At 38.2% G+C, this 52559-nt stretch overlaps 3 protein-coding genes across 5 annotated transcripts; all 3 read left to right on the plus strand.

The window, feature by feature from the left end:
• Positions 1-21038: 21038 nt before the first annotated feature.
• On the plus strand, positions 21039-29010 carry LOC145016323 (uncharacterized). The gene is made up of 6 exons (XM_078974677.1): positions 21039-21249; positions 26491-26736; positions 26987-27897; positions 28012-28179; positions 28259-28414; positions 28626-29010. Exons 1-3 carry the CDS (start codon positions 21039-21041, stop codon positions 27718-27720), a joined length of 1191 nt encoding a protein of 396 aa, XP_078830803.1. The 3' UTR covers positions 27721-27897; positions 28012-28179; positions 28259-28414; positions 28626-29010.
• Positions 29011-39619: 10609 nt separating this feature from the next.
• Positions 39620-44565, plus strand: LOC145014911 (squamosa promoter-binding-like protein 14). Of its 3 annotated transcripts, none has more exons than XM_078973355.1 (11): positions 39620-39913; positions 40160-40811; positions 40901-41094; positions 41176-41948; positions 42020-42094; positions 42188-42295; positions 42380-42497; positions 42586-42721; positions 42812-42950; positions 43021-43590; positions 43687-44565. In XM_078973355.1, exons 2-11 carry the CDS (start codon positions 40189-40191, stop codon positions 44131-44133), a joined length of 3183 nt encoding a protein of 1060 aa, XP_078829481.1. In that variant the 5' UTR covers positions 39620-39913; positions 40160-40188; the 3' UTR covers positions 44134-44565. The 3 variants fall into 3 exon arrangements, with proteins under 3 accessions (XP_078829481.1, XP_078829479.1, XP_078829480.1); XM_078973353.1 differs by having other exon boundaries at positions 39621-39913; positions 39995-40811; XM_078973354.1 differs by having other exon boundaries at positions 39621-39913; positions 40001-40811.
• A 158-nt stretch (positions 44566-44723) lies between these two features.
• Positions 44724-46012, plus strand: LOC145014913 (strigolactones hydrolase CXE15-like). Its single transcript, XM_078973356.1, has 2 exons — positions 44724-45532; positions 45625-46012. The coding sequence occupies exons 1-2, from the start codon at positions 44880-44882 to the stop codon at positions 45929-45931; spliced, it is 960 nt and encodes a 319-aa protein (XP_078829482.1). The 5' UTR covers positions 44724-44879; the 3' UTR covers positions 45932-46012.
• The last annotated feature ends 6547 nt before the right edge of the window (positions 46013-52559 follow it).

The following is a 52559-nucleotide window of genomic DNA, read 5'->3' on the forward strand; positions in this document are numbered from 1 at the left end:
CACTTCTTTCTAATGAAATTGTTGTTCATTATTTTGCTTACTATGATGCATGTCTTGTGATACTAAACATGACGTCCTCCACCCCCGGACGTTTCCGCCGTTTCGATTTTGGGGTGTGACATAAGGTCCAAATAAATCATATGCGAAATAAGCCAACGCGTCCTTTGTATACTCAACATCCTTAAATAACATACGTGATTAGTAGGACCTCGTGGTCCTCTTCTCCTCGTCTGTTAGGCTTACCTTCTATTCAAGTAAACAAAAACTAGGTCGTTAATCAAGGTTAATCAAATTCATTTGGATTAAGTGAGTAACAACGGGCGACACCAATAAGTGTTGGTCGTAGTCTATAATTATAATCAAAGTCTCCTAGAGGGAGAGCAAGAGTTTATGTATAGATCTTTATGGGGGTGACTCCCCCACACCTAAGTTGTTCGCTACAATTAGACTCGATCAGTCTAGGATGACAAAATTTTAAGATCAATTCCGGCGTTCACTAGAATGCCAAGACAGACGAACTGTGGTGGAAATCATCGCCAAGTTCAGGGAGAGGGCCCTTCTTGTTCCGCAGTATGTCGCGGATGAGGAGATGAAGAAGGCCCGATATCACGAGATGCTGAGGGCTGACATCAGGGAGTTCGTGAGCAGGTCCGATTGTAAGACGCTGGAAGATATGATTTCTCGGGCCAAGGAGAGGGAAATTGATTTGGAGCAGATCCGGAAGAGGAAGCCGGATGAGGTTCAGGTAGCCACGAGTTCGGTTAAAAGGCCCAAGGGATCGGATTCGAGATCGAGGGATTACCAGGACCGCAGCCGGTGCGGGAAGTGTGGCAGGGCGCACGGGGCGCATGCAGGAGTGGTAGCGGTGGTGAGTCTGGCTGCTTCAAGTGCGGTCGGACTGGTCATTTTAGCAGGGATTGTACTGTTACCACCACTCAGGAATCAGACTTGATATGTTTTCACTACAATCAGCAGGGCCACAAGAAGGCCCAGTGCCCCAGTTTGTTTTCAGCAGGACGGGTGATGGCACCTGCCCCTGCAACCTTGAGGATCATAGACGGCCGTCAGGGCCGTGCAGAGGCGCCTGCGGTAGGAGGCAGGGCTTTTCAGATGGCTACCTTGGAGACGCGAGCAGTGTCGGACGTTGTAGGTATGCGACTTCCATTTTCAGTTCTTTTATTTGTGCATGATTATATTGTTATAGTTCTGCGTCATTATTAGTGCGAGTATTTTATTTTTTGAGCGGTTTGACTGTGACCGAGTTATATGCCATCTGCATACCTTGGATATTTGGATAGTAGATAAGGGATGGGTTTTGTTGGAAAAGGTTACTTAGGGTGCAGTAACTGTAGTATGCCTTGGAGGGACTTGGTATGTCCGGCTAGTTCAAAGCCGTATAAGTTTTAGAAATGGACAAGTTAGATCCCTAGCTACGGTAAGCTTGGGATTCCTCAACAGATTGATTATGGAATGGTAGCAAGGATGGGGATTTCTTTTCATTTAGCAACGAGGTGTAAGAAGGATCGAAGTAAGGGAGAATCCTCCGAGTGTACAAGGGTGAGAGCACGCAAATCCATAATGAGTACGCCATTTCTGAGAAGGAAAAAGAGGTAGTTCAATGTTTGATGGATTGAGTAGTTCTGGATTGGGAGTTTGAGAAACTCCCCATCAGTTCGTGCGGGTAATGGTGAAGGTGTGTATGTGGATCGGAATTCAGGTTGAAGGATCGCATGTAGGACTCGTGTGAGTCGGTATGAATATCTTGAGGTCAGATAGCATGGGATGTTTTTGTGTTAGTAGACAGTGGCATAGTCAGCAGGTAGAGCATGGAAGAGCGGCGGGAGAGCCTCGACCTTCTTCAGCAGCGATCAGTGGTAGAAGGTGTTGTAAGACAACTGGGCAGCCGTAGCATTCACTAGTAGTCAGTGGTGGAAAGTGTTGTCAGACTACGGGGCAGCCGTAGCATTCACTAGCAGACGACGATAGAGGGTGATGTAAGACTGCAGGTAAGCCGTAGCATTCCGTAGTAGCTTCGTTGGCGGAGTCAGGGCGAGGCCCTTGTCTCCTAGAATTCAGATAGGGATCAGGAATGAGTAATGGTTGAGAATGATGAGAAGTTTGTCGGTACAACCCTGGAGAGGTGAGACCTTGGGAGAGGCCGTTCTAGGATATAGTTGGGTGAGACCCGTGGGCGAGGCCCATATAAGAGTAGCAGTATAGGTGAGACCTGAGAGCAGGGTTGCTCAATAGTATGGTTGGGTGAGACCTGTGGGCAAGGCCCAAGCGAGAGTGGTTAGACAAGTGGGACTAGAAGGTTAGAGGCGGGTGAGACCCGTGGGCGAGGCCCGTGAGTTTTATCAGCACAGGTGGGACCTGGTAGGGATCTTAGTGTCTGGATAGGGGATCGAGGATCCCTGGGAATTGTAGTGACTACATGGTAGAATAGATTGAGCAATATATGTGGTTGAAGTTTCTTCGAAAGTCGCTGGGAGCGACTAGTGGTTGTGTTGGTTCAGCGATCGGTGGGAGCCGGTAATCTAGATATTGATAGGTTGGTAGGGACCATGGTGGTCTCAGTTCATCCGGAAGCCAGATGAGGAATAGCAGAATTTCCAGTTAGTAGTAGTGCGAGTATGCAGCGTATGGTGGAATTCAGTTAGTTGATCGTGGGGTGCACGACACTAGATGATAGTAGAAAGAATGCCCAGTGGATACTGGCGATCATGACCCGTACTGGGAGTAGCGGGAGTAATAGATTTGGTGAAGACAGGGTCTTCACAGTGGCAGAGGAGATAGATGGTTATGGAACGTTGCCTTGGGGAGGCGAGGAAATCGCGCAAGGAAAGAAGGGGTGAACCCCTATGGGTTCAGTTGCAGTACTCGAAGAGTACCTAAAGGATTGTCGGTTGAGTAAGTTGAGTTTCCAAAATGTTCAGGGTCAGGATGGACCCGAGATTATTATCCGTAAGGATTGATTTCAGTCTGAATGACTGAGCGGAAGGCCAACAAAGTTAGGCAGCTGGTGTTAGACTAATTGGTGGGGTATTGGAGGCAGACCACAGGCGGTGGATCATAGCAAACTTCGAGGATGAAGTTTAGTTTAAGTGGGGGAGAGTTGTAACACCCGAAGTCTGGAAGGCCAAGAAAGGAAAGAAAACCCTAATTATAAAGGGTGACTCGGCGAGTCCAAGGAGGAACTCGGCGAGTCCGAGCGGGATCCGGGTCGAGGAGTAAGTGACCGACTCGGCGAGTCGGCCAAGGGGACTCGGCGAGTCTGGTCTGTGAGAGGAAAACCCTAAAATCGGGACTTGGAGCCTATTTAAGCGCCTCATTCTCCTCCTTAGGGTTCCTTTACTGCCTCTCTAACCCACAACACCAAACCCTAGCCGCCATATCCATTATTTGAGCCATTTGTTGCCTTGGAAGGTGCATTAAAGCTTCGAGAAGGAAGAAGGAACTTGGAGGAGCAAGAAAGGACTATAGATCTGGGATTGTGTGTACATTTGTAAGCATTTGGAGGTAATAAACTAGTTCTTGGACCCTTTTTACACCTAGATCTATGTGTGGTTGTTGGGGCTTTTTAGCCATAATGGTATTCATTTGAGTTAGAAGCCAGATCTGAAGTTGCTACTTCGGATCTAAGCATTTTATGGTCTTAAGAAGCATAAAGTATCAGCCCTTGAGTTGATTATGGAGCCTCTTTGCCTTAAACACTAGTTTATGGTGTATTTTGCCTAGATCTCCTTCTCTACACGTAAAGTTTGCAAATTTACGTGAGGAATAGGCTTGGGAAGGGTAGATCTACAGTTTGGAGTCCATGCATGACTCAAAATCCCTCTGCATGTAAGGGGATTTGAATGGACTCAGCGAGTCCTTTGAGTGGACTCGGCGAGCAACATGAAGATTAGGAGCAACTCGACGAGTGGGATGAACAGATCGTCGAGTCAGATGAAGATTTCCATGCACTCAGCGAGTCTGTTCTTGGACTCGGCGAGTCAGGTTGCAAAACCCCAAACCCTTCGAGTTGAGACTCGAATCAGTGAGTCGGGTGGAGACTCGGTGAGTTGGATAGGTCAGGACTCAGAAATCGGTAGACTCGACGAGTCATGGACTGACTCGGCAAGTCGAGACGCAAAAGGAAGGACTCAGAATATATGAACTCGGTGAGTCAGTAGGTTGACTCAGCGAGTAGGGTTGACCTGGGAGGTTGACTTTGACTAGGACTTTGACTTTGACCAGGGTTGACTTGGTTTTCTTTCGGGGGTCATTTAGACTCAGTGTTGCATTGATATTGGTAGTTTGGGGAGCAAGGGGAGCAGGAGTTCAGTGAGTTGCAGGACAGTAGCTAGTGAGATCATGGCTCATATCTCACTACCAGTAGGAGCGTGGACGGGGTTCCATGGCTCATCAGTAGAAGGACAGAGGCGAGGCTCAGGATAGGCGAGGCCTTAGGACAGGATCAGTCGTATGAGTTTAGCTTATGTGTTTTGATATGTTTATGTGTTATTATTTGTTGGCGGGCGAGGCCTAAGTGAAACAGATCTGTATCCGAGCTGGGCTTGAAAGCCAGGCTGGGCCTGGAGCGGCGGGGCCGTTATAGCGGGCGAGGCCCGAGGCAGGGGGCGAGGCCCAGGATAGCGGGCGTGGCCCAGTATGTGCAGTATGTGGTTATGCATGGTATGTGGTAGAGTGGGGAACTCACTAAGCTTCGTGATTATGATTTTCAGTTTTGGTTTCAGGTACTTCCGGTAGCGGAGGAAAGAGCTCGGGATGATCGCATGACACACACCATAGATTAGACATCCTGGGAATGTTTACTCTGATAACGAGCATGTGTTTTGAAAATTTATACTCTGATTATGTTTTGGAATGATGACTTTGCTTAAAGTAATGTTTTATTAAAAGAAATTTTTGGTCTTAAATTTTGGGTCGTTACAAACTTGTATTCTCAGGTAACAGATAAGCTGAAGAACGATACCTAGTGTGTTAGGATGTTATGTTTTGAAAACTCTCAAACAATTTATTCTATGTATATGTAATATTTAGATAATGTACTTGATGTGAATAAGGTCATTTGTAATGTATTAATGCATGATGATGTTTATGTTATGTTTCATGTATATTCATTGTGATGATATTTCAATTTAAGTCACGCGAGCCCTCGGACGTTTTTGCCATCTGGTTTGGGGGTGTGACAGGCTGGTATCAAAGCTCTGTTTATAGTGAACTAGCACATCTAACCACACATTGATATGCAACTATAAACCCAGCAAGGGACCAAATAACTATGAACAAAACAAATAAAATATACTAATAAACACTCTTACTTGTGCGACTTAGGAAAATAAACATAATAACCAATCGAATAAGATGATTTGAAAATTCCGACATATCGGTTAAGCCAGGACGGTTCACAGTTGTATTAGGGGCGAAATGTTGCATGATCAACTACATTTCCTCCGGAATACAACTATCACATTCCCTGGGGAAATCACGATGGTCGGTAAACTTAAAACTTACCCTTTTGTTAACTAAGAAGAGAACATCAACCCAAATTTTTATAACGACTAGAACATCTTAGGAGTAATAGTGGGTTATTTACATACCCTTCTTGTGTGTTCTCCATCACAGTCACCTTGGAAGAGGAACATCAAGGCATTTAGTTTCACCATGCCTTGGTGGCCCAAGGAATGATTGAAGACGACCCCGAGGAAGGACAAGAAGCAGCTCATGACGTTGGACCCAACGAGTGCACCGATACAGATTACGAGTTTGAGGGGACCGATGACGACAAAGACCCTCGTCGTATCCCCTACAAACGAAACGGACCAGGACCATCCTGCCCCCACTAGGAAACCCCATGGGAGAGGATCATTCACTGGAAGAAGTGGTTGACACACTTCGACAATAGTTGTTTGCCATGAAAACACGATCCGTGCAAGCTGAGCAAGAACGGGATGAAGTCATCGGAGAGATGACCGAGATGGATCAGCTACTAGCACAACATTTTGGGATATGATATCGTTGCCACCATTAGGAAATTACAACAGGATTAGGAACAGTAGTATGTGGATTGGTATTAGGTCTCTCTTATATGATCAAGTAGTTGTATCTGTTGCAGTCACGATGGCACTGGCGCAGATCCACAATGGGAACAATGGTGGAGGCAACGGGAAAGGGGCTGGAAGCTCAAACAACGGAATGAACCAGGGGCCTACCAAGACATGCTCGTATAAAGATTTCACCAACGCCAAGCCACGAACCTTTAATGGCACAGAGGGAATGATAACCCTAAAGAGATGGATTGAAAAGGTGGAATTGGTGTTCGAGACATGTGAATGCCCCGAAGAGGTGAAAGTGAAGTTTGCGGCATGCACATTTGTTGATCAAGCTCTCACCTGGTGGAATGGACATGTGGATGCCATGACTCTTCCCGTAGCCAATGCCATGCCGTGGGAGGAATTGAAAGAAATATTGATGGTCGAGTACTGCCCGCATGGCAAAATTCAGAAAATTGAGCAAGAGTTATGGAATCTCACCATCCGAAACTCCGACATCGATGCTTACATATCAAGGTTTCGCGAACTGTCTCTGCTACGCCCTGGCATGATTACTTCTGAAGGGAAGAAAATCGAAAGATTCATCTGGGGATTAACCTCCCCAATTCAAGGAAACGTGATTGCTGCGAATCCCAAAAATTTTGACAGTGCCAAGAGGTTGGCCAAGAAGTTATACGACCACAACACCAAGAAGGGCGAGAAGTCAGGAGAAACTGAAAACAAGAAGGACAGTGACAACAATAAAGGAAGGAATAACAAGAGGAAGGGACGACAACGCTTAGAGTTGTCAAAGAAACAACAAACAATGATAGTTAACGCTGCAACCACCCAAGTTCCCTCCACACCACATGCTCCAATCTCATCCACTCCAAGTGCCCCTAAGCAGTATTTTGGGAATCTCCCAAAGTGCAACAAGTGCAGTCTCCATCACAATGGTGAATGCAAGGAGGTGCATTGTACTAGTTGCAATCGAAATGGTCACACGACAAAATACTGCAGGACCTATCCTCCCCAGAACCAGCAGCAGGGAAACAACAACAACAACAATAAACAACCGTAACTACAACAAAAACAACACCAATAACAGTGGCAACAACGTTAGGGCAAGCCACACCTGTTATGGATGTGGAAAGACTGGGCATTTCCGTCGAAACTGCCCACATGTCGACAACCAAGGGAATGGGGGAGCAGGGAGAGTTCTGACCATGGGTCAAGGAGAAGCGGTTTAGGATCCCGCTGTTGTCACCAGTACGTTTCTCCTTAACCACTCATATGCATGCATCCTGTTTGATACCAGGGCAAAGCGAAGCTTTATGAGTAATAAATTCAAACACTTGCTAAAACAACAACCCCAAAAGCTTAATGAAACCTTTACAGTGGAAATGGCTAATGGGAAAACAGAATCAACTGGGGAAATCAATGTGGGATGTACCCTAACCTTAAATCACCACGTATTTCAAATAAACTTGATGCCTGTAACTATTAGGAGTTTTGATATGATTATCGGCATGGACTGGTTGAGCCCTTATCATGCCGAAATTCTGTGTCGCGAGAAGGCTGTTCGCCTTCATCTCCCTACTCACGAAACCCTAATTATATACGGAGACAAGCCCAGTACGAACCTTCTTCTAATATCGTGTACTGAGGCACATAAGTGTCTACAAAATAAGGACTTGCCGTTTCTGGCTCACATTATGGATAAGTCCAAGGAAGAGGTAAATATTCGAGACATTCCAGTGGCTTGCGATTTCCCGGATGTTTTTCCTGAAGATCTCCCGGGGATACCTCCAGAAAGACAAGTCGAGTTCTGAATTGACCTAGTGTCAGGAGCTATGCCCATTACCAAATCACCCTATAGGTTAGTTCCTGCGGAGATGCAAGAACTGTCAAGCCAACTTAGCGAACTCTTAAGCAAATGATTCATCCGACCTAGTTTCTCACCCTGGGGAGCTCCGGTCCTCTTTGTGAAGAAAAAGGACGGATCCTTTAGGATGTGTATCAATTACAGAGAATTAAATAAGCTCGCTATCAAAAATCGCTATCCAGTCCCGCAAATCGACGATTAATTCGACCAGCTCCAAGGAGCAAGTTACTTCTCTAAGATAGGTATGCAATCTAGATACCACCAACTCAAAGTCCGGGAAGATGATATCCCCAAAACTGCTTTCCGAAATCGCTATGGACATTATAATCCATGTATCATGTCTATACAATATCTATAATGGAGGAATATATGATCCCTTATCTAAAGACGCATTGCTGATAAGATCAGAGTTTGACAACGGCTTTTGAAAGCTACGATTGCTAATCAGGTTCTGAAGTTGTACTTGCAAAATAGTTATTAGACTTATCCAAGCGGAAGACTGTTGGATTAGGTGTCTAAGCCCATAACTCTTGTGGTATGTACTTGACCCGATTATGAGCATGATCCTTTTGGGTTTCCTTCACCTGAGCAACTAATAAGATCAATTATGGAGAAAGATGATTAATTATGGTTTATTTATATATTATAAGAATAATATATTAATTGAGAAATCATATTATTTAATTAGTATTGATCATAAATTAATTTGGTGATCAAAAGAAACTGATTAAATTAACGGGGACTGATTATGTAAATTAGTAATATTTATAGTTTGCGCTCATGGACCTTATTGGTATAGGGTGGAAGAAATCTCTATGAGAGTCCATAAAGATTTCATCCAAGGATTGTCCATTAAGGAGTCTATATGTTTCTTAGGGCCTAAGCAAGGGAATTAGGGTTTCCAAGTTGATAAATCTAGAAGCCTCAACAAAAAAAGGAACTCCAAAGGCTCCTAAAAACGTCCCAATCCATTATAAGATAGTCCTAGACGTTTTGAAGCCTCCTTCTCCTTTCTCTCTCTCATATTATTCCTTGTTGCTAGTGGTGTTTGTGACTCCATTAGAGGTGCAACAATTGTGGTACTAAGCTTTCAAGAGTGAAGGACTTGGTGTATTGTTCTTGTTCTTACTACATAACAAGTAAGGTAAGATTCCAAACCCTTATTTACATATAAATTTCGTTCTAGACATGTTAGATTAGGGTTTATGCTTTGGAAGATTGTTTGCATGTATAACTTGAGGAAAACCTATATCCAAAGCATTAGGGTTGCATGTACACCATAGGAATGATGTTCTGCTCAAAACCCATCAATACATATAACATACAAACACATAATCATACAAACACATGTAATAATCACAAAGATAAATAGCATATAGAATAGTCATTGGGCCCTTCCTGGTAAAAATATAAACACATATCACATAATGCAAGAGTCACGTAGACAACTAGCATCCTAACATACAAACCATGGGCTAGCATTAGTGCCTTCGACACAATAAACACAATGATGAACTCACTTATAGCTGCTGAAACACTCAAATGAATCTCGATCTGCTGATTTGAAAGATCCCCACGCTATCATTATCAAAATAATATTCAACTAATAATTGGAATCTCGACCCATAACCAAGAATCTAAGCTACTTAACCCACAAATAGGGTAAAAGACCAGCTTACCATTTTCTTACTTGGCCCAAAACCAAGGCCCAACCCAATTACTCAAAAGGCCTAAATCCTAAATGGATACCCTGTAACACCCTAAAGTTTGGAAAGCCAAGAAAAGAAAGAAAACCTCAAGTTCAGGGGGAGACTCGGCGAGTCCATGGAGGGACTCGGCGAGTCCGAGCGGGATCCGGGTTGTGGTGTAAGCGACCGACTCGGCGAGTCGGCCAAGGAGACTCGACGAGTTGGGTCTGAGCGAGGAAAAAGCCTAAATCCGGGATTTGGAGCCTATTTAAGCATCTCATTCTCTTTCCTAGGGTTCCTTTACTGCCTCTCTACCCCAGAACACCAAACCCTAGCTGCTATATCCGTTTTTGAGCTAGATCTTGCCTTGTAGAGTGCACTAAAGCTTGGAGAAGGAAGAAAAGCCTAGGAGGTGCAAGAAGGGACTGTAGATCCGAGATTGAGAAGACATTTCAGACCAGTTGGAGGTAATAAGTTGTTGCTTGGACTCCCTTTGCACCTAGATCAATTCTTATATGTGAGTTTTGGTCATTGTTGGTATGATATGTAGCCAATCCGAGTTGGAGGTTCAGATATGAGGTTGCTACCTCAGATCCATGTTTGTTTTGGTCTTGAATTCCCTAAAGTATCAGCCCTTGGTATGTTGAAGAAGTATGTTTGCCATAAACCCTAGTTTAGGGTGTTTTGAGCCTAGATCTCTTAATCTACACGTAAAGTTTGCCACTTTACGTGGGGGATAGTCCCTAGAAGTATGGATCTATGAGTTGGAAACTCTGTTTCGTCGAAAAGCCATTGCATGAATTGAGGACTGGATAGACTCGACGAGTCCTTCGAGTGGACTCGGCGAGTAGCTTGAAGATGAGGAGGAACTCGACGAGTAGGATGAACAACTCGTCGAGTCGGATGAAGTTAGGCATGGACTCGGCGAGCTGGATGAGAAACTCGACGAGTTGGTTGAAGATTGTCTAGGACTCGACGAGTCTGTTCTTGGACTCGGCGAGTCAGATCGCGAAACCCTAAACCCTTCGAGTTGGGGCTCAAATCAGTGAGTCGGGTGGTGACTCAGCGAGTTGGACAGGACAGGACTTGGAACTAGTTGGACTCGGCGAGTCATGAACTGACTCGACGAGTCGAGTCGCGAATAAGAAAGACCCAAAGCATATGAACTCGGCGAGTCAGTAGGTAGACTCAGCGAGTAGGGTTGACCCGGAAGGTTGACCTTGACCAGAATTGACCTAGTGACATTTGGAGGTCAGTTGGACTAAGTGTTATATTGGTATTGGTAGCTCAAGGAGCTAGTGGAGCAGCAGTCGAAGTCAGAGGTCAGGTAGCAGTCAAAAGGATTAGCAGCAACAGTTTAGCAGCATCAGGTGAGTTTCCTTCCAGTAGAGACGGGTCTAAGGCCACAATGCCGGCCCGTTCAGTTAGCAGTAGTTTCCGGACTTCGATCTGATGCAGTAGTTAGTATGTTTGATGCCTTCATGGCTCAGATAGGATTTATGTGTTATGTGCTGTGTGTTATGTGTTCCGGGCTACGGCCCGATGTAGTATGCAGTATATGTATTCATGCTAGTTGATATGTTATGCTATGCTATGTTCAGTCAGTTTCCGGACTTCGGTCCGATGCAAGGGGCAAGGCCCCAGTTAGTCCGGACTTCGGTCCGATGCAGGGGACAAGGTCCCAGTCAGTTTCCGGACTTCGATCCGATGCAGGGGGCAAGGCCCCAATTAGTCCGGACTTCGGTCCGATGCAGGGGACAAGGTCCCAGTCAGTTTCCGGACTTCGGTCCGATGCAGGGGGCAAGGCCCCAGTTAGTCCGGACTCCGGTCCGATGCAGGGGACAAGGTCCCAGTTAGTCCGGACATCGGTTCGATGTAGTGGGCAAGGCCCAGTATGTACTTTATATGTTATTGCATGGTTTGTGTTAGATTGGGGGAGCTCACTAAGCTTCGTGCTTACGGTTTTCAGTTTTGGTTTCAGGTACCCAGTTTTCAAAAGAGGAGCTCGGGAAGATTGCAGTACACACACCATAGTCAGATAGCCTGGGAATGTTTGACTCTGATAATGATATTATGTTTTGAATTAATACTCGAGAATTTATGTTATGACTTATGATACAGTTTTTATAAATATGATTTTAGTAATGTTTTTAAAGAAATTTTTGGGTCGTATTTTTGGGTCGTTTCAAGTTGGTATCAGAGCCTTGGTTTGAGGGATTTGGACATGCTCTCGAGCGTGTCTGGACGCAAACCGAGGGATTGGTATAAAGATTTTCAAAAATGAAAGGACGGTTTTGTAAAAAGAGAGTTTTGAGAAAGAAAATGGTTTTTGAAAAGTAAAAAGAATTCAGAAAGAAGGAACTTTGAAAAGAAAAAGGGTGTGGTGCATGCAATCAGCCGAGCTCAAGTAAGTACTCCCAATTTACCCATACAAGTTATGTATGATTATCATTATCAGCTTCAGTTTCAGTTCAATTTCAGTTTCAGTTTCAGCTTTAGTAGAACAACATGCTAGAATAGGACTAAGGATCTAGGATGATGCCTTATGTGCCTATTTTATGTGTTTCAGCTTGATAAGAATTGCATGCTAGTATTGAGTAGGCAGTAGTAGGATAGCCTGTGTAGGTTATGCCTGATAGCATGAGCTTAGCAATTTATGCTAGTGCAGTTTCTTGTTATGAGAATTGTTTTGCCTGAGTACGTTTCCTTTATCCGAATGCTGCTTGCTTTGTGCTTTGTGGGACTCTGAGTGATGGGAGTTATCCATTAGGTGAATACTTCACATCACATGTGATCAGGGTTGGATAATCTCAGAGTGCTGGATTTGGCCCTACTGCGCAGCTCTCGTCTGAGTCCAACCGTTGTAGGGACGAGACTTTTACTCGAAGGATTATCCGAGCCTCATTACATGTGATGGTATTCAGGTGTTGGCTAAGTGGCATTACAAGGAGGCCTTCAGCAGCTGAGGACTGTTTGGGTAGAGCCAGAGGTTCCCTAGGGCAAGCCTAGGATGAGAGTAGCAGAGATCAGTAGAAGAGTAAAGGGGACTTGGTGGAGTTGAGGTAACTCTTGAGGAAAGTACGGGTAGATGTGGAAGGTAGTAGGGGCCCATACTACTGAAAGCAGAGGATCCGTACTCGATTCAAGAGGGGCCGAGACAAAACCAAGGAACTAGTAGAGTGTGTGAAAGATCCCTCAGCGGTAGTGTGTAAATTGATCAAGAATTGTTATATTTTCAGCATGGGGACGTTGCGCGAGATATCAGTTGGCAGTTCAGGTGCAGGGGAGGGGTCTGGCTCGGGCTTTAGAGCCGGGCAGCTTGATGATCAGATGAGGGATTTCATTTCCGCAGAGATTGTGCGCAACATCATCGATCAGACTCCAGTGATCTTCGGTTCAGTTAGAGAGGCCATTGTGGAGCTCATGGACAGTCATCTTGAGGCCTTTAAGGCCGGGATGGTTTCAGGACAGATTAGGGCTCGTCTAGGTCCCGAATCTTATGGAGTTCAGGGATCCATTAGGGAGGGAGATCCCATTTCTAGTTCCTGCCATCAGGGGGCAGGGGTGAGTGGGGCATTCTGTCTCCAAGAGAGACCTTTGCATGATTGGATACTTGAGGAAGTTTCGCGAGCCATTCGTGAGGATCTGTCCGACATGGTTGTGAGGATCACTAATAGATTGATAGCGAGGCTCCAGGATCAGACAACTGTTGTTCAGTCGGCAGGCGTTGCCGTTGGGGTAACGCAGGAGCGAGAGTTGGGCAGGGGGTCGGAAAGGAAGAGGAAAATGGATGAGAATCAGGTAGCCACAGGTTCGGGTAAGAGGCCCAAGGGTTCGGATTTGAGGACGAGGAAATACCAGAGCCGCAGTCTATGCGGGAAGTGCGGAAGGACGCACATGGGTGTGTGCAGGCGTAGGAGTGGTGGCGATGCCGGATGTTTCAAGTGCGGCCAGATTGGCCATTTTAGCAGGGATTGCATTATTACTATCGCCCAGGAACTTGATCCGATATGTTTCCATTGCAGTCAGAGGGGACACAAGAAGGCCCACTGTCCGAGTTTGTATTCAGCAGGGCAGGCGCCAGCTCCTGCCCTTGGGACGTCAAGTACCGTCAGTGGTTGTCAAGGCCGGGCAAGGGTGCCTACGGCTCGAAGCCGAGTTTCTCCGGTGGATTTCAGCATGGATTCGAGCAGCACTGAGTAATGGAGGTATGTAATTTTGTTTTTTTTTCTGTCAGCTTATGTTATGATTATATTGTTATGGTTCTGCATCAATTGTGGTATAAGTGTTGTGTTATGGAGTGGCTTGCTTGTGATTATGTTATATGCCATTTGCATACCTCGGATAATTGGTTGGTAGTTAGGGGATGTGCTCTTATGGAGAAGGTTTCGGAGGATGCAGTAACTGTAGCATGGTTGGGAGAGATTTGGTTCGTTTCGCTAGTTCGGAGTGGTTAGTGTTTGGGATGAATTGGTTAAATTCCTACCTGGCGGGCTTGGGTTCCCCAGTAGACGTTTTGGAATGGTAGTAAGGGTCAGGATCTCTTTTGAATGTGAAGCAGCAAGGGGTAAGCAGGATCGAAGTGGGGGAGAACCCTCCGGTTATACATGGATAAGAGTCACGTAGACCCAGAATGAGTGTGCGGCCTCTGAGAAGAAGTGGTAGTAGCACAGTGATGGATGGATTGAGAAGTTCAGAATTGGGAGTTCGAGAACTTTTCCCAGCAGTTAGTTCATGTAATGGAGGTGGTTAGAAGCTGGTTAGGAATCCAAGATTTGAGAACCACCTGTAAAGGCTCAAGTGAGTCGGAATGAGGATCTGGAGAAACGGTTAGCAGGAGATGTCTTCGTATTAGTAGCCAGTGGCAGAGCCAGCATGCAGGGTTATGTGGATTCAGGAGTTGGGAATTTGGAACTTCCCAACAATAGCTTCTTATATCTGGATTAGTAGACGGTTGGTTCGGGAACCAAGCCTAAGAGTTCCTCAACGAAGTGCTGAGCATTCAAGGATATAGGATGTCGAGGATGATGCAGTAATTCAAAGACTGAGAGTTGGTTTTGAGAAATCAGGATGAGGATTCACGAGCGAGACTAGGGATAGTCAGGATGTCCTCGGGATAGTAGTAGTAGTGTTGTAAGTCTGCGGGGATAGCCGTAGCATTCACTAGCAGTCAGATAGTAGTAGTAGTGTTGTAAGTCTGCGGGGATAGCTGTAACGCCCGTAGATCCGGGCTAGTCAATTTAGAGACGATAAGCATCAAAAAATGACTTTTTTATGGAAGATTATTTATAAGTATTAATCTTAACCAAGTTGTAGTATATGTCACAAGGTTTCCGTGCATATAAAGAACGCCAAAATCCGAGTTATAACGAAGAAGTTATGACCTGTCGAAGTTTCGCGACAGAACCGGCACGACCCAGCGCGACCCATCGCGACATAAATAGTGAACTTAAGGTAGATATATATATCTATCCTTATTGATCTAAATGAGAATTGAAGATCTCATCGATAGTAGTGCAACGACGGAAAGACGGACGGAATCGGAGTTCAGATGAAGGAGTTATGAATTTCGAACGGAGTTTTCCTGTCCCGGCCTACTAAAAATAATATATAAGTAATATACTTATAATATATTAAAAATAAAGTCAAAATTAGCAAACGGAGTCTAAACGAGATTTGTAGATCATAATCTCACCTTCGCGGCGATATAAAGAACGTCGAAAATGGAGTTCGTATGTGAAAGTTATGAATTTCTGAAGTTCGGGGCGCGAAACCCCAAAACTGTCAGGGACCACGACGTGGCAAGCAGTGCCACGACGTGGAAAGTGTCCTGACACCTCCGGGAGGCCCCCAGATGCAACTTGGGATGACGCATGCAGTGATGATCAAGCCCACGACGTGGCAAAAGGATCCCACGACGTGGCAAGGGCCAAATTTGCCCTATAAATAGATTTGAAGGGCCAGCCGACTATGGTTGCTCCATCCCTTCTCTCCCACTCCCGATACAACCTCTAAGCCCTATTTTAACCCCCCGAAGCCCCGGTATCAACCCCGAGACCCGAAGCAAGTCCCGAAGCCCGAAGATCCCGAGAAGAAAAGAGTTTCCGAGCCGAAGCTCTGCCCACGAGAAACTAGGTGTGTGAAGTGGTCCCAGTTTCACCGAAGAATACTACTTCTACAAGTCGTAGTGTTGTCCGATCATCTTCTGATCAAGTGAGTGTATAGTCCCTTTCATAAACACGATTATAATACAAGTATTGTTTGAATGTACTAAGTATATGTTTTGGGTGAGTGTGTGGTCACTTTCTTCTAACACATAAATATTAAGTATTTGTTATGAAATACCTGCTATGTGTTTATATATTGTTTGCTTATTTGAGATGAGTATGAAATGGATGAACTATATAAGTTTTAATGAGTTAAACTGTATGTATATTTTGTATCTACGAATATGTTGGGTAGGACATGGGTAGATGAGATCCGTGAGTATGGATCAGATCAAGAGGTTAGTTTTAGATCCGTGAGTATGGATTAGATAAAGAGGTTGGATTTAGATCCGAGAGTATGGAATAGGAAAAGAGATAAACTTGTTATTAATCCGGGAGTATGGATTAAGACATAGTAAATTGTCCCTAGTCCGGGAGTATGGATTGGGCACATTTTAGATCCGGGAGTATGGATCAGACCAATAGGTAAACTTGTCATTAATCCGGGAGTATGGATTATGACATAGTAAATTGTCCCTAGTCCGGGAGTATGGATTGGGCACAGTTTTAGATCCGGGAGTATGGATCAAACCAAGAGATTAGTTTAGATCCGGGAGTATGGATTAGACCAAGAGGTTAGTTTTAGGTCCAAGAGTATGGATCAGGTGGAGAGATTAGTTTAGATTCGTGAGTAGGGATCAGATAAAGAGGAAAAGTTTAGATACGAGAGTGTAGATCGTGGCATTGTGAGGATCAATGGGGTGGGATAAGAGTTGCTTTTTATATGGTGAAATTATATAATTTTGGATGTTCTATATATATTTATATGATATAACATTGTGGGATGAAAACCCTATATGCTCACCAGGCTCCCAAGCCTGACCCACTCAGTTTAATTGTATCACAGGTATCGATACGAAGCTGCTTTGCACTGAGAGATTAAAGGAGATGTAAATCACTAGAGTTAATGAATGTATGTTCTGTTTATGCTTATGTGTCTGTATCGGAACATGACATCCCGAGGTTTTATTATTTAATGAAAATACATTCTCTTTGAGAAATGTTTTGATAAGTTTTTTATCATATCTTGTTTTGGAAACAAATTCCGCAACCGTTTTCTTTAAACGAGTACTCTGATTTATAAAACAAAGCATAAACAAATCGGTCTTTTCTGGCCGTAAAATTGGGGATGTCACAATAGCCGTAGCATTCACTAGCAGTCAGATAGTAGTAGTAGTGTTGTAAGTCTGTGGGGATAGCCGTAGCATTCACTAGCAGTCAGATAATAGTAGTAGTGTTGTAAGTCTGCGGGGGGTAGCCGTAGCATTCATTAGCAGCCAGATAGTATTTGAGAGTTGTGAGTCCGCGGGTGTAGCCGTGGCTTTTATCAGAATGGTAGCAGCATGAGCGCGTGGTTGAACGCGGGAACATAGTAATTCCCACCCGTTCGGGTGCAGCAGTGGGGATATGGGAATCCACGGGTTAGATTCGGATTTCCCAAATGGTTCAGTGATAGCTAAGTCAGCAAATTTTGGCTATAGATCGTCACATCAATTATGAGATCAGAGTAGCAGTGGACCGTTAGGGTTCGGGTATGTTAAGGGCTGCCGTCAGTCTGGGAACCATCATGTTGTTGGCCATGGAATGGATGATGTCAGGATGTGATGTATGGACCCGATCGGTTGGATCAGAAGGTTGTTAGATCCACAGCGACAGGATAACTAGTGGAAACTAGTTCCAGAGAAAGATTTCGTTCAGAAGTCGTGGAAGCGACTAAGTGAGGAGTCCTTAATTCCGCGTTTGAGTCGGAATTCAGTGTTTCAGTAAGTTCAGTGTTTCAGGCAGTTTAGAGTTTCAGGCATGATCAGTATTAGTATTTGCGTTGGAATGCAAGTGTTGGCGGTATAGTTGGTTGAATTGGAAATGGCAAGTCTCTCTCAGCAGGATCAGTTGAGCCTTCGGCCGAGTATAAGTGATATGTAAGGATAGCTAGACAGGTAGCTTTTCTTCAGGATGAAAGGCTCGAGTTAGTAGGAGTTGAGTAATCAGGTGAGAGATAAGCAAGCTGATTCCAGCAACATCGATTCAGTATGGGTGGCAGAATGGATAGAACAGTTATAGACAATCGAGGTATCTTCCGGAGTCGCTGGGAGCGGCTAGGAGATTGCGATGGAGTGTAGTGACCAGTGGGAGTTCGGTAACTCAGATATTGGCAGAATAGTTGAACAAGGGTAGTCTCAGTGCATCCAGTAGGCGGATGAGAGGCAACAGGATTTTCAGTCGGTGGAAGTAACGTTGAGGAAATTATGGAAAAGAAAAGGATTCAGTATGTACCAATGGTAGTGATGGCATTGTGAATGGCTGGAGTGAAGGACAAAAAGGGTGTTAGATTTCCCAGACAGAGAGTTGGAGGCAGTTTGCAGGCAGTTGGTCATAGCAAACTTCTAGGACGAAGTTTAGTTTAAGTGGGGTAGAGTTGTAACACCCCAAAGTTTGGAAAGCCAAGAAAAAAAAAGAAAACCTCAAGTTCAGGGGGAGACTCGGCGAGTCCATGGAGGGACTCGGCGAGTCCGAGCGGGATCCGGGTTGTGGTGTAAGCGACCGACTCGGCGAGTCGGCCAAGGAGACTCGACGAGTTGGGTATGAGCGAGGAAAAAGCCTAAATCCGGGATTTGGAGCCTATTTAAGCATCTCATTCTCTTTCCTAGGGTTCCTTTACTGCCTCTCTACCCCAGAACACCAAACCCTAGCCGCTATATCCGTTTTTGAGCTAGATCTTGCCTTGTAGAGTGCACTAAAGCTTGGAGAAGGAAGAAAAGCCTAGGAGGTGCAAGAAGGGACTGTAGATCCGAGATTGAGAAGACATTTCAGACCAGTTGGAGGTAATAAGCTGTTGCTTGGACTCCCTTTGCACCTAGATCAATTCTTATATGTGAGTTTTGGTCATTGTTGGTATGATATGTAGCCAACCGAGTTGGAGGTTCAGATATGAGGTTGCTACCTCAGATCCATGTTTGTTTTGGTCTTGAATTCCCTAAAGTATCAGCCCTTGGTATGTTGAAGAAGTATGTTTGCCATAAACCCTAGTTTAGGGTGTTTTGAGCCTAGATCTCTTAATCTACACGTAAAGTTTGCCACTTTACGTGGGGGATAGTCCCTAGAAGTATGGATCTATGAGTTGGAAACTCTGTTTCGCTCGAAAAGCCATTGCATGAATTGAGGACTGGATAGACTCGACGAGTCCTTCGAGTGGACTCGGCGAGTAGCTTGAAGATGAGGAGGAACTCGACGAGTAGGATGAACAACTCGTCGAGTCGGATGAAGTTAGGCATGGACTCGGCGAGCTGGATGAGAAACTCGACGAGTTGGTTGAAGATTGTCTAGGACTCGACGAGTCTGTTCTTGGACTCGGCGAGTCAGATCGTGAAACCCTAAACCCTTCGAGTTGGGGCTCAAATCAGTGAGTCGGGTGGTGACTCAGCGAGTTGGACAGGACAGGAATTGGAACTAGTTGGACTCGGCGAGTCGAGTCGCGAATAAGAAAGACCCAAAGCATATGAACTCGGCGAGTCAGTAGGTAGACTCAGCGAGTAGGGTTGACCCGGAAGGTTGACCTTGACCAGAATTGACCTAGTGACATTTGGAGGTCAGTTGGACTAAGTGTTATATTGGTATTGGTAGCTCAAGGAGCTAGTGGAGCAGCAGTCGAAGTCAGAGGTCAGGTAGCAGTCAAAAGGATTAGCAGCAACAGTTCAGCAGCATCAGGTGAGTTTCCTTCCAGTAGAGACGGGTCTAAGGCCACAATGCCGGCCCGTTCAGTTAGCAGTAGTTTCCGGACTTCGATCCGATGCAGTAGTTAGTATGTTTGATGCCTTTGTGGCTCAGACAGGATTTATGTGTTATGTGCTATGTGTTATGTGTTCCGGGCTACGGCCCGATGTAGTATGCAGTATATGTATTCATGCTAGTTGATATGTTATGCTATGCTATGTTCAGTCAGTTTCCGGACTTCGGTCCGATGCAAGGGGCAAGGCCCCAGTTAGTCCGGACTTCGGTCCGATGCAGGGGACAAGGTCCCAGTCAGTTTCCGGACTTCGGTCCGATGCAGGGGGCAAGGCCCCAGTTAGTCCGGACTTCGGTCCGATGCAGGGGACAAGGTCCCAGTCAGTTTCCGGACTTCGGTCTGATGCAGGGGGCAAGGCCCCAGTTAGTCCGGACTCCGGTCCGATGCAGGGGACAAGGTCCCAGTTAGTCCGGACTCCGGTCCGATGCAGGGGACAAGGTCCCAGTTAGTCCGGACATCGGTTCGATGTAGTGGGCAAGGCCCAGTATGTGCTTTATATGTTATTGCATGGTTTGTGTTAGATTGGGGGAGCTCACTAAGCTTCGTGCTTACGGTTTTCAGTTTTGGTTTCAGGTACCCAGTTTTCAAAAGAGGAGCTCGGGAAGATTGCAGTACACACACCATAGTCAGATAGCCTGGGAATGTTTGACTCTGATAATGATATTATGTTTTGAATTAATACTCAAGAATATGTTATGACTTATGATACAGTTTTTATAAATATGATTTTAGTAATGTTTTTAAAGAAATTTTTGGGTCGTATTTTTGGATCGTTTCATACCCGAAGCCCAATATGATCCAATCTTCCAAATTGGGGCGAAAATCCGTCATGGACCTAAATCCAAAGGATCCCAAAATACTTGAAAAGCCCAAAATCAGAAGTCTAATGGCCCAAAAGGCCCAATCTTCAAAGTCCAAAGCATAACCCAATACCAAAAACGTCAAGCTCAAAAGTCCATTTGCTGAGTACGTGGGGCGTACTCAGCTAGTACGCTTAACGTACTCCTTTCGGGGCCAATGCATGTAGCGTACCAGCTGGGTACGCCCATCGTACTCCCCAGACTACCAACCCATTCCATTAAGCACTTAATCGGTTAATACAACATGTTAAACTCTCAAATCTGATTCTAAAAGGGTAACTTATCACGTAAAGTTGGCAAATTTTCACCCATGCATGGCTTAGTGGAACTCAAGGCTCAAAAAGAGCTTAATAATGGTCTTAATACTTGCATGGACCAATATCCTCCATAAAGTTTGCATTTTTAAGAACTAGGGACCTCATTGGTGCGAAGATCTAACATCCATGGCTTCTGGAGTAGATCAAAAGCTCGACTTTGAACTCAAAAGACTTCAAAATGCATATATAACCCCATTAAAATGGATTTAGCACAAAGGACCAACAATGTGGGAACTTTTGACCTCAAAGGTCTTGCTAAGGTGAAGGTAACTTTGGATCAACAAGCTCAAGTTACTCCTCTAAATGTTCCACTTCTTCTTCTTCACCACAAAACACCAACAAACTCACTTTCAATCTCTAACCTCACCATATACACTCAGGGTTACGTTTTCAGGGTAAAAGGAGATGGAGGTTGGTCTGTAAATGTCCAAGAGGTGGATTAAGATGTTTAAATAGGGTATAAATCCTCAAAATTAGGGTTTGCCCAAACCACCATTACGCCCAACCTACGTGGGAGAAGCCTGCGACCAACAAAGAGCTAGTACGCTAAGCGTACTCATAGAGTACGCCCCGCGTACTAGCCAGGGGCCAAAATGAAAAGGATTTGCATTAAGGGATAAAAGGAAACTTACTAGAATACAAATGTTACACTTTATCCATGCATGGCGTAAATCGATCCAGATATGAGTGTTAGAGCTCTAGAAATAAGGGTTAAGAACTTAATGGATTAAATTGATACATGACGTTACCACGGAGTGGCTATGTTCTTTCCACGACGTGGTGGAAACGATTTTGGCGACCAATTTGGCGTCTAGCTACCACAACGTGGCCATGTGTGGTCACGACGTGGTAACCCGAATATTTACTCGATCATTGACTTTTTGACTAAGTTTGAATTTAGGTTAGGGTTCATGTCTTAGGTTAAGAATTGACCCTTATAAAATGTCTAGGTGAGTGTTGTATTGGTTTCTTTGCGGGTGATGATCTATAAAGGTATTTGCTTATGTCAGCGAGATAAGTTTTTTCACTATACTTTGGACTACACTTTGGATCCTTTGTATGATAGGATGTTGATATGTTGTATGGTTCTATTAGGCATGTAGATTTTTTTTTATCATTACATGTGCTTGTTTTTTTTGGTAGTTTATTGTTATGTGTATATGCCAACATATTGTGGTTAAGTTTAGGTGGTTCAGTTGTGTGCTGAAGGTCTAGATATTCGAGAGGTCCAACTTTATGTTGTAGGCCAAAGGAGGGTGGTCCAACTTCATGTTGTGGGCCTAAGGGGGCGGTCCAACTTTATGTTGAAGGCCTAGGTGGTGGGCCATCCTTACACTGCAGGCCTTGTGTGCATGCATTGTATATGTATTGTTGTGTGGAGTATTTTGGGGAACTCACTAAGCTTTGGTTTACATATTTTAATTTAAATGTTTCAGGTACTAATGAGGATCGGGGGATCCAAAGGCGTGACTGTACACACTATCCCAAAGACTTTATGTTTTTTGGAGATGTTATGTCACTATACTCTAATTGATTATGGTTTGCAAAGCAATTATTTTTATGGTGTTGACTTTTATGAAAATGGCTATTATTTTTTTTTTTAAATTTGAAAAATGTTACCATAAAGTCAAAGGGATGTTTGAGATTGTTTTTTAGGCAAAAATGTTTATTAACGTTTGATGGGGACAAAGTGAGTTTTTAAAAATGTTTGGATTATTTTTGTGGTGATAATGACCAATAAGTCAATAATTTAAGTGTTTGGTTTTAGATCTTATTTTTAATTTTAAGTTATTTTGGTTAAAAAGCTAATATATATATATATATATATATATATATATATATATATATATATATATATATATATATATATATATATATATATATATATATACTAGCCGTCTACCCGCGCAAAGCGGTGGGCGGCGAATAATTTGATCTCTTTAGAATTAAAACCATTTTGCGTTCGCTTCGAGAAATGAATATTAAATGACATCTATTTTTTCAAGAGCATTACCATACCATATTAAGGGGGTGTTTCGCTAAGCTTTTTTTTAAAATAACTTATTAGGTTCCACATCACTATAAGTTAAAAAAGTGTTTGGATTAAAATAACTTATTCCGGTGGGGAACCTCTAATACGTCATTTTTTCGTAAGTTACCCTACACTTACTTATTAACTTATAAGCTAATAAACTAATAAGCAATAAGTTTTTTTTGCCAAACACCCCTTAAATGGTTATTATTTCCATTTATATATACCCAAACCACTTGTACTGTTTATCGTCCTCTTTTTTTTTTTTTTTTTTCGATTGTCTTAATTCCTTTATTAGTTTAATGTCCTACTAAGTAAAATGCTAAAATATATAAATAATAGTTTATAAAAATAAACCTTTAGAATATCAGGTGTTGTATTTCAAAAGTCGATAAATAGGCCTTTGAGAAGTCCAAAATACTTAGGTGTCAACTTGTTCATTGTGATTTTAAACAAAGTTTGGTCACAAATTAAAACATTTTCAACGATGGTATGTAATTCAAGGATTCATATTGATTTAGGTTCTCGAAACCTTAAAATATTAAACAAAATCTATATAGAACCTTATAATAAGGACAATAATCACCGTAATCAGGAAGTTTATTTGATGAAACTTGATATTATAAGGACCAATGATGAAAAATGTTTCATTTTCAGACTAAACAAGATGAAAAATATACAAACTACCTTAATCATGTCAAATCTTGTGTTTAACCGTTCTTTATTGCAAAAGTAAGATTCTAAAATATACAAACTAATGATAATACAATGCTCTAACTGACTCTCTTAGTTGAGTTCTTTGAACCTGCAAAGTCAACACATTAAAGAAACATAGTAAAAACCTTTTTAGGAACAAACCTGATATATAATAAAGCTTTCACCCAATATATTTATAAGATAAAAATACAAAAAGTTAAAAATGATGAAATCAATTACAAGTAAGGATTAAAATAAAAACCTGTTAAGAAAGAGCCATCTGCAGGAGGGATATTTGAATCAACATGTATTTTCTGATGGTTTGAAATTTTGAATTATCCGAAATTCAGGGAAAGTGATAGAATTTGTTGAGAAATATAAGGATTCAAAACATAGGTTAAAATTTAATATTATTTTATTGATAACTAGTTGTACTATTAGTTTAATGATTTCAACGTCTTAAAAAAATAATATTATTTTATTCAATCTATTTTTAGAAATAGTAAGATTTCTTTTATAAGATAGTATATATATATATATATATATATATATATATATATATATATATATATATATATATATATTAAAAAGCTAATGGAAAATTTTCAAGTATTTCTAAATTTTTTGTTTTTTAATAAGTTTGGTCGGGATACCATTTTACCACTTTTTTTTTTTTTTTTTTTTTTTTTCCTATCATCCCCTCATCCATAGGAAATTGTAACATCTCCTCATCTTGTATTTTTTTTTTAATCTTTTTTTATTAAATATATATAATTATAATTTAATAGTTTTCTAAATATTTAAAATAATAAAAGATGAATATTTCATTAATTTAATAATAAAAACAATTACATAGAAAAAACAACAAATTAACTAAAATAAACAACGTAAAATAAGTGTACTTGAAATATTTTTTTCATAATTTCTTCTCTTACCCACAAAACCATCACGAGTTCGTCTCCCGAAAGATGGTTGATGGATTGCGTTAAAAATTTCATACCACAACTTTTTTGCTTCTTCTTTTTCCTTTCTTTTCTCGATCAGATTCTCTTTTTTGAATTGCAAACGTCTTTTGAAATCCAATTTATATATTGCAAAGCTACTTGTCACCTTGTGCACGTCATCACCTTTGTCTGATCCCGATGCATCAGACGAAGACCCTATATTTTTTATTTATCTCTACCAATCAAACGAAATATCTATTCAAGCTTAAACACGACATCTTGGTTCAAGTCTAACCCGAAAACGAGTATTTGATGAAGTTGTATAACTCTTTTAATAATTTTTAGTTCTTTTTGAACCACCTTATTTTTCTTCTTTTTTCAATCAAGCCTTCCCATTTTGGTGACATGATTAAAATTTCAAAACCTCTGACAAATTTGAGTGGCTTCCGGTTATTGTATATTTAAAATATTTCAAACAACGTCTTGAAAATGTCTTTATCATTTTACCCGCTTTTTCTTTGGTTCATCAAGTTGTTGTACACTCTGTTGAACTTTGTAACCATCTTGTTTATTTCACAAAACTTTGGCATACATTGGTGCTTTGAACGATAGTTGCCAAGACCTATTTCGTTAAGAAATCATTCAATAATGCACTGTCAAAATCTTCTTGTGCTTATGCATTTTCCTACATGAGATCCTTTGAAGCGTGGATCAATGACTTCGCTAATTTTTCCTTTTCTTTTGGTGTTTATTGCCGATGAGATGTCTTTCCTTTTATAGTCGGGGATTTTCCTGTTGATTTAGGATTAGATGGTACGGGTTTAGGTAGGTTGCATTTTCTGACGAAATTTAATTCATGATTTGGTTGGGGGTTGGCTTCTCGGAATTTACTTGGGAAGAGCGAAAAAATTATGAAAATAGAATGGGTTAACGGGTGATGTTGAGTAATATCATGATATTTGTTGATAGTGAAAGTGTCGGGGTTGGGGTGAAAATTTTAAGCATCAAGTCGTGGTTGATAAACCGACTAATCGACAACACTATTTCGAATCGCCGTTGTTGAACCACTTGCCTGCAACTTGTTTCAAGAGGATCTTTTAGGCAACTTTGGTGAGAAAGTTGTTTAAATTCATTTTGGTAATAGAAAGTGTAGAGTTTTGTTTGAATTGAATAGTAAAAAGTATAATAGTTATGTGAAATAAAATATTACATAGTATGATATTTTTAGTGGTTTATTTATTTATTTTTTGAGAAATTGCCATCTATAGTCGATGAATGAAATAATAAACAGGACACAATGAAAGTACATTGCACAGAATGGACACCCATCATCGCACATTGGTCGGTGTAGTGTTTATCACGGTATGAACACAATACCTTATAATGCGCAAGATGTTTATTTTGATATACTTAACTTTTCAAAAAATAATAATAATAAGTCTATAATTGTTTTGTAAAACAATCTTAAACATCCATATTTTTTTTTGAGTTCCATAACAAAGCAGGTGCTACTTTTGTTATTTTTGAACCAAATAGAAATAAAAAAAATTGTAATTTACTCGGTTGAAATGAATTTTATATCTCGTTTTCTTAAATTTTAATTCGCTTAAATTCAAAATCATCGATTTTTAATTCTTTTGATTAAAAGTTTGATCTTTAAAAAAAATTAAAATTAAGATTAGGATTTAGTAGGGGAGGAGTTATCCTATTCTTTTTCAAAAAGGAAATAAACAGAACCCAGACTCCTCTCTCGCCCCAAACGCATATCTTTGATATCTTCTCGTTCTTCCAACTCTTCTTCTTCTTCTTCTTCTTCTTCTTCTTCTTGCTGCTAACTGCTAAGGACGGCTTCTGTTTTTAACACTTCAGGTACAGATATAGTTAATCTGTACATTATCTTTGATTATGCGTTTACAACGCCTTCTTTATATAATTACTACCTCTTTTCGTTTTTCTTTTTTTCGTTTTTTTTTTCTTCAGGAAATTGTGATTGTTTCATAATGACGGCCGGTGTTTGTGAGGTTGAAATTGAGAATGTTAATGTTTTTTCCGGTGATTCCTCATGTAAGTTTGTTGGTGGGAGTGATGAGGTGATCGGTGGTGGTGGGAGAATGGTTGAATGCTCTGCCTTGGGCACTAATTTCATTGTTCTTGGGTCTGCAATTGCAAAGGAAGGTGAGGTGGACGACATTAACGAAGAAGTGAACAGCAAAAAAAAGTTCAACTGTAAATCAACTTGGAAGGCTGAAGAGTGGTGCCGTTTTTGAGGACTCTGTGAACATTCATCTGGACGTGAGCCATGGAGAGATTGGGCAAGTCTCTGCAACAACCTGTGAAGTGGAGAAGTTAAACGGTTTTGAAGACTTGGGTGATGTAGTCTTGACAGTTAAAGTCTCAGGTTATGTAGTCAAGACAGTTGAAGACTCGGAGGACGTGGTCCAGACAATTGAAGACTCATGATATGTGGTTCAGACAGATGTGTTCCAGACAGTTGAGGACTTGGGTGATGTGGTTCAGACAGTTGAAGAGTTGGATGATGTTGTCAAGCCAGTTGAAGACTCATGTTATGTGGTCCAAACAGTTGTGGACTCGGGTGATGTGGTCCAAACAGTTGAACACTCGGGTTTTGCTAATGATCCAGTGGAGAATGGGGATACTGAAGTAACAATTGTTGATGAGGATGCCAAGTCATGGGAGCAAGTGAAAGGTAATCCAGAATTCATAATACAAGATATTGAATTTCTTGAATTAGATGTTAAATCTGAGGATCGTAACAAGGAGAATGTTGAAATTATTGATGACGATATTGAATCTCAAATTGTGGTTATCGATGATGTTCAAAATACTTGCAACCAAGATGTTGATAGTGAGTTTCAACAATTATTTGAAATTGATGATAATAAGGAATCTAAAATGTTGGTTATGAAAAATGTTGAAGATACTCCAAGCTCAGATGATGATATAACACAATCAGTTATGGCTGAACATGAACAAGAGACAGAAGCCAGCAATTATCCAATCACATATCATACTACAATTTCACAGGTAGAGATTGATTTTCCTGATGTCAATGATGAAAAACAAACAGAAGAATTTGAAGTTAAGGAAAATCCTATTGTCCCCAAATTAATCTTCCCTGATTCATTAGTGAGCCCTGATATAACGATGCAGTTTGGCTCATTCAGTCTTTATAAGAAGGATCAAAATTAGGAGACTGAACCCACATGCAGTGCCAACAGTAATAATCTTGAAATAGTTCTTGATGATTTACAAGGAAACATAAGTGTTGACAAGGTAGTCAAAGATACGGGTGACATGGTTCCTATGTTTTTTGTAGAGGCTTCAAGTGAGTTTATTAATCTTCAAATTGAAAATACTGATAGCAAGGTATGATTTCACTTTTTTTACTTTCTATTGTTCTTATACAAACATCTGACCAGTTTTCTATCATGTAGTATACTATATGTTGTAGTTCATAGTTGGTTTTTATTCTTGAAGCAGATACACAAAATGGAGGATATGATACACCATGAACCATTGGGCTTAAAAGATAAGAATCAGTTCATTTGCAAAATCAAGCAATCGAAGAGTTATGTTTCAAATATGGGAATCCATGATGAAACTCAACATGCCTTAAACCAGAAAAGGGAGATAGAGGAGCACCTGAAGGTACATATATCACCACTTTGTATGATTCTTAGACTACATTTTAAAGGGATAAATAGCTTAAATTTTGAATTGTATGCAGAATTCAGAAAAAGAAATCAACTCATTAGAAGATAATGTATCAAAACCTGAACCTGAAGGGGCGGCTTTAGAAATAAAGAAAACACATGAATAAAATGATAAGTTAAGGAAAGAAGAAACTGAAGGCAAGTTAAAACAGCAAATTCAGTTGGAGAAGGTAAGTTTATTTATTTTAGCATATTATATCCATAAATTTGACTTTTATACAGGATGTTTTTTTTCCTGGTTCTTTTTGTCAAAAAAAGAATACTCTTTGGTTCATACATATACACATTAGGTAAACAGTCTCACAACCAACATGAGAAAAGTGTGTTTAGAATTGTAACATGTTTTTTTAGGCATCATGTAACCAATCTAAGTTTTTGCAGGTGAGAGAAAAATGGTTAAGAAAAAAAAAAAGAAAGGAAGAAGACAATTGGAGACAACTACATCAGTATGACCAACGAAATTGAGACAAATTTGTCAAAGCAGATGAAACCAAAAACCATCTTCGCTTTGGTTGTTATTTTAATTTTAATCTTTTTAGCTTACTATATAAACTAAAATATTCTCTTAGTTTTTTTATAACATTTTATAGATAGATTTTGAGTTTTGAGGTTGTAGGGTGGTTTTTAGTCTGCACATATAGTTATCGTTATTTACTTATTGGTTAAATAAATATTCTCTAAATTTTTAGTCTCTTTCATGGGAACGTACGTGGCCACATTATGAGATTCTTTTGTACTTATTTATTGGAGTTTAAAGAACAAGTAATTGACATCCAAATGGCTAAAGGGTATTGAATATTGATGACTATAAAATGACAAGTAGGGACTATACAGTAATATTCTTGATAGAAATGTGGCATTAGTTCATTAGTTGTCCTATTTAAAAGTTGCTTTTAATGTTGGTTAAACTGTTTAATATAAATAATTAACAAGAGTTTAGATAACTAAGATAAATAACATTGAATGATAAATTGAAACAAAGAAGTCACCAAAAGACTTCAATTAGCTCTACTTATATTTGGATTTTGGAAAACTTATGAAAATAGATAATACATAACTGAAATTTAGAAAAAAATTTGACACTTTTTCATGAAATTAAAGGTATTTTAGAGAATAATTTACCTGATTATAACTAAAACAATAACTTGTCCAATTCATGGTTTTAAGAGCTAATAGGTAGAACTTGAAGGTATTATTTTTTTGATTTGCCTGAAATGACTTTAAAGATATTCGATCTTTCTCTTCCATTTGCTGCGTTTTTATAATTTTCCTTAAACATTGTACTCAAAAGATGAATAACAATTCATTCTTGAATTTAAGCAATTAGAGAGATATCGTGATTAACTAGCTTCGGTATGCAAAACGAATTAGCCCACCGAGAGGGACAAATGAAATGCTCAAATAGCCCAAAAGTTGAGGTGCGACTGCGACCCAGAAGGAAAACCAACCGAAAGAGTAGGTAAGTTCATTTCTTTTAGCATGTTACACATTTCATTTTGACTTTTTGAAGATGCTTTTTTTGTTCTTTTTTCTGTCCATTTTGTCAAAAAAGAATAGCTTTTGGTTCATACATATACAACTGACTCCACAAACATGTAAAAAGGGAAAATGGGCGGGTCCCACAACTAAAAATGAGAAGGTAAATCACAATGTCACAAATTATATAAACAACTAGTTTTTAAACCGTCAAATTATTTTGTTGTCATCCGTCATCATGTAACCTAACGAGTTTGTGCAGGAATATCAAAATATTTACAGTAGAATCTTTGGTTTCTTAAAAAATTTTATTGATAGATTCACAGTTTAAGTTATATTAAATTGTAGGGTACTTTCTAGTTAGTATATATGGTTTGATGAGTATTTTACAGTTTTTTTTTAGGTCTTTCAAATTTACACAATTTCATGGAAAGTGTCGTAGGAAACATTTTACAGTTGCCAAATGCCAACCTGAAGACCGTTGGAGTTGTACATTTGGCTATTTGGGTGGTACATGATCACATTCTAAGATTCTTTTTTTGTACCAATTTATTTGGAGTTTAAAAAACAAGTAATTGACATCCAAATGGTTAAAGGGTATTGGGGACCATACAATGGTGCTAGTACAGTACTATTCTTCATAGGAAGCTGGCATTGGTTGTCCTATTTAAAAAGTCCAAAAGATTTTTTTCACTTCCCATTAAAGATTTATGATTTTGTATTACTTTTTAATGTTACTTAAACTATTTAATATAGAGAAAATTGATTAATAAAAGTTTAGATAACTAAATTAATGAAACATGGATGATGAATCATGAATCGGAGTAAAAAAACAATGAAGGTAATTCGATCTTTATTGGAGGTAACATAAGAGCACAATGCCTTTTGACAACAATTATTTTGTGGAAAAGTTATTATAAACTATAGGATTAATATCATTAAAAACCTTATATATATTGTATTTTTTTTTTTCTGTTTAAACATAATTTGTTTATTGAAAAAAAAAAAAAACTTATGTTTTTTCCATTTTTCTCGATTTGGCCAATTTAACAATTTTTTAAAAAAGTTAAAGGTTTTTTCGTAAATAATTAAAAGGTTGAGTGTTTTATTGGAAAAAAAATAAAAAATTGAAGGTCTTTTTGAAAAATTGAAAAGATTAGGTCTTTGTCAAGAAAAAATAAAAATGATGTTTAATCTAAAAAACAAATATAAAGAATCTTTTATATTGTTAACCCTAAAATGTATAGAAAACTAATATGCACCAAAATTTTTAACAATAATTTTATCATATTGATATGGAAAACTAGAATCATGTAAAATAGATGTACTAATGTATTATATGAATATTTAAATGTTTATTATGATCATCTAACGTCTTATTCTCAAAAAAAATTGAAGGAAAGAAGGAAAGGAAATGAAAAAAAATGTGTGTTTTTGAATTTTTTGTTTAGGAGGGGAATTGAGGGAAGGAATCAAGGAAATAGATGTTTCGGAGTTTTATTTAAGAAATAAAAGAAAAGAAAATGAAGGGATTGTGGGGAGAAAAAAAAAAATTTCTAAGATTTATTTTCTTCCATTTTTGATTTTTGTAAAGAGTTCTATTTCCTTCACTTTTCTTCCTTCACTTTTCTTCCTCACCATTTCCTTCCTAAAAAACTTGACAGCAGGACCTAAATGTCTTTTTACAATAAAATATATCTAATATTATTTGAGGGTATAATCTTTGATCCGGCATAATGTCACGTATTTAAATAAAATTATTTGTAATAGAGTGAAATAAGTAAGATGTAGACAAATAAATCGGTGATGGATCTTTCTAATATTTCGTAATCATTGTTAATAAACAAACAAATAAATGGTTTTCGTGTCTGCAATAATTTTTCAGAATATGTAAAAGAAATGATAATTTTTATATTAATTATAGAGTAAAAATGTATGTAAAAAACGTATTTTCAAGCAATATTTATTTTATCAACACTGTAGTAAATTCAATATTCAAGGATTTATAATACAAGCCATTAATTAAATAAGGAATTCCGTTATCAAATAAAAAATCGATTATCAATAAACTAATTTCCGTTACAATTAGTCGGTTATCATACACACTAACTTAATAGTTATTTTAACAATTAAATAGTATCTTTGACTTATATTAGAAATATAAAAACAATTTATTAAAAAAGAAAGAGAGACAAAGAAATAATTAGTGTTGTGGAAACATAAAGGTGACACTGCACATGTTCACAAATGCATTGTACATGTTCAGCAATGTGCCTTTGCTTTTGGTTTGGTAATGAAAGATCTATTTGCCCACAAACTCACTCTTTCATGTAGTTTTTAAAATAAGAGCATATTTAACATAGATTTTTTTTTTGACAACTTCGTTGTAAATAAATGTTGGATACGTTAAGATTTATACTAATGCAAAGGTGGTTTGATACATTTTACTAAGTATGGTAAGAGATTGAATTGACTCTGCTAGATTCAGATCGTTTGATTTAATAATTAAAAATATTTGATTCAAGTTTCACTCAGTAGACATTGATCTGATCAACAACTATGAAACAATCCTTAAGAATCTTATATAAAAAATATAGTTTTTATAAGTATAATTTGCAATTAAGTTACGTTGTTTGATTGTCTAAATAAAATGCCTTATAAAAAGTTATACAACAAAGTAAAATTTATCAATTTAAAGTAAGAATTATATATCATAGAAAATGGTGCAGTTTGTCGTTATTAAATGATACGTAGATTATTAATTAATATATACTCCTATTAAATATGTGACCAATTAAATCTTTAATACTTTAAAAAACAGTTGTGATTTTTGTCCAATAAAACACTTATTTCATTCGACCCACATAAGTTGGCTAGTTTCCAAATTGAGTCTAATATCAAAATTGGGTTTATGGTTATCAACATCAATAATCAACCAATGTTCATAATATACATATATAATGTTGGAATTTATAGTAGAAAATGTAAGTTTGTTAGTTTCCAATTATCTTATATAGGTGGGGAAAAAATATTTGGTGGGTTTATAATGTATTTTTTTGATATGCCTTTAAAGACTTTAAATGGATCAAGAGATGGGTCAAACTCACATGCTCGCTCAGGGTCGACCCTTATGTTTATACAAACAAAGTTAGGGCTTAGGTCCCTCACATCTGGAGGGCCCCACAAACCAATGAGTCCATGTATATCCCTAATCGGCTAAGGCACTAAGTTAATCGCAACATAAAAAAAATGACGCTTAAACTTCTATCTTCTTCGTCTTCATTCTTTAATTCTTAATACAAATTATGTGAAGTTGAATCGTTGCTGAAATACTTCTTCTTCTTTTGATTCATGGCACAAGGCTGCTTCGGTCATTCCATATGTTGTCCGACTTCTTCCTTCTCCATTGAAGCCTTCTTCAATCTCCATAAACGGTAATATATGTCAATAAGTATTGTTTTTTTCACTATCTTGAACATCTCCACCATGTTTCTGCTTTAGCTTCCCAATATTAGGTTTATTGATCTTGTCAAATTTCACTTGAATTATATGTCCATTAGGATTGATTATGCTTTTCATTATAAAATGTTTCTGCAATGATAGATTATAGACTTGTAGTCAAAAGGCCCCAAAATTTTGATTCGTTTCGAGCCCCCGAACTGGTTGAGCCGGCTCTGTGCTCACCTAGCCTAACCGATGTCGTGAGTACGCGAAATTGCTTTATTTAGGCGCACTTAACACTTCACACGACACATTGGTCGCTGAGAGATTGGTGAGTTTTCAGGGTTTTGGGATCGGTTAGGTTAGAGCAACCCGATTTGTGGATTTTAGAAACTTTTGGAAGGCCCAAAAAGTGTGTTGCTTGGAGAACAAGACGTTGTCCTAGGGTTTATTTGGGTCGGCCATATGGAAGGTTTTTTGCTGCCTTCTAGGGTTTCTTGTGAAAAATAGTCTACTAAAATAAACTTAATTTAACTACAAATCTTGTTTTAAATTTATAGATCCTAACAAACTAAACTGGAGACAATGTACCTGATCAGATATATTGTTAATTGAAGTAAGCAATGGTGTAGAACTCAAGGGGAATCGACGTGTACAAAATAAAATAATAAAAATAAAGTAATTATGAAATAAGCAAGATACTTTTAATTATAAAATATACTTTTGATTAGACTTTCGAAAAAAATATAGATATATGGTTAATTTATATGAAGTGCAGTGGAAATTTGATGGATATTCATTGATTTCTAATTTGATTAACTTAATGCTAATATCATTAATCGTATGACTATAAGTTATCTACCAGCAAGGATACTTTTCTAGACTCACTTTATCCGTTCATATTATGTAATAGTTTAACAAGTATGATTAGTCTGAGGGTTAGTAGCGACCTCTCAGATTGTCTAAGTTATTGGATCAATCACAAATATTAATCTCAGTTTTATTATGTTTAACCTAGGGTACCACTCCACTAATCACAATTACATATGCTTTTGAGTCAGTTGTCCAGCTTGGACAAGTTAATAAACAATGTGATTCAAGATACATAATATGAATCTAATCATCGATCATGCACTTCGTTACATAAACATAACAAAATCATTAGCAGTACTCTTGGATTTTTAGTTAAACAATAACATAATAAATTAAATACTATCAAACTCATTTCAATGAATTAAATCATAGTCATATATCACCTACATATCAAAAGTATAGGGTCTTAGCCCATAATCAAAATTGAATAGCTAATAAGAACAAAGAAATTAAACATAATGCAAACCAAGATTCTTTAGAACTTCAACTACATATATCCCCAACTATTCTTGGCTTCTTTTAGGGTTCTTAACATACCTTTTCACTTCAGATCTTTTTGTGTATTCTTCTTCTTTTCTCATACTCTTATGTTTTTTACAAAAATCGGCTTAATTTATAGCTTTTTTAGGTAGAATTAAATCGAAGTGTGGCAGATTACTGCGGCACAAATTACAAGATTTTCAGAAATCTTTGAAATTATAACGTCCCAAAAATTACAAAGAGATTTTTTATTTGAAAATAGATTAACCAATCAAAACCTTCAACCATAAGTGACATTCATTTGTTTGAAACCATAGTATTATCATAGCTAAATTACAAGAAAGCAAAAATCATTATCTTCAATGTGTGGGTATAGTCCCGTCGAGCTCTTCTCACGAACAACCTGCAAAACATTTAATCCACAACTGTAAGCATAAAGCTTAGTGAGTTCCCTAGTCTACCACATATTTTAGCATATATACAATGCATCCACATAATTTTTTGCTATAGCGTCGACCTCGAAACTCCCTTATCATGCATATAACATACATAACAATCATATATGAATTGATGGGTCTACTCCAATCCCAAGTGAATGTTATGGGACAAATCATAGTCTTAAATTCACATCTTGCCATCGGCCAAATCATCGTTTTTCCTTGCCATTGTCAGGGGACAAATCCTAATCTTCATATAAGTGTTAAGGACCAGAACCTGGTCTTTCATACAATTGTCAGGGGCCAAATCCTAACCTTTCATACAATTACAGGGCCATATTCTGTTTTTTCATACAATTTCCAGGAGCCATATCTTGGTCTTCCATACAATTCAAAACGTCCTATACAGTAAGGGATTAGATAAACAGTCGAACAGATGGTCCACCATAAAGCAATGGATCAAACAAGAACCATGCAATAAGGCTTTATAACAAGATTTATCAGGCTATCAAACTTAAACTACATAGAACCAATACTACTATTATCACATAATCATGCAACATAAACACATAACATATACTAGCATATTACATACAATTTGTAATTAGCCACCCCTTGTTATAATGTCATTGATCACGTCTCAATTAAGTCCCTCACTAATCAATAATACAAACCTTGGTAATTGGCCTTCCCAAGTTATCCTAACCAAACATAACTCCTAACAGTGTCATACGATCAACAAGCAAGACCCTACCAGTCTAGCATATCATAATACCAAGTTTCCTAAACTACATATACATAGCAAGTAGTTATCTTAGTCAACTATCATACTCATACTCTAATAGTACCACTACCTTAACATACAAAGTATATACAATGGTATACGTTGAATAGTGAGAAAACTCACCTGAATCGTAGAAACCAGAGTAAAACAACAACACTCTTACTCCTTGCACTGATCAATCCCGCAAGCTGACTAGCACCAAACAAATATCAATCCTCAATCAACAACCCAAATCCTTCAAGTTTGACGCAAGGTCAAACTGGTCAAAAGTCAACAGCCACCATGACTTGGAGACCTCTTAGACACGTCGCAGGATTGTCAAAACATAACGGTCGATATGCAGTACATTACTACATGATAGGCCCTATTTGGCCACATCATGGGCATGTAAGGACAAAACAATTATCAATCAGATCTCCACCATGTCGTGGGCCCTCCTTGGCCACACTGTGGTTACTAGCATATGACTTATTTCTTCATTAAGAGCTTAATCCCTGCAAATCAAGGCTCCACATTCAACGCCCGATATGGCAGGTAAATTCCTTAGTTATTTATTTCTCATTTATTTTTCTTAACGACCTCGTACACTGGGCGTATATGAGGTACGTTGGACATACTTTGAAGGGTTTTATTGTTGGATATAGTATCTAAGTCCATAACTATATTTGGTATGTACTTGACCCGATCCGGCATGGTCCATTTGGGTTGCACTTCACCCGAAAAATTTATGGATAATCTCTTGAGAATAGTATAAGTTATGATTTATTAATATATTATAAGTTCTAATATATTAATATAAAATCATATTATTTAATTAGTATTGATCTATAATCTAGAATTAATTTAGAGATCAAAAGCATTACTAATTAAATATGAGCTCTTATATTTATATAGTGTGGGTTAATGCTTATTTGGAATGGGATAGGCTTGCTTGGAAAGTCCATGGATACTCCATGGAGCTTTAACCCATGGATCTCATGAAAATGAAAAGACATGAGTATTAGGGTTTACATGGATGTAACTCTAATCCATCACACTGTATAAATGAGGCTTTGGTTCTTAAAATCACACTAGTTGTGGTGAGTAAAGTAAGAGGGCCGATTTCAATAAGGGTTACTATTCTCTTTAAGTTCCAAAGTTTGTGGCGATTTGTGATTTCCATTTGAGGCATGCACACTATTGGTGCTAGGCTCTAAAACTCCAAGCAATCAACTACAACTACAAGGTAAGTGATTCTACTAGCTTTATATGATTCAAGTTCCCCATGCCATGCTAGATAGGATAAGAACCTTGGAAAAATAATTATTTACATGTACCATAGTCAAACATAGATCCAAGGTTTATAGGGTTGCATGTACACCATAGGAGTGTTATAATGTTCAAAACCCATCAGTGATATAAGAGCCTAGGCTTGTTTGTATGATACTTGATGCAAAAGTTGTTTTTTTTTTTAAAACTAAAAATGTATAGATTGCAAAACTCGACGAGTTCTGGCCAAAAACTCGTCGAGTTCATGAGTTACCACATGAACTCGACGGGTTCCTTAGGGAACTCGACAAGTTTAGCTTGTAGAATGCAGTTTCTCGTGTTTTGCTGCTAAAAATGGACTAGAAACATTACCCTAAACTGTTTTGGTGTTATAAAACTTGTTTTAGATGGTGTAATGTTTATGTTAATCCATTTACAATGGCTATTATCAAAATTACAAGTTTTATGAGTATTTTATGATTCTTGAAATGTTCATATTCATGTTCTTGAACTTATGAAGCTTAGATGATCATAGAAATTGTTTGTAACCTATTTGGTAGTTTAAATTCATGATCATTATGTGTTTTAATGGAGTCCATAATTTGTCCTCAAGTTATGGAAATCCAAAGGTCACACTTTAATAAAAACCATTAAAAGAACACAAAGGGTTATAAAAATGAAGAGTCTTCACTTTTTACGTCATACAACGTCGTGTCGGTTCTGTCGCGAAACTTCAACAGGTCATAACTTTCTCATTATAACTCGGATTTTGGTATTTTATATCCCCGGAATCCTTGTTTCAACCACTACAACTTTCTTCATAGATATCCACTTTATCTAACATTTATTTTCGACGTTTATTTTTATCCTTAATTCATTAAATTATAATAATTAAGTATAAAACACATAATACTCAAATAATACCTCTTATTATCTTAAAACAAATTACAAAGGTTGACATAGACTATTACACCATCATTAAAGTCTAGCCTAGAAACACAGACGTTACACTAAGCCTTATGATAATCGGTCTCTGGATCACGACCCTGAATTATGAAATGATTCGAAACAGGGTGTTACATAGGGTTTTTCTTTTACAGGTTTAAAGGTGATGAAAGATGACGGTGAAGGAAACCTTAGCCCCTCACTACCTTTAAATAGGGTCCAACTTCGAATTTAAGGTTTTACATTTGATCAAGTGTCACGTCGTGACACTTAATTGACCCTTCCCGCGTAACGCTGCTGTGTCATGTCGTGACGGTGCTTCCCTCACGCCGTGACCACCTTGAAATCCATATTAGCTTAATTTTCGTACCTTCAGGATTCGAATTTTATAGTTATGGGAGTTTCAAATAAATATGTTTGAAGAAATTGAATAAATAAACAATTAAGTAGTTCTTAAATTAATTGGGTTTAAAAATACTTAACTGTCGAACTTTCTAATAAACATCTCTTTATCATATTAATTATATTCAACTATATATATATATATATATATATATATATATATATATATATATATATATATAATTTTTTTCTTGGGCAACATACAAGTGTTCGATTAGTTTTGTTAGAATCTGAGAAAAGATATGACAACTTACCAAAATATTATATTACGCGATAACAACCATTTATTATAATTATTAATATTAAAACAATAATTAAAGGTAATAGTCTATGTAGTTACCGTGATTAAAATTTCAATAGCGACCACAGAACGCTATTTGAAATTATAGTCATCAGTGTGGTATAACATTGATATAACAACCCTAATATTATATATAATTTTAATTTTATGTTATATATTTATATAGAATCTATATAGTAGTGTATTAATACTATAAGTTTATATAGAATTGATATCATTAAAACTAAAAAGTTATATAAGATCATAACTTCATATATTAATAGTGAGTTCTCTGTGACTATGTGAGGTAATACTTGGTAAATGATAAGGACTAAATCAAAGAATCACAAATTAACGAGTTTATAAGTGTGAAACACTGAAAGAGAAACATTTAACATTAAATCAATTACCATTTAAAGATTCACATGTGTAAGTAGATCATCGCAACTTAAATCATCATGGTTTCCAAGCAGGAAAAAAAGAGACAAGAAAGATGTTACATGTCGTTCTTTGCTTTAAATACTTTTTGCTTTGTAGTTAGTAAGGTTTGTTAATTGGGCTTATTAAAATGCAAATATAGTGACTCATTAAAAAGAGATTTAACTTGAAGTAGCTCACAATTGATTTTTTTTCTTTGACAAAATAACCAAAATGACCAAAATGTGAACGAAAGTATAAATTCATGTATAGCGGTGATGAGGTTTGTGATAAATAGTATCGCTAATAGCGCTAACACTATTTGAATGGTTCTGTATCACCGCGAAACGCTATAGCACCACTAGCGCGCTATTGATAGGATATGTAATAACAAACCTATAATTTTGATCATTTTAAATAATAAACTTTGTATTGATTTAAAAATATTTCACCTTTTATATTTTTCGATTTTAATACAATAGGGTTGAGGGTTTTTAAGAAGTCGAGAAGGGGGAGGTTAGGTTTTGTACCACTCAAGTCTCAAACATCATCTTCACTGTAAACGAGTGGAGAAAAAGTACAGATAGAGAGAGAGAGAGTAATAAGGTGAAATTTATTACTGACGTTTTTCTTGCCCTTATGAAGAAAAAAAGGAGATAATCATAAACTAAAAAACAAACCCCATTCGACTCGTACGACTACACCTTCCAATTGACTCCACCACCCTTTTCACATCTTCTTTTATCATCAGATCTATTTGCTCTCTCTTCCAGATCTGGGCGTCTCTTCTTCGAATTCATCATCAAGTTTCTGTTAGATCCAATCCTCACCTCTTTGTAGAAACCCCTCACTGGATTTTTGATCAGGGTGTTATGAACTCGTAGAGGTTGGTATTTTTTGACCTATATTTGTTCCTTTTTTTAATTTTCTGTATGTTTATAGCTAAGCTAGTTTCGAATTATCGTAGGAGCAGCTCAAAAACATTTGAAAAAAAATGGGAAACATCAAATTTGGGAGGTTTGATTCAGTTTGTGGAATAAAAGAGGGGAAATAGGAGTATTTCATCGGATCAAAATAGCGTTGATTATTTTATTCTTTAGCAAGTGATTCTGAGAAGCTCCGAATTTTATAGGAATTCGGATACTTTATTTGGTGGAAAAAATGGAAGAGGTTGGTACTCAACTAGCTCCTCCTTTATATATGTACAACACAATCGGTGCCGGAAGATTTCCCGATGCCCATCCGATGGCCAAGAAACGAAGCCTGCCGTATCAAAACCCAAACCTTATTCAACATCAGCAACAACAACAGTATCTACAAAGGTTAATCCCAACTTTAAATGAGCCACGGAACAGTTGGAACCCTAAAAATTGGGAATGGGATAGTTCAAGACTCGTGGCTAAACCCTTGGATATGATGGAGATTTCTAGAGAACAGCAACAACAACAACAACAACAACACCATCATCAAACTGCTGTTAATCCTCCCAATCCCGATGGGTCAAAGAGGAGTCCAGTTGGTCAAAGGGAAGAAGACGAACGCCTCTTGTTGAAGCTTGGTGGTGGCGAGGAGGCAGCGACCAGGCCTAGCAAAAGGGTCCGATCTGGTTCACCTGGTAGTGGTTGTGCCGGGAATTATCCAATGTGTCAAGTTGATAACTGCAAAGAAGATCTATCCACTGCTAAAGACTACCATAGGCGTCACAAGGTTTGTGAGGTTCATAGTAAAGCTGGAAAAGCCCTAGTTGGAAAACAGATGCAAAGATTCTGTCAACAGTGTAGCAGGTTGGTTGATTCTTCAACCCATCACTTTCTGTTTCTTGAAACCTTTGCGCTAAATGACTAACACACCCTTTTCACAAACTTGTTTCTAGGTTCCACCCTCTTTCTGAGTTTGACGAGGGGAAGAGAAGCTGTAGGCGTAGACTTGCAGGTCACAACAGGCGAAGAAGAAAGACACAGCCAGAAGATGTTGCTTCACAGTTATTAATCCCTGGAAATGGTGATAAAAATGGCGCCAATGACATGGATATTGTTGGTTTGCTAACAGTTTTAGCTCGTGCTCAAGGTAACATTATTTATACGGTTATACACCTCCTGTTTAACTTTAAACTTTCAGTACCCTGATATTTGTTCTTAAAAATATTAGGAAATGCAGAGGACATGAGCAGGAATTCTTCACCATTACCTAATAAAGATCAGCTTATGCAAATTCTCAACAAAATAAACTCTTTGCCTTTACCGGTTGACCCAGGGTCAAAGCAACCAGTTCCTGGAAGCTTGACTAATGTTGACCAAGAGAAAACCTCTTCCGAGGTTCAAAAAGTCAACAAAAAAACCAGTTCATCGACAATGGACTTTCTTGGTGTTCTTTCAGGCTCTTCGGATGCACCTGAACCATTGTCACAAAAAAGGAACCAAGTGATTGAGGCTGATAAGAACAAGACTAACTCTGGTTGTGTTAACCAAACCATGGTTCATTCTGGAGGAGAGAGAAGCAGCACTAGTTTTCAGTCTCGTGAGGATTCAGATTGTCAAGTGATGGACACACCTCTTAATTTACAGTTACAGCTGTTCAGTTCTTCACCTGAAGATGATAGTCCACCTAAGCTAGCATCAAGCAGGAAGTATTTCTCATCTGACAGTAGTAATCCAATGGAAGACAGGTCACCATCATCTTCGCCACCTGTCGTGCAAAGGCTTTTCCCAACAAAAGCTTCAAGAGAGAGAATGAAGCCTGAAAGTATGTCTACTAGTGGTGAAGTTACTGCAAATGTTAAAGCCACCATGTCTCTGGAGCTTTTTGGAGGGATGAATAACGGTGCTGATAATGTTTCCATTCAAAGCTCACCTTACAGAGCTGGGTACACGTCATCATCTGGTTCTGACCAATCACCTTCCAGCTTAAATTCTGATCCTCAGGTTGTTACACAATCAATACATTTATGAATCTTTTCTTTATGTGCAAGTCTAATTTGGTGTTTTTTTTATAGGATCGAACCGGGCGATTATCGTTTAAACTGTTTGACAAGGATCCGAGTCATTTGCCTGGGTCACTACGGACACAGGTGAGAAGGGGCGTTTTGGTCATTTTGACTTGCTAATTAGAAATTAGAAAATTCTTGCTCTATTTTAACATGGTTTTGGTTTCTTGATTTTAGGTTTACAATTGGCTTTCTCAAAGTCCATCAGAGATGGAAGGATACATAAAGCCTGGTTGTGTGGTTCTCTCAATTTATTTGTCCATGTCATCGTCTTCTTGGGATCAAGTGAGTAAATTAGTTGTTAGTTATTAAAGCAGTGATCTTTCTCTTCTTTTTAGGGTTTTTACCGAGCTGTGATTTTTCTTGCAGCTTGAAGAAAACTTTCTTCAGTATATCAATGCTCTTGTTCAAGAATCTGGTACTGATTTCTGGGGAACCGGAAGATTCTTAGCACATACAGAAAAGCAAATAGCTTCACATAAAGATGGTGAGTCATCAGTCGTGTTATTATATCTTGTTTTACACTTATATTATCGTTCATTTGTCTAAATCTTTCATGTTATGATATTTATCAGGCAAGGTCCATTTGTTCAAATCTTTGAAAGCATGGAGTTCACCACAGTTGATTTCCATTTCACCTCTAGCTGTTGTATCTGGAAAGGAGACTTCTTTTGTCCTAAGAGGCCGAAACCTAAGGACACCTGGCACCAAGTCTGTACCTATTCCTATACTAAATTAAGCTCAAATTATTAACACAGAGTGAAAATGTTAAAGAAAAATGAATGTCATGTTGTATCGCAGAATCTATTGCACACATGCGGATGGATGTATACTGGAGGAAGCAACAGAATCAACAGATCAAGGTTCTACATATGAGGAAATTAGCACACGTAGGTTCACAATTTGTGCACCTAGTGAACGTGGTCGATGTTTCATCGAGGTATATTTATTTATATATAACAATATTATGGATCTTCATCAGAGACTTATCTTTTGAATCATATGAACAGATCGAAAACGGTTTCAGAGGTACGAGTTTTCCTATAATCATTGCGGATTCTACACTCTGCCAAGAATTGAACCTTTTGGAGGCTGAATTTGGTGAGGTCCAAAATAGGCAACCAAGTTTGGTGAAGGAAACCATACACTTTTTAAATGAGCTTGGATGGCTTTTCCAAAAAAAAAATGGTGGATCCGGATCTCATTATAGTCTCACTCGATTCAAATTCCTTCTTGTGTTCTCGGTTGAAAGAGATCTGTGTGGTTTAGTGAAAACTCTTTTAGGGATTCTTCTTCAAAAAGGCTCCGGGGGCATTACAGAAGATGATTCATCAATGGAGATGCTATATGCAATTAACCTTTTAAACCGGGCTGTTAAGAGAAAATGCAAAAACATGGTGGATTTGCTCATACATTATTCAGTAGTTGGGGACACAGATACGGATTCTGCTGCTGCTTCCAGAAAGTACATTTTCCCGCCAAATCTAGCGGGACCCGGCGGCATCACCCCCTTGCATTTGGCTGCTTGCACTAGTGATTCGGATGAAATGGTTGATGCCTTGACAAACGACCCGAATGAGGTATTATATTTTTCTTTATTATTATTCCCATTTTCCTCTATTGGTGATTGTGGTTAAAAGAGTAAGTGTTAATGATTAGTTTTTGGTATATCTTAGGTTGGGTTGCTGAGCTGGAATTCTTCCTTGGATGCAAACGGGCTGTCACCATTTGTATACGCGACCATGAGAAACAACAACTCATACAACACTTTAGTGGCACAAAAACTTGCAAACAGGATAGCGGGTCAAGTCTCTGTACATATCTCAAACGAGATAGAGCTTCAAACCGCAAGGAGGGTTGACCATGTTGACCACCATGAGCTTAGTTTCAGAGTGAGGGATCATCACGTGGGCACAAAATCTTGTTCAAAATGCGCAATTGTAAGAGCAAAACACCCGAGAAGAATCCCGGGTTCACAAGGGTTGCTTCATCGTCCGTATATCCACTCCATGCTTGCAATAGCTGCGGTTTGTGTATGTGTGTGTTTGTTCCTTCGTGGGGCCCCCAATATCGGTTTGGTTGCTCCGTTTAAGTGGGAGAATTTGAACTTTGGTTCAATGTAAGAAAGAAAGAAACATATGGCACCACCTATGAAAAAGAATAAGTAGAGTTGATTAGAGAGAGCATAATTTAACTTTTGGGAAAGGTGAATAAGAAAAACGGGATCATTGATAACATTGCATGAGATAACGACGGTTTTTGTCCCCTGTTCTTGGTCTTTTACGTTCAAGTTCTTATTTGAAACCGAATGGAGACTTGTAGTAAGTAACATCAGGGGCAGATAAGACAATTGTGTCTTCTGGTTGATGTTATTAACCGTGGCTGACTTGTTACTAGTAGTTATTGTCTTTCAAGTATGTAAGTTTTTTTTTTTTTTTTTTTTTTTTTTCTTAAATAGCAGATAGCGTTTGTCTTCTCTTGTTTCTGTATATTGTTTTGCCAAATGGAAAAGGATCATATATTATATGTAATGTCTTCTCTTGTTCTTTGCTTAATATACTATTTGTCATCATCTTTTGATTCTAAAACCAACCAACCAACCAACAAAACACAAGATATTCATATAGGAATATAGTAGTGTTTTTGTCGTATTGTTTTGGGTTAGGTTAGGTATAAAAAAGCATAAACGGCCGGCTTTAAAGACCTCATATTTGGCACGTAATTGAGAATAAATATGTCATACGTAACCGACAAACGAATATGAAGAATTTACGCCATCTTTTTCTTGTCTTTTGTATTGTTTTCATCTTCTAGAACTTTTCCATAAAAGCAAATTCAACAGAAACCCACTCCAGTCAGTCCTACTACCATGGCGAAAGTGGAGGTTGACGAGTGTCGAGGGGTGCTCAAAGTTTACAGTGATGGATCAATATGGCGATCAACTGAACCGAGCTTTCGAGTCTCTGTGGTTGACGATGGTTCAGTGCTCTGGAAAGACGTGCAGTTTGATCAACAAAACAACCTCCACCTCCGTCTTTACAAACCGGCTTCCGCCGTGGCCAAAAAGCTACCGGTGTTTTACTACATCCACGGCGGTGGTTTCTGCATTGGGTCACGAACATGGCCAAACTGTCAGAACTACTGTTTTAAACTGGCTCTGGCTTTACAAGCTGTAATTGTGGCTCCTGATTACCGGTTAGCCCCTGAGAACCGGCTTCCGTTGGCGGTGGAGGATGGGTTCACTTCCGTGAAATGGCTCCAATCGCAGGCGGTGGCAGCTGAGCCGGACCCATGGCTGGTTGACTCGGCAGACTTTACACGTGTCTTCATCTCCGGTGACTCTGCTGGTGGTAACATTGCTCATAATATGGCGGTTCGGTTGAGGGCTGGTTCCAAGAGCTTGGAACCGGTTCAGGTTAAAGGCTATGTACTCTTGGCACCCTTTTTTGGTGGGACCCAGTTAACGGAATCCGAGGCTCATGGTCCTAAAGACGCTTTCTTGAATTGGGAACTCATCGATAGGTTGAATTTACACTTTACACCCTTTTTGTTCTCAAATGTATGATTATGATTATCATCGGTGTTTTGAACCGGTTGATGTGTTTGTTGGTTAGGTTTTGGAGGTTATCGATTCCGGTTGGGGACACAATGGACCATCCTCTAGTGAACCCGTTTGGACCCGTTAGCTTGGATCTTGAACCGGTGGAGTTGGACCCAATGTTGGTGGTTTGTGGGGGTGCTGACCTATTGAAGGACAGAGCTAAAGACTACGCAGAAAGATTGAAGAAGTTGGGAAAAAAGGTGGAGTATGCAGAATTCGAAGGTCAGCAACATGGGTTTTTCACCATAGATCCAGATTCACAAGTATCCAAGGAATTGATGGAGATAATCAAAGACTTCATCAAACAGTATTCCATTTAATGATTGTATGCCTGTGGAAAGTTTGTAAAAGTTTCAATCCTTATGATAACATTGAAAGGACGAATGTGGAATTAGTAATGAGTTTGTGTGATTTAGCGATTCTGTGTAGAATAAGTGAATGAAAAATGATTTTAACAGATATCATTTTTAGCTTTCTCTCTTGAAACTACGTTGAGTGGGTAATAGTGATAGAACGAATGTCATTATTTTGAAGTTCTGTCTAGGACCGGTTTCAAACAAAGAATTGAGGCAAGTGTTGTGAAATGGAAGTTTAGATCATGAAAAGCTTTTCAACTGTTAGACCATGAGATATGGGGGGAAAGTTTCCCTCCACCTAACCATTATCTCCTTCCATACCAACAATAATGGTGTAACTGCAACGATAGAAAAAGAAAAGAAGAAGAAAATGATTGGCTATAGTTTTCCATGGTATTTATCATGAGACACCATGATGGTGTGTATGACTTTAGCATCAGGGATGAGTGACAAGGTTGCCACGGGACCATGAACCATTGTGACCGGTATATTCTTTGGTCATAGGGTTTGTTTGGTTGGACTGAATGTTGATTACTTTATTGAAATGAAGATGGTTATTAATATGAAATGTTAGTCGAGTAGGAAAAACCGGATGAATGAATGAAAGTTTGACAATGACAAAAATCCCCTACGGAAGTAAAATGCATATAATCATCATTTTTTACTAACTTATCTTGTAGAAAATATATTTTATATTGTTATAATTTATATTAGGTACAGGGACGCATCTTCTTTGGGGCCAGGTGGGGCTGTGGCCCCCCCTGTTTTTTTTGTCATAATTAGTCCTCAAGTATTAAATTTTTTACATATTATGCCCAAAAGCTATAAAATTTGGCTTTGGCCCCCCGCTCTCCAATTTTCATACTTATTATACTTTCGGCCCCCTCAAAGAAAAAGTTCAAGCTCTGTCACTGATTAGGTAAATGAAAATTTACTAACATAAATAAAGTATATATAGATTAACGATCTTATAATATAACATCCAAATAAATTTGTTTAACAAAAAGAATATTAGCATGATAGCATCCAATCAACATGAATTAAAAAAAATGAGTGCAAAGAATGTTAAATTAGTGAGAAAATGTGCGCCCCTACCATTTACAAGGTAAGTGGGTCTATAGATGCGCATCTACTTTGCATAGAAGTAAAAATAATGGAAAATGAAACTTACATAAACCAATGCACCCAATCCATTTCTTTACAGGTTATTGACATATAAATCCATTGGACACAAAATTACAAGACTTGCCACATATGGAAGATAACCTTCAAAAATTTTAGAGATTGCTACTTTGGCTAATGATGATAGTACTAAAAGGAAACCTTTTTATTTTCATTGGGCCTACAACTTTTACTAATAGAGACATAAGATTAGAAAACAACCTTTTGCCGAGTTTTTTTTCACTTACACACTTCATCCAACAATTAATGTGCACATATTTCTTCAAGAAAACTAACAACTGCAAATGAAATTAAATCGAGTGTCAAAAACGAATGACAAAGAAAATATGGGGAAAAAAAATCCAATACATACTTTTCGGTTCACATTGTTCTTGAGCACTTCTTTAGTTTGGACTTGAAATCAATTATCAATCTACTTTGTGTGTACAATTTTGTTGCAGATTGGACAGATTTTGATTGGTTACAAAATTCGATAAAAAGGGTAAAATAGGTAGTTTCCATTACTCGGGGGTTAGGATGAACGAAAAACATGAAGGAATCACATTCCTTATTGAATACATATATAATTCCATTCCAATCACCAACCAAACATGTATTCTTTCATTCCTTCTGAATACTCCATTTTGTTCCTTGCATGATTACCACATACTAAAGAGGGCTTGATCATTTAAATGGAAACGTGTCCGTGAGACGGTTAAAGGATCATGTCTTGCTTGGGACGTAGATGTAGTTAATCAACATAGTATGTTGGTAAAATTTAGGGTTTGTAGTGGAGATCTGGATACCGAATTGGATCGTGATATCACTTTTCGAACTTATATTTCTACCCTATGCCTGGGTTACAAGAAATTCAACCTAGGATAATCCAAGTGGACACTTACGTTTCTAGGCACAGAAATCGTAAGCCAACATGCTAGAGGATTTTGTGAAAGTGTGGTAAAACGAGAGCTTAAGATCGTAACCCTCTTCTAAAAAGAAGAGTCGTTTATATAATAAACGATATTAGGGTTTTACTAGGTTGGGCCGTCATTAATTGCTTTGGAAGCAAGTAATGTTAATCCGGATTTAATGAGGATTTGGAGTTATGAAAACTAACGAGTTTCGTTAGTTTTACCATAAACACCCTCAAGAAATTGAATTTTCCACTATGGCGCTTCCCCTTGGACTCCGCTAGGGGCGCTGCCCTAAGACCCCGCCAAAGGGGCGCTACCCCCGGATCCCCGACTAGTTGTCGAACCGGCTTCTAATTCAATCTTATACATGCGTGCACTCCACACAACCCCATACATATATTAGAGTACAAACTATGAAACCCCTTAGCTCACATGTTAATTCCAGTTACTTAAAATGACATGGTGACACTAAAATCACCAAGATAGTAAGGGTGTGTGTGTGTGTGTGTGTGATAGCAAAACAAATCGAACAACACTAATAAGAGTTTGTTAATGTTCGTTCGTTTAAGTTAACCGGATAGAGGAGTGAATATGAACAGATAAACTAACGATTTTTTTTATTTATGTTCGTTTGTTTAAAAAATTACTTTGTTTGTGTTTGTTTTACAAAAACATAAATTTACATAAACAAACATAAATAAACATAAATGGATGTAATTGTTAAGTCTCAGAGTCTATATGTGTTATGTCTGAGTCTGATTGTGAAAGCTTTCACAGTTACATCTTAGTCTTCAATGTATAATTCCGATAGCATGTTTGGTTTTAGAGTTTTGTACACCTTAGGTTTCGTAGTGAATATTGCGTAACTGTTTTACAATGTGTCACTGCTTAGGTGTTGTAACCTTATTGGTTATTCTCTAACCGACTCCAATTTGTCAACCTACAAATAGGGATGTTAGTTAGAATGTAGAGTAAGCCTTTTGCAAGTTCTTACACTCAACAATTGTAATTGAACTTTCTTACTCTAAATCAAATTAGAAAATTATTTACTCTTTCGTATTATCATTTCTTGCTTTCAAACATGATTTCAATCATGCGAAAAACTAGTCTATCGATCCTACAAGTGGAATCAGAGCATGAAATCTTTGAACTGGTTCAAATTGTTGAATTTTCTTGTGTTTTTCGAGTTTCTATTTGTCATTTTGATTTTCCTTGATCTCTTCTGCAATTACAATTGTTTGCAATTTGATCTGGAAATTCTTGTTCCAAAACTTGTTTTGATTTGAATTCATATTTCACTCATTGATTTGATCACATGTTCATTTTCAATTGAAATCATGGAAAAAGAAGACTCTCACATTGTTGCGTTCAATCTATCGAGTAGTATTAGATCGAATACTAGAGTTCCAACTCTCTTCCTGGATAAGTACGAAGTGTAGGTGTTGCATTTTGAAGATTACATCAATGGACACGAGAAGCATGGTTCATACATCTGGAAATCTATTAGTCAAGGTTCACATCTATTCTCGAAGATGAATTATTTATTTACTTTATTGCTGATTATGAAAGGCTTCGTGATAAGTGTACATACATGACCACTAAAGAGAAGGAGAACCTTGAGAATGATTTGAAAGCGAAGAGGGAAATTCGCTTTGCACTTGCTCTAAATACTTTCAGCTTAGTGAGTTCATGCAAAACTGCAAATGATATTTGGAACGTTTGATGGAGTTATATGTAGGCAACGACAATCAATTTCACTTTTTACAAACTTCATTCCTTTCGGAGTTCGGTTCATTCAAACAGAAGACTGGAAAAAGTATAGATCAGGTCTCTAAAAGATATAATCATTTGTTGAGCAGGCTGATGAAATATGATTTGGAACGTTCATTAATCGAGAAAAACGTGAAATTTCTGCAAGGACTCCGTCTGGAATGGAAATCAATTGTGTTGAAGGTGAAGGCTCATCAACAATTCAAAACGTACAAGTTGTTGCAAGTCATTGTGATTTAAATTTGCATGAAGATGAGGTCACTGAGGGAATAAAGTTAATTGCTGATGCTAGTCCATTGGATTTAATTACGAAAGAAGAGATTTCCAAGGTGAAGAAATCAAAGGAAAAGGTTTTTGTAGATTCTGATTCCGATGTTACAGATGATGAGTTTACAAGAGAAGAGAAGGCTTTAATAGTGATCAATCCTAAATAGTTTTTTAAGAAAAACTTTTCAAAGTTTAAGAATGGCGGTAATTCAAGGACTGAAAGTGGAGGTTCTAGATACAAATGTGGTAATTCATTTGCTGATAAGAACAAAAGTGATGGCTATAAGAATTATCAATAAAGTGATGATGAAAAGAAACAGGCTGCTTGGTGATTCTGGTTACAATTGTAATTTTTGCAATGGTAAAAATAACTTTGCAAATGATTGTGTGTTGAGAAAGAAGAGTGAGAAGAAAGAGAAAATGAAGGATGAAGCATATTATGTGAAGAAGATCGAGGATCTCAGGAAGATGAACATTATACGGAAGGCACTGATTGTGGAGGAAGAGGATAGTGATGCAAGAAACATTTACGTTTGGTCTACAAACTTTGAGGATGAGGAAGTGCAAAGGCCATCTCACGACGCTTTGTTTGTTTTTAATGTTTCTGCGGTTTCAAAAGATAGAAATTGTCTAATAGTGAAGAGTTCTAATTTTGTTGGTCTAAGCTAGAATTCTGAAGATGGAGATGATTCATACTAAACTCACATCATTCATGTTTATTAGAAAAGAGTACTAGGGAGCGTGTGGAAGCTTCTGAGAAGGTCACTGATAAGATACATTCTATGATGTGGAGGCTTGCGATAAGGTAACTGATAAGCTACATTCTATGATGTGGAAGCTTGTGGTAAGGTAACTGATAAGGTACATTCTATTATTATATCCTTAAATATTTCGACTTATCGTTATGATTATGAATTAAATGAATTAAGAGATACCATTTCATAATTGAGTGAAAGTCTAAGATGGAAAGAAGAAAAGTATATAATCTTGATAATGATCTTAGTAGGTGCACTTTTAGAAATGAGGAAAGGAGGTTTAAAGTAGAGAAATTAAAGATTGATATTTTTAAAGTTGGATATGATTTGTTTGTTATGAAGAATGATAATTGCTAAAAGAATGTATATACAATTACCTAACTTTATCATAACAATGCAATTTCAGAACAAATTTGTTGTGACATGCTTCAAAATATCGTGAAAGAGAAAAAAGGTTATCCAAAAGAGTGGATTCCAAAAGCAAAAGCTTTCATTAACAAAGAACATTTGTGGAAATTAATCTTTGTGATAAGAAGACCAACGTTTTCAAAATGGTAAATTTTTTGAATGAAAACATTGTTTGTAATAAGTACATTCTTATTATTGTTGATGATTTTTCTAGATTTACATGAGTTTATTTTTTTAAGCATAAATCTGAAACCACTCAGAAGATGATTGACTTTTTGAAACAAGTTGAGTTCTAATTACAAAAGCTTGATAGGAAGATTCGTAGTGATGATGGTACATAATTCAAAAACCACATTTTTGAGGAATTCCTGACAAAAAAGGAATCAATCCCAATTTCTCATTCCCATACACACCTCAACATAACGACATGGCTGAAAGGTGAAACTGATCTTTTTGTGAAGCTGCCAGAACAATGCTTTCATTTGCTAACTTACCTTTTTATTTCTTAGCTGATGCTATCAGAACCACATGGTTTACTCAGAACAAATCTTACATTAATAAATGATTTTTGATAACTCCACTTGAGATATTAAATAATTGTAAACCTAATGTGATATTCTTTAATGTATTTGGTTTTAGGTGCTTTATTTTTAATTCCAAATAGTATCACAACAAATTTGATGAGAAGGCCGATGGAGCTATTTTCTTAGGATATTCTCTTACATCTAAAGCTTACAGAGTTCTCAACAAGAAGTTTTGAAAGATTAAAGAAAGTTACTATGTTACATTTGATGACAAATTCATCAAATATTTTCAAAATGAAGTGACTCCTTATGAATAATTTTTTTCTCAAACATGTTCCAAAATTTCTTAAATTATGACGTTCGATGAAAATTTTATTTGATTCTTTGACGAACCTGAACGTGCTATCAACTCTGAAGCAAAGACTACTGAAAATAAAGTAGATGAATTGCTGAAGATTGTAGATGATGCAATCAATGATATTCAAGTACAAGTTGAGGGGGGAGCCTATAATCTCAAAATTTGAAAGTCAAGCTACTGATGAAATTGTTTATCCAAATGATATAGGTGTCGGAGAACCTAATCTTTAGCATGTTGAGGGGGAGGGTCTTTTAATTCCGACGAAAAATGTTTAGGGGGAGCAAATTTTTTTTGAGAAATTTCAAATTAAAACGACCAATGATAATATCCATGGGAGAGTCCGATAAATGGTAATGATAATATCCAGGAGGAGAGTCTAATGAGTGAACATGGTGGTGATTATTCTAAAACTGAAGAAGTTAATTTTGAATTCAT

This window comes from Lactuca saligna, chromosome 9 (assembly GCF_052625555.1).
Source record: "Lactuca saligna cultivar CGN05327 chromosome 9, ASM5262555v1, whole genome shotgun sequence".
Taxonomy (NCBI): Eukaryota; Viridiplantae; Streptophyta; class Magnoliopsida; order Asterales; family Asteraceae; genus Lactuca; species Lactuca saligna.

Excerpts from the sequence above, each read along its gene's own strand:
- LOC145016323 (XM_078974677.1), top strand. The coding sequence starts at position 21,039 with ATGGATTTAGCACAAAGGACCAACAATGTGGGAACTTTTGACCTCAAA. Across the intron at positions 21,250-26,490 it reads CAGGGTAAAAGGAGATGGAG|GAAATTGTGATTGTTTCATA; the intron begins GTTGGTCTGTAA and ends TTTTTTCTTCAG. Across the intron at positions 26,737-26,986 it reads CAGCAAAAAAAAGTTCAACT|ATGTGTTCCAGACAGTTGAG; the intron begins GTAAATCAACTT and ends TGGTTCAGACAG.
- LOC145014911 (XM_078973355.1), top strand. The coding sequence starts at position 40,189 with ATGGAAGAGGTTGGTACTCAACTAGCTCCTCCTTTATATATGTACAAC. Across the intron at positions 40,812-40,900 it reads TTCTGTCAACAGTGTAGCAG|GTTCCACCCTCTTTCTGAGT; the intron begins GTTGGTTGATTC and ends ACTTGTTTCTAG. Across the intron at positions 41,949-42,019 it reads GCTTAAATTCTGATCCTCAG|GATCGAACCGGGCGATTATC; the intron begins GTTGTTACACAA and ends TTTTTTTTATAG.
- LOC145014913 (XM_078973356.1), top strand. The coding sequence starts at position 44,880 with ATGGCGAAAGTGGAGGTTGACGAGTGTCGAGGGGTGCTCAAAGTTTAC. Across the intron at positions 45,533-45,624 it reads AATTGGGAACTCATCGATAG|GTTTTGGAGGTTATCGATTC; the intron begins GTTGAATTTACA and ends TTTGTTGGTTAG.